Below are 72,089 nucleotides of genomic sequence, written 5' to 3'. Positions count from 1 at the left end.
ATGATCCCTGTTGGTTATATATATTCGTTCAGAGTCCCAGGAAATTAGATCAACGGTAACAATTTGTTAGATTTATATGTCCTCATCCTTGACCATCCATTATGTCTTGATGTTATATGAGTGGGGGGAAAAAAAAAAAAAAAAACTCCTTTGGAGCAGGAGGACATTTAAAACAGAAGTTCTATTTCAGTATATCTATAGATTCTGTGAACATTATCTATATAAACTTATTTTTTTAAATAAATTTATAATAAAAATTTTCCAAATAGTCTTTGCTAGGGAAGATGCTCTGGATCAGCTATGGCCATATATTTGTTTCCTTAAGATAATTTGTAGATATGTTTTCTTTTGCAAACTCTAAACAAGATGCAAAGGGTAAAGCTGCTCTATTTCATTCGCTTTTCTTAAAATTATTTTTTGCTACCCCAACCTAAGGCCAGCACATTGTAGTTACTTAAAAAAAAATAGTGTCTGTCATATTGCCCAAATAGAAGGTAGCCATTCACCTAACATCCACCACAACGTAGGCAATTTAAATACCTCATCTCTACCTTTAACACTAATTCTTCAAGGTTGGTATTACTATTCACATTTTGCAAAGAGGAAAAGTGGCATCAAAGAGCAAGACTAGGATGAGACGAGAGAGACACCTGGGATGCAAAATGTAAGGAGGTGCTTACTCTCAGGGCCAAGCAGGTGATGACCGTGACTGACATACCCCACCCCACCCCCACCCTGAGAGTGAGGGCCACCTGAAATTTTGCAGCCAGGTGCTTCACTCAGCTCCTCAAGTCCCAGCCTTGTCAAAGAGGTGAAGCAGCTCAACTGCATAGTAAAAGACAAGGCTGAGACATGAACCTAGGTCTTCCTCAGTCTGAACTCATGCTCTAAACTCCCCACCCCCTTTCCTACCATTGCACCTCTCTCTGTTCCAGAAGGCTCTGATGAATCAAGGTGCATTCATTGGTTTCAAGGAAACTGAGTCACATCATCTCCCAAAAGTGCCAATGGGCCTAACAACCTCAAGAAACATGAGAATACACTAAAGTGAAGGAATTTTAAGCCTCTTTAGGTAGATCCTTGAACCTCTAGACATACTACACAGTAGTAATGTCTGACATTTATCGGTTTTCACCAAAATACTTTTCTAAATATTACTACATTAGATCATTTTAAGAAGCTGAAAACTCCAGCTCTATTTTGTAGCCATGGTGCCTGAGGCTTAGGGAGGTAAAAGGACTTGCCCGGGGGCAGAGGTAGAGTCAACCCTCCTTCTACAAGTTAAAGAAAGATCTGGAAGCATCCAGCAATGTACTTATAGACCAAAAATGGGAAAGCAGTCTATAACACATACAAGTGGGGTTTGGGGGCCATTTTGTTGTTGTTGTTTTGAGACAGGGTCTCATCTGTTGCCCAGGCTGGAGTACAGTGGCACAATCACAGCTCACTGAAGCCTCAACCTCCCAGGCTCAAGAGATCATCCCACCTCAGCCTCCTGAGTAGCTGGTGCTATAGGCATGCACCACCATTCCCAGCTAATTTGTATGTATGTATGTATGTATATATATATATATATATATATATATATATTGCTGTCGAGACAGGGCTGCACTATGTTGCCCAGGCTGGTTCTGGGCTCAAGTGATCTGCCAGCTCAGTCTCACAAACAACTGTTTTTAATAGGTTTAATGAAAATAGGAAGTTGAGGCCATGTAGAAAATCTGGAAGCTTACATGCATGTAGGGCCCATTGATAGGCAACCAGGAGACAGTGCAAGCAGGAGGGGCTGATAGCTCCTTCATCAGGCAGAACAGTCCCACTGGAAATAAATGTCACAGTGAATATCTTAAACTAACTTTAACTTCTTAGTAGGCCAGCACTTTTACATGACCTGAAACCAGATCTATGCATAAGTTACTTCCTTCCATAAAAATGTCCCAATGACTAAAATTCTAAATGCTCAGATATCTTTAAAATTAGTAGTCATTTATATTATTAAATTGGTTTGGCCTTTATCCCATTAAAAATAAAAAGTCTGAATGATAGAAATGAAAAGTCAAGGAGTCCTGAAATGTTTAAAGATTCAGAGTCAAGACTCTGCCACTCTAGGCTCTCTCAGTGGCCCATGAACTCCACATAGGATCAGAGCAGGTGGCCCGGTTTGCTGGGGGGAGGGTGGGGGGGGCTGCATCCAGATCCTGGAGCTGTAACTTCTGTCCAGAGTCTCAGAGGACAAGGACATCAAGGATGCCAGCTGGGAAAAGACATTACAGGATATCCCTGGCTACCAACTTTAAGTTCTGCTTATTTACTAAGGAATATTCGTGTTCAACAAACAAATCTTAAATGCCTAACTTACGTCAGACGTTACCCTGGTGGTTCTCAACCAAGGTGATTTTCCCCTTCCCCAGGAACGTTTGGCAATGTCTCATGACATTTTTGTGTGTCATACCTGAGGTTGGGGGAAGTGCTATGGGCATCGAATGGGTAAAGGCCAGAGATGCTGCTAAACACCCCACAATACACAGGACAGTCCCCCGCAATAAAGAATTGCCCCATCTGAAGTGTCCACAGAGCCAGAGCTGTGAATTTGGTACAGGTCATCTCTTTTAATCTTCCCTCCAGCCCCGTAAAGTATGTGGATATTAATAACCTCACTTCACAGATGGAGAAATGAGGCTAAAGGAAGCGAAATACATTGCTTGAAGTCAGGGCTGCCTGACTGTAAAAGGCAGTGCTCTTTGCAGGACACCACACTGTTTCCTGAAGCCAGTGCTTTTTCTACCTGTGACAAAAATCCAAGCCCAGAACAGTCAGGCCCTTTTCCATCATCACACGCCCAGTGATGGATAGGACAGGCCAGGTGGCCAGACATCCTGAAGCAAAGCTTCCTTCTATCCTTCCTCCTCCCCCGCTGCTCTGAAAGCCCTACAGCCACACAGGAGCCCACACAAGGTTTTCAGGGGGTTTTCCTGCTGTAGCAACACCAAATTTGATAAAATAGCCAATATCAGTGGAAGAGAGAGAATGAATTCTTTGGCTCTGGGTCCCAAGGAAGACAGACAGAGTTGGAGTCTTCCATTCTTCACAGAGCAAGCCCAGAGTCCTGCTCAGACCATCTGGCTTCCCTCTATTCTGGGGCCTTGGTGGTGCTTGGTTTGCCCCCTCTTTCCAACCTCAGATCTGAGAGGCTAGTTAAGAGCCCACTCCCAGAACAACATGGCTGGTCTACCATTTGTTAGCCATGTAATCCTGAGCAAGTTGCTTGAACTCTCCATGCCTGACACTAACAGTGCCCAACTTCTATAGCTGTTGTCAGGATCAAATTCGATCATTTGTGAACATTAAGAGAATAATCCTGACACATTGGGACTGTCCAGTAAGTGCTGAGCTCTATTATCTCTAGTTGAACAATGTATGTTAATGAATGAGGGTTCGGCGAACACAAAAGATGGCATGAGCTCCTATTCCCTCTCAGAGAATAAGCTGCTTGGTGTGACCCATGAAATCCATCGATAGCCCCACATTCTACTTTATATAACTCATTAACTAATTCTCTTTTATTCATTTGTTTGTTTCTTGAGACAAGGTCTTGCTCTGTCACCCAGGCTACAGCACAGTAGCATTACTATAGCTCACTGCAGCCTCAAACTTCTGGGCTCAAGCCATCCTCCTGCCTCAGCCTCCCAAGTAGCTGAGATTACAGGCACATGCCACCAAACCAGCGAATATTTTTGGTTTTTGTAAAGATGGTATCTTGCTTTGTTACCCAGACTGGTCTCAAACTCCTGGGTTTAAGTGATCCTCCCACCTCGGCCTCCCAAAGTGCTGGGATGACAGGCATGAGCCACCGCAACCAGCCATGTAATTCATTCTTTAATCTCATCTACTTTCCGCTTTGAATTTCCACCTCTGAAACATTAGGGACTTCTCCAACTGAAATACAGGCTGAACAGTCATATGATTTCACCTCTCTGAGCCTCAGTTCTCTCATGTGTGAAATGAAGACTAATAATGCTCACACTGCAGGAATGCCAAAAGCTATGGTAGTATCGCTACTAGCTGGGCACACAGTAACCCTCTAATAAAGGTTTGCTCTTGTTAATATAATCCTAAGGACAACTGGGATGCTCTCAGTGAGAAATTAAGGGTTTGGACACAAAGGTCAATTACTCTAGCACATTTTAATAGCTTCTCCCCTGTTGCCAGCGCTGGGCTCTTTCCAGTGTCCAGTTTCATCATGCCTTCCGCAGAGCCTAGACAGCAAGGCACTGGGCATGTCTAGTCTTCCTCAAGCTTTCAGAATGCTGCTCCTCCCTAGAAACTCATATTATGTTAATAACTTGTGATGAAATATTCCAGTAGGGAGTTCTGGGATTCACTTGCCTTTACTGTATAGTAAAATTTTCATTTATGGTTTATGCTGTTAAATGTTCCTTTACTGGAATGCAAGGTGGTGGGACCCAAAAGAACCATAACGGCTCAATTTCTGGCCCTTTTTAACAAGTTCATCTGCTGTCTTTGCTGTGCCGGCATTTGCATGGAATTTAACACTTTCAAAGCTGCCAAGCGATAGAAACATGACTAATTTTTTAAAAATCTGAGAGATAGCATTTGTGGCATAAAATTGATGGGAAGAGAACATGTAGACTAATCTTGAGGTGCTATTAAATAGTTACTGGTCTATTTCTTATTTTTTCTAGCACTGTTTGCTGCCTACCTGAGTGCTGCCCTGGCTAACATGTTATCTGTGGTGAGTCAACACGGGCTCAGAAGATGTCTACAACATCTTTTCTGGTGTCCTCTTGCTTCCCCAAACCTGCTGAAAACCTCTCTCCTCTATGAACCCTTCCCCAGTTCATCTCCCTTATTTCAAGTCACACTATTCACCTTAGCACCAGCTAGACAGAAGAAGCCAGGCCCTAAAAGTTTACATTTCAACTGTGGGCCAATCCATTCCTATCATCAGTAGACCAGGAGCTCCTTTGAGGACAACTGAGGAACATTATCTTACAAATCAAACTCCTTTCCATCATCTTCTATAAATATGTTTAAATCTTTATTATTCAGTTTGTGTGCGTCCATCCAACTAGCCTGTGAGCCAGCACGTATCTTTGTCCCATGGCAACTTGACTCCCCTTGATAGAAGAAGGGGAGTCAAGCCCCAGCCAGGCCTGAGTGAAGCCAGAGCTGTGGCTTAAGGTCACCGGCCACAGTCTGAAAACCCCTTCCTCATCTGGGCTCCAGTGTCGGGTGATGTGTGAGGTCAGGAGGAGCCGTGCTGGCCCCCGGCCCCAGTGCAGACGGCTCAGGGCCCCACTTGCAGTTGGTGTCTCCCCTTCTCTGATAAGGGCACAAGGGCACACCTCGCATGGGTAACTAGAAGTCCAGGTGATGCTGCAGATAAGGATGGGAGGGACATTCTATTCACACATGCCTAAATCTCTCCCTCCACCTTTAGTAAAAATGAATGGTTTGGACTTAGCATAGGAAGGAATGTTTCTAAGCAGCAGAATTTGCCTTCCCTGTACTATCCTGTCTCCCCCAGTGAACTAAATCTTTCTTCTGGGCCTCACTGCATTTGTGCACACCTCGGCTAAACACCTGATGTCGTACAGTTTTGTGATGAGTCTAGTACTCATTGGTCTTCTTCCGCCCTTGGCCAGTGCTCTCCCTTGGAACAAGGAGCCTATCATATTATCTTTATCTCTAGTATCTGTTACAGTCTTCAACACATAGTAGGTGCTCAAGAAATAAATATTGGATAAATGAAGCCCTAAGGTAGTGAGCCTCTACAATGGGGTGTATTAGAGTGAGGCCTGAATAGCAAAGCATCAGAAATCCTGAGAGGGAAGAAGAGCATGGAATATGGGCTCTGAGGCTCCCTTCAGGCTTTATCCTCTCCTCCTACACCCATTCATTCGCTCAATCGTTCATCCACTAAATCTGTCAATTCCTTGACAACGCACTGAAAGAAATGCAAAATGGGAAGCTGTGATTCCTGATGATAGATGTTTACGTGATGACCGGCCCTTCCCTCTGTTTTCAGAGAAGTTACAGATTAGACCACTCAATTTAGACACTTTTCAAAACAAAGCCAAGTTTACCCCATTTGCCCGCTATGTTTAAGACATTGTGCTGACCACTGTCTGGCATACAAAAACGTACGGGTTATTAACTCACATTGAAGGGATATCCCATAATGTCATTGAGGAACAGGATATAAAAAATGTTGAACAATATTTATGGGGCCATCCAAGCCCTCCTCAGAAGAGCATAAAGGAGCTGTACTCTCATTTTCTAACTGGCACATGTATGTACAGCGTCATGTCTTCAACAATGCCGCCATCTACTTGATGATAACAACAACATATTTAGGATCATTTGTATTGAGTACTTAGTATACACTAGGCACCAACTCTCTGAGTAGACCTTATTATTCCTATTTCACTCTTGAGGTCTCAAAAAGATTAAATGGCCATAACAAGATGATCTGGGTCTGTGGAACTCCAAACCAACATCCTTCCCAATGTAGGACTCCGAGGGTGCTTCCCAAACACCTTGTGCAGTTCCAAGGGGCCTTGGAAGACTTGCTGAAATGGAACTCATCACTCATGGGCGCCCCTTACAGCCTCAGCGCTGGTAGTAGCTGTCTTTGTTGTTTCCCAAGACCCAGCCAACAGTGCCATCTGTGCACACACAGGACTGGCATTGCTACTCCCACACTAGTATCTAAGTTTTAACTGTTTGTAATAAGGTGACGTTTTGGCAAGAGGGGGCATATTTGATCTGCCTCATAACTGAAGTTGCAGGCTCATTGTGATCAAACTATCCATTCAAGCTATCTCAAAGAGTGGAGAAGAGTGCTAAAAAGCCTTAGAGCATCTCAAGAAATAAAAACAGGTCATCATGAGAAAAAGAGCTAGGGATGGGAGAGCCCTTGAGAAGAGAGGCAGCTGCATTGTCTCCAGCTCCCTGGGACAATGATATCACACCTTTGCCTCTCTCCATCTCTCTGCTCACTTTCCCTGTGTCTCTGTGGTGGGTTTCTTCTACTGCATACATCCCCCATTGGCCACCATGACTGGTTTGTTCTCCAGTTCTTTCAGTTCCAGAACCATGCAGACACCACTCTATGCCTCTTAGTTCAGCTTCTCAAGAGAGGGATCCTGCTGGCCAAGGGGACGTTCACCTGCCTATGGGAAGCAGTGTTTCAGTCGGGTGCCTATCTCTAGTCCAATCAACTATGATCAAAGAAAAAAAGTCTTGAGCTACCAAATGGCTGCCAAAGACACTTCTCCAACAGTGGCTGATGAGAGAAGACACAGGATAGCCATAGTTCCTAGAGTTAGAAGTCTAACCTGGCCAGAAACACAGCTTCTGACAAAGCACAGCCTCTACAAAAGGCGTATGATGCTTTGATGACTTCTACAGAAGGGCATATTAGCCCCTATTAGGGTTCCAGTGGCTGCATTTTGAAGACTGTGTATTCATGTTACAAGGCAGATGAAAAGCACTGGCCTGATTTTATTTGGTCATCAATGAAATATCTTTATCAATGCCCACAAAGGAGGAGCCCCTCTTGTCCCCAGGGCTGTAGGTGATTGATAAGGGCTGATTAAACCAGCACAAGCACCTAATGTGACCAAGACTTATCTGTGTTCTTTCCCCCCAGTTTGGATTGCCACCCTGCACTTGGCCCTTCTGTCTCTCGGCTCTCACGTTCCTGCTCCTGACAACCAACAACCCCGCCATCTACAAGATTCCTCTCAACAAAGTCACCTACCCAGAGGCCAATCGCATCTACTACCTGTCACAGGAGAGAAACAGAAGGGCATCAACCATAACAAAATACCAGGCTTACGACATCTCCTAAGTTTCCCTCTCTAAAACACATCACTGTAAATTCAGCCTTCAGCCAGCAGTCCATGTCACCAGGATAAGGGGCCACTTATCCTTCTTTTGGTCTGTTCTGTGACACTCTCCCCAAGCACAAAGAAACATGTATGTAGTCACTATTCCAGAACCTCTCTTTTCTAACATGCACAACACTCATCAAAGATAAGATTAGTTTAGTCTTTATGCCCATAGTTTGTCCCGTAAGAGCTCGCTCTGTGGAGAACTTGCCCTCTTCTACAAAACAAGCCTCGTCCGTAAAGAGAAGTCACAAAGAAAGGGATAGAGGTCAGTGACATGGTCACCCAACTCGGTCCTTTAATATAGCAAAGCACAGTACCAAGAACCGTGCCTTAGCCTGGAAGGCCAGAGGGCTGATTCTGCCCCAGCTCTGCTGCTAATGAACCCTACCATGTTGAGTAAGTCCTTCCCCACTCTCACCCTCACTTTCTTAATCCGTTTCATGACAGGGAGGGATTTGAAAGTCCTTTCCACCTCAGAAATGTTGATTATTCTCTCCTACAATCTGATGAAGTCAGCGTGACAACAAGTAATTACTTTAAGTAAAGGACAGAAGGGTTGCCCAAGAAGAGACAGGAAAATGTTAACAAAGGTTTATTCTTGGGTCATTTGAAGGCTCTCTCCAGACTTGGGGTTAGGAACCTAAATTCACTGAAAATGCCAGTGTGCTTTCCTTTACATTATAGAAATATTTCTGGAAGTGTCAGATGAAAACTGATCTTTATCAACACTCAAATCATATTATAAACAAATATATTTCCCTTTGTAATATTCATCATCATACTCTCAGTAAACGATTTAAATTTGCAAGACGGCATCAGGGTTTTCTTAAAATGGGCTCACCTAGAGGTTCATACATTGCTCACTTGAGGGGCTTTCCATGGTCAAGCATGTGCCTGAAAAGACACAAGGATGGGCTAAAAATCATCAGAACAGGGTTTGATTTGCTTATGGAAGGAATTATACAGAAATGACCTTGGACATGGTTTTCTGTTTGAGTTGAAGCACAGATTGTTTATAACCAACCTCACTTTTTAGGGCAGTGTGTTTTAGCTTTGTGTCCCCAAACTACAAGCCAGTCTGGAGTGGCCAGTAACTCTTCCTCAGTCACTCTGGTTATAGCTTCAAGCTTCTAAGCCACAAACCTTCTTTGTGGAACTCCATGTGGCCTGGCCTTCCCGCCCCTTCTACAGAGCGGAATGAACCCCTTTGCCACAGCAGGGCCTCCCACCACCCCCCAGCATGCACGCACTCCCAGTTTAGTGTCATGGGGATAAGGACACAGAGGGAATGGGGGAGGAGAGGGGGGACAGACCCTCTATAACCATAGCTTTAAGGAAAGAATTACATTTTAGCAAATCCATCATTTAGAAAAAGTTAATTTCTATGTTTACCTTTTCTCAATCTGCCCTTAGCAGCCCAAGAGCACTGAGCTGCATATTTCTCTTCCAGATCATATCTAGCCTGTATGACTTCTCCAGGAAAATGAAGCAGTTAAGGATGGAAACAAATCCTCCACATAGAAAAGGCAAACGAGTCACACTCCAGAGGCTACCTCTGAGTTTGCAATCACACCTCAAGGCCAAGAAGGTCTCAGGCTGTATTTTAATGACCATGGAATTAGTGCTCTCTGAGGATTAAGCATCCAGGAATTTCACCAGAAGGCTGTTTATGCTCACAGCTCACTCAGTTGCCCCAGAACTTCCAAGTGATGATAACTATTAAAGTACCAGTTTTCATGCATTTTCCACCAAAGTGTTATAACCTGGTTTTATTAAGAGCAGGAAACCCTTCACATGCATGCTGTTCTGGTTATTGACCACTAATAAAACCCTTCAGCTGTTCAAAGTATTTCAATATCCTGGCCTATAAAGCAAGCTGAGTTGGCCCAAGCAAAGTAGAAATAGATGGGGTAGAAGAATTTGACCTGTGAAAACATACAAGGTCTATTGCATACCAAAGTAGCCAGTCCAGCCCAGCACTTCAATTAAGCACCAACGGTAGAGAGCTAAGCTGGCTCCACCAGCTCCTGAGAGCCCACTGTACACGTGGGCACATTCCTCCCCATGCCATTCAGTGACATCACATTGATAGCTTGAAACCGGCCATGGTGGGAGTCTTTACATTACAGAAATCAGCAAACTCTACAAATCTGGGCATGCGCATAAGACACCAACACATGTTTTACCAGCATACACACAAAGGTATACAGGAATGTGAGAGGGAAAAAGGACTAGGGTATAAAAATAAAATGACTTACACACCTATATATCCCAGAGGGGGGCTTTGTATGGGACCATGAAGATATGCTGGAGGCTAAAACACATGATTAACTCAATCGTCAGGAAAATTTTTTAACTGGTTGGGGCAGTGTGTGTGCTACATATATGTACACATATGCACACGCATACATGTACAGCTTTTTTTTTCCTTCACTGAAGTAGCCCATTGAAGGCACATAATGGCCCTGAGAAATAGTGACTGAGTAATTGACTGAAACACCCTCCTACCCCTCTGTCTCAATGGAGCTGCTTTTCTATTTTCTCTACAGAATAGACTCAGTAGAGAGAATAGACTCTCCCTATTGGCTGGAATTGGAAAACTGTTTCATGCACACAACAATGTACTTAGACACACAGGCTCCCAAGTAGGCCAACTGACTTGCCTCCAAAACTTACTGCCTGTAGGCTTCTCCCAAAACATTTGTGCAGGGTTCAGAAGAAGAACTTTTCAGAGTGGTGCATGGCATCTAGCCCTCAGCATTCCATCATTTTATGAGAAATAACTTCAAGGCTCTTTTGCAAATGGTCTTCTGCAATCATCCTTTCATTACGGAGCCTTTATGATTCAGACCCTTAAACTATATAACGGTCTCAGGTGAGGCGCAGGTAGATAGACAGTAGACGAGGATTTCTCAAACTTGAGCATGTATCAGAATCACCTGGAGACCTGATTTAACACAGGTTAGTGGGCCCTATTCCAAGAGTGTCAGTCAGCAGACCTGAGGCAGGGCCTGAGAATTTCCTTTTCTAAAAAGTTCTCTGCAGATATTGATGCTGTGGTCTGGGGGCCCATACTTTGAGAGCCAGGAGATAGAAATAGGATGCTGCCTCCACTCATTTATTTCCCTTTCATTGCATATTGTAATGCACTGGTTGCAATTCTAAGAACAGAAGAACTGGTTGTGCATCTGAGAATCATCTGCAAGGCTTATTGAAACACACATCCCTGGGACTCAACCTCAGAGATTTAGATTCACTAGATCTACGTGGTACCAAAAATCTGAGCTTCTAACAAACTCAATGCAACTGGATCCAGGTCCAGAGATCATTACACAGGTCCTTACTCTTGGCTAGATTAGGATCCTCTGATTCTGATGCCCAGGCCCTACATCAGGCCAATTAGGCCAGCAAAGGGTCTGGGCACAGGTAATTTTGTTAAAGCTCCTGGGGTGATTCTAACATGCAACCGGGGCAGAAAAACAACTGTGCTGCCTATTTCTTGGACCCCAACTGTTTCAAATTTGAGTCACTCCTCAGCCCTCCGTTAACCCCCAATCCCCATCCTCAGTCCCCAAACGGGTTCGGATAAGGGGTAGTAGACCTGGTATGGGGTGCAGTAAGAAGCACTGGGCACTGAGGCAGGAGGAGCACAGACAGCACAGAGAATGCTCCAAAGAGAAGTTTGTCTCTTTCTCACTGTTGGGGGCCAGCCCTGCACCCCAAAGAAAACTAGATAAATAAAACCACTAACCAGAAACATCCGGCTCAGTAGGCTGAGCACAAAAGCAAGGTTTCGCTTTGGCCCTAGAAGCCTGCTGAGTGAGCGACTTGGCCCCAGGAAAGTGAAGCAGAGGGTTGTCCGGACCCCTCCGACCATACTGGCAGAGCTGGCTAGAGGTCAGAGGTGTGGCCCCAGGTGAGATGCAGCAGGTGTGCCCTATGAGCAGGTAGGATGGAGTAAGGTTTGCCCTGGAATGGGGCAGGAGGTGGACGTTGGAGGAAATGGTGATGGCAGCAGCTGTTGCAAGAGGGCAAGCCAGCGGGTGGGTGGTGGGCACAGAAAAGCAGCTCCATTGAGACAGGCACGCAGGGAACCCTGCGCAGGCAGACATCTGCCGTCAGGGGTTAAGGAGGTGGAGAAAAGCAGAACACGGGGCTACACAGAGCGCAGGTGCTGGCGGCCCGCTGATACTGTAACACGAAGAGGGCAAAAGTAACAACAGTTTCGGTGGTGGGGTGAGGCTCCGCCCCTCTGCGAACTGCCTGGTGGGGCCAGGGCTGGAGCTGGGACAGGAATGGAGTGGCTCTCCCTCCTTTCCTCAGCGCTTGCTTCTTGAGGGGTCAGTCTGGGTCACTAGAATCCACCTGTCACTCACAGCACAGCCTAAGCAGTAGTTGCAAGGTGCATCACAGGATGGGGAAATGGGCCATTCGGGCGGCAGAGCATTACAACCCCTGGTGTCCAGGCAACAGCCCAGACCAGCTCTATCAGAATTTTAGGGGCAACCCAGGCCTGGGTGGTTTCCAAAGCTCCCCAGGGGGCCCCCTCGGTAGAAGGTAGGGGAGGCACTTGGTGCTGGGCAGTGCTGTAGGGAGAAGATTCTCTAGAGAGCTCTCAAGTGAGAGGAACCCCAGGCAGCATGATTTTGTCAAGCAGAGATTGTCTCTGTCCCTGGGGTCAGAGGAGGCCTGTAACCATGCAGTTCTTAACCACTGGATCTGGACAAATGTAAGCTGTGGTCTTGGCCCCTCTAGAGACCTGTAAATCCTATTCTGCTCATCTGTGTGTAGTTCTTGGTGGTTTTCTCTTTTTTTTTTTTTTTTTTTTTTTTTTTTTTTTTTTTTTTTTTTTTTTTTTTTTTTTTTTCTGAGACGGAGTCTTACTCTGTTGCCAGGCTGGAGCACAGTGGTGCAGTCTCGGCTCACCGCAACTTCTGCCTCCTGGGTTCAAGCGATTCTTCCACCTCAGCTTCCCGAGTAGCTAGGACTACAGCATGTGCCAAACACCCGGCTAATTTTTGTATTTTTAGTAGAGACGGGGTTTCACCATGTTGACCTTGTGATCCACCCGCCTCAGCCTCCCAAAGTGCTGAGATTACAGGCATGAGCCACCGCCCCCAGCCCAGTTCTTGTTTTTAAGCTTCCAGGGAGTCATGGATGCCCAGCTAGTTTCTAACGACCCTAGCACACAGCAAGATGGAGAGCTCAGGACACAAGATTAAAGTGACAATCTAGAGGGCAGGACAGGGATGCTGGGCTGTGGCTGGAGCACCCACCACCATTCCTGGGCCACAAGCCACCTTCAGGGGTTGAATTCCTGTTCTCCCAGGCCCCACTCTGGCTCCTTGGCCTTAGCCCCAGGTTCTCAACATGAACAGACTGTGAGCTCCTTGTGAACAGGGGTGGGTTTTGTACATTCCCCTATCTGGGACCTCTCTCCCCAGTGGAGTGAATGAGTGAGTCAGTAACAGACACTGTTATGCTAAAGCATGTCCTCTAAGTTATGTCCACCAAAACAGAGGCATTGCCTTCTCTGTTGTCATCTGTCCTCCCATCAGTGTCTTTCAAATCTTAATAGCTTTCGAACAAGTGGACCCATATTTACATTTTGTACTGCGTCCCATGAATTACTTAGCTGGTCCTGCACAGAGCTCTTGGTGGCAACTAGAGCTTGCTCTCCCATGGCTGCATTGAATGTCCCCCTGGGCTAGTTCTCTGCTTTCAAACTCCTTCCTCATTCATGACAGCATGAGACAGCAACACGACACCCCAATATACTCAGAGCCTCACTTGTGGGATACTCACTTGACAAACACCCCAGGGAACAAAGGAAATGCAGAGAGAGGTGGCACCCTCCACTCTGAAGACCTAGCACACCCAGGCTCCATGGCGCAGGGACTAGAACAAACTGGGAAGACACCCAGCAACCAAAATATTTATGGATTTTCCAGCTGGAGCAAATGAAAGACCCAGACAGACCCTACTCATAATCAGATCGTGAAATGTCCTGCTGGAGAAAGGCAGAAACAGCAGCCAGCCTTTTCCTGATCCCTACACACTCCCTGGGGTGTTCTTTGAATCGACTTTTAGCCAGATTTTACCCAATCATGAGCGTGTGTGAGCGGGGAGCACCACCATGACTTGGCTTCCTGCCTAACACATCACACTACAACTTGTTCAGTAACCCATCTTCCCCACCACGTTATAACCTCTGAGGGGCCAGATTATGTATCTTCACGGCCCCCATCTCCAGGCCTGCCACATGGTAAATTCTTGATACACATTTACTGACAGAGGGACCCCTAATTCAACATCCCTGTAAGCCTGGAATTCCAGAAGGTATATACTAAGCAAAGTAATGTTTAATAAAAATGCAGATTCTAGCACCTCCCCCAAACCCCAAGGCATTGGAATTCAGTAGGTGACAGGGTATCTGCATTTTTATGTGCATCACAAGTGACTTAAGAAGGCTGATGCTCCTGGCTGTCTGAAGAACTGAAGGAGGTGGGTAGAGAGAGGGGGCCTCAGCACAGGGATGTGAGTCAAATTCACATAGAAGCCCAGGACATAATTGCATGAGTGGCCATGGGTCAGTGTGTAGTTTGCAAATCCAGTAATTGTAAGGCCTTGTCCTAGAAAGTCCCTGATGGGGACTGGGGTTGCAGGGGGTGGGGTCAAGGCAGGTGGCTACCATCTGCCAAAAGCAATAGCAGACCTGTGGCTGGGTCCGTGGTCTCTGCGGCCCACGCCCACCCTCCCTCATCATCATCACAGCAGTGGCCCCAAGGGCCCAGAGAGGAGCTCATGGGAACCACTGTTACTGTTCACACTAGGGGGAAAGAATGGAAATATGATTTGGGATAACTTGAGGGACATATAAATGGTTTGTGCCTTTCACACCCCAAAAACTTCAATTTACCTCCCTCATGAATGTCTTAGTAGCTTCTGTATTCTTTAAGAAAACTATAGTTTTCACATAAACTTTAATATTGACCACATAATTCAACATTTAATTTTATGGTATCTGGTATCACTTGTCATCTGGGTGGAGGGTCTTATTTGCTCAGCAAGGTGGGAAACTCTGAGGTCAAAGACTTCATCTTATAATTACTTAAGATGAAGTAATTATAAGACAAAACACTTTGGAGACCAAAACACACCACCGAGCACAGGATATCCTTGCTGTTTGATTCAGTTACTATTTGAACTCCTGGTTCTGAGACTGTTATCTGAGGAGAATGAAAGGTGCTGAATGGCTTCCATGGACAGAGGGAAACTGTCTGAGTGTTAAGGGCTCAGGAAAGGGAGGAGACGAAACTCTTCCCCTGAAAGTTTCATAGCTTTAGTGCTTATATTTAGGTCTTTGATCCACTTTGAGTTAATTTTTGTATACAGTAGTAGAGTCCTCAGTCTTTTGCAAGTGAATATTCAGCTGTCCCAGTACTATTTATTGAAAAGACTATTCTTTTTGCATATGGGATTTTTTTTCAGAATCCAAAAAAAACAAAAACCCTTTAATTTACATTCCTCTTACTCTAAGGTAGAATTTCCATAACTCATCAGTCATGGATCTTAATAAATACATATCCAAAAGAAAAAATTTAAAATAAGAAAAAGTGACATGATCCAACAAGATCCAGGTACCTTCAGCCAAATAAGGTTAAACATCATTTGTCACCATTGGCTTCTCAGAGATTTGAACGCCAGTGTGCTTTCAACAAATCACTCATCCTTCTTTTATCAGAGAAGGCTGTGTGTGTGTGTGTGTGTGTGTGTGTGTGTGTGTGTCCACATATTAACATCTCGAGTACACTTCCAAACACCTCAAGTTTTGGAATCACTCTTTTGCAGGAATAGACTGCTGACTTGAATGCTATTGGATTGTTCTAATTTCATCTTGGAGAGTTAGGCCAACTGGATGGCTGGGGTTTGTGTATTTTGAAGAGTTGTAGCTTTTATCTTTAACCAGGTCAGAGCAGAAATAATACCATGACCTGTGAATTTCTCTGGGTTTTTCTAGCAACTGAATGTAGAAGCCACAATTTTAGTTTGTTTCTGAAGTGTCAATTTTTTAAAAGCTAAATATTAAGGACTGTGTTTTTGTTTTGTTTTGCTTTTTGAAAGTGTGGTCCAAGAACCACCTGAATCAGAATCACTTGGATGTAGTTAAAAAGTGCAGATCCCTAAGGCCCCATCAGACCTAATAATCAGAAACACTGGGGCTGGAGCCCAGACTGCACCCCCGCCCCGGGATCCTTGGTGATTCCTGTGTACGTCGAAGTTTGAAAAGCATGCTTTTCCTTAAAAGAAAGTGAACCCAGTTGTCTGCAAAGAGATAGGGGACAGAGGCTGACATGTACCTAGGACCACGATGGCTCTTTCTGTGCCTTTGTACCTTCCCTTCTTCATCACCACCGCCCACCTTCTGTGCCCTTTTGCATGTGGACACATCCCTCCTGTATAATCAATGGACTTGGACACACTGAACACTTCTTATGAAACCTTCACACTGTCAGCAGAGGGCGCCAGAGCCCCTCCAAAAGCCACAGAAGGCTCCATTTGCTCCTTGCCCTCCTTTTGCGTTCCAGGTTTTTGCATTCTATTGCAGGCATCTAGTTTCCAGGCTTAGACCTGTCCCCCCTCCCCCGCCCCGCCCCCTCCTCGCCTCACTGATTCTCAAAGAGACATTGGATCACAAGAGAGTGCACAGCTGCTAAGAAACTCACTGTGGGGCCTGGAAATTTGTTTAATGCCTCTGAGCCCAAATTTCTCATCTAACAAGGAACTAGCCTGTTACTGTAGTTCTTTTGATGGTTAAATGAGATAACAGGCAAATGTGCCCACGAAAGTCAGCAGCCCAGTAACCACCAGCACCCTGCCCCTGCCACCACTGGTGCAATTTAAGCATGGACACTGGTACAAGTGCACATAGGAATGCAGCAGCTCTACTTCTGCTGGCACCCCACTCCTGCCAAGTCATAAGCACCCTGCTGTGCTGCAACAGGTGCTAGAACACGTGAGTGAACACAGCTCCTGCTGCCACCACCACGAAGAACTTTGTCTAGCACCACCCATTGAAGGGTGTGGCCAGTGGACTAGGAACACTTTGGCCCCTCTGATGCAGCAGGTTCCCAATCTCAGGGAGCCAGATAACAAAGCTGGAGTCCCGGTACCAGCTCCCCAGAGTTAGAGTCCACCAGGAGTGTTGAGCTGAGCCTTGGCCCCTAAAATCTTCCAGAAACAAACCCAGTCAACTAAACCTATCTTATACCATAACAAAATCCCAACAGCATCAAAGAAGAGAAAAAAAAAAAAAAAAAACACATTGAAAGGATAGCAACTTCAGAGACTGAGGGAACATCAGCTCACACAGATGAAGAAGAATCAGCACAAGAACTCTGGCAACTCAAAACACCAGAATGTCTTTTTACCTCCAAATGACCACAAGTTCCCCAGCAATGGTCCCTAACTGGGATGAAATGGCTGAAATGACAGAAAAAGTATTCAGATTATGGATGGGAAGAGAGATGATTGACATCTGGGAGAAAGTTGAAACCCAATCCAAGGAATCTAAAGAATATAATAAAACAATACAGGAGATCACATATGAAATGGCATTTTGAGAAAGAACCAAATTTATCTGATGGACATGAAAAACTCACTTCAAGAATTTCATAATACAATCACAAATATTAATAGCAGAATCAACCAAGCTGAGGAAAGAACCTCAGAGTTTGAAGGCTAGTTCTACAAAATAACTCAGACACACAAAAAAATAAAAATAAACAAAATTTTGAGGAATATGGGATTATGTAAAGAGACCAAATCTACAATTTACTGGAGTGAGAGAGAGAAAGCAACTTGGAAAACATTTGAGGATATCATCCATGAAAACTTCCCCAATCTCACTAGAGAGGCCAACATTCAAATTTAGGAAACGCAGATAACCCTTGCAAGATGCTATACAAGATGATCATCCCCAAGACACGTAGTCATCAGACTCTTCAAGGTCAAAACAAAAAACAAAATGATAAAGGCAGCTAGAAGGAAGGGGCAGGTCACCCACAAAGGGAATCCCATTAGGCTAACGGTGGATCTTTCAGCAGAAACTCTACAAGCAAGAAGAGACTGGGGAGCCTATATTAAGCGTTCTTAAAGAAAATAAATTCCAATCCAGAATTTCATAAGCAGTCTAACTAAACTTCATAAGCAATGGAAAAAATAAGATCCTTTTTAGACAGGGAAATGCTCTTGGAATTCATTACCACCAGACCTACCTTAAGGAGAGGCCGTTACTGACAACCACAAAAACATACTTAGGTACATAGACCATTGACACCACAAAGCAACCACACATCAAGTCTGCATAATAACCAGCTAGCAACAGAATGGCAGGATCAAATCCACACATATCAATATTAATCTTGAATGAAAACTGGCTAAATGCCCCAGTTAAAAGGCATAAAGTGGCAAGCTGGATGAAGAAGAAAGACCCAAATATATGCTGTCTTCAAGGGACCAGTCTCACATGCAATGGCATTCATAAGTTCAAAGTAAAGGGATGGAGAGAAATCTGCCAAACAAACAGTAAACAGAAAAAAAGCAGAGGTTGCTAATTTCAGAGAAAATAGTCTTAAAACCAAAAATAATTTTTAAAAGACAAAGAACGAATTACATGATAGTAAATGGTTCAATTCAACAAGAAGACCTATCCTAAATAGGTATGCAGTCAACACAAGAGCACCTAGATTCATGAAGCAAGTTTTCAGAGACCTATAAAAAGACTTAGATAACTACACAATAATAGTGAAAGACTTCAACACCCCACTGAAAGTATTTAACATATCATCAAGGCAGAAAACAAAGACATCATTCAGGACCTGATCTTAACACTTGACCAAATGGGCATAACAGACATCTATAGAACTCTCCATTCAAAAACAGAATATACATTCTTATCATCTGCACATGGCACATACTCCAAAATCAATTACACAACCAACCATGAAACAATATTATCAGATGCAAAAAATACAAAATCATACCACACACATTCTCAGATCACAGAGCAATAAAATAGAAATCAATACTAAAGGGCCAGGTGTAGTGGCTCACAGGTGTAATCCCAGCACTTTGGGAGGCTGAGGCAGGAGGATCACCTAAGGTCAGGAGTTCAATACCAGCCTGGTCAGCATGGTAAAACCCTGTCTCCACTAAAAATACAAAAATTAGCTGGGTGTGGTGGCACATGCCTGTAGTCTCAGCTACTTGGGAGGCTGAAGCAGGAGAATCACTTGAACCCAGTAGGCAGAGGTTGCAGTGAGCTGTGATCATGGCACTGCACTCCAGCCTGGGTGACAGAGCAAGACAGACAGACAGAAAGAAATAAAGAAGAAGGAGGAGGAAGAAGGAAGAAGAGGAGGAGGAAGAGGAAGGAGAGATGAAGGAGAAGGAGGAAGAAGAAAGAAGAAGAAGAGAGGAGGAGGAAGATGAGGAGGAGATGATTGCTCAAAACCATACAAGGACAAGAAAATTAAACAACCTGTTCCTAAATGACTTTAAAGTACACAATGAAATTGAAGCAGAAATCAAGAAATTATTTGAAACTAATGAGAACAAAGATAGCACATACCAGAATTTCTGGGACACACCTAAAGCAGTGTTAAGAGGGGGTTCTATAGCACTATCCTACATCAAAAATTAGAAAGATCTCTAATTAACAACCTAATTCACATATAGAAGAACTAGAGAAACAAAAGCAAACCAACCCCAAAGTTACAGAAGACAATAAATAATTAAAATCAGAGTTGAACTGAAGTAAACTGAGATGTGAGAAACCATAAAAAAGGTCAACAAATCCAGGAGTTCGTTATTTAAAAGAATTAATAAGATTAATAGACTGCTAACTAGGTGAATAAAAAAGAGAAGATCCAAATAAACACAATCAGAAATAACAAAGGGAGATTACCATTGATCCCAGAGAAATGGAAAAAAAAAAAAGAAGCTCTCCAACACTACTATGAACATTTCTATGCACACAAACTAGAAAACGTAGAAGAAATAGATAAATCCCTGGAAACATGCAACCTCCTAAAATTGAAGCAGGAAGAAACTAAATCTCTGAAGATACCAATAGCAAGTTCTGAAATTGAATCCATAATAAGCCTATCAACAAGAAAAGACCAAGGACCAGAGGGATTCACTGCTGAATTCTATCAGATGTATAAAAAAAGAGGGGGTACCATTCCTACTGAAACTACTCCAAAAAAAAAATGAGAAGGGACTCCTCCACAGCTCATTCAATGAGGCCAGCATCATCCTGATACCAAAACATGGCAGAGATACAACAAAAAGAACTTCAAACCAATATCTTTGATGACCATAGATGCAAAAATACTCAACAAAATACTAGCAAACTGAAGCCAGTGGCACATCAAAAGGCTAATCCACCACAATCAAGTAGGCTTTATCCCTGAGATGCAAGGTTGGTTCAACATATGCAAATCAATAAATGTATTCATCTACATAAACAGAACTAAAAACAAAAAACACATGATCATCTCAATAGATGCAGAAGTCCTTCAATAAAATCCATTATCTTTTCATGTTTAAAACCCTCAATAAACTAAGCAATGAAGAAACACACCTCAAAATTATAAGAGCCATCTATGACAAACTCACAGCCAACATCATACTAAATAAACAAAAGCTGGAACAATTTCCTTTGAGAAACAAAGCTCAGGGCAAGCCAGCAGTCACTCCATTACAGGATTGCACACATACTATGAGGTTGAGCAGCAGGGTAAGATGTGCTCTGGGCTCAGAAAGACTACAACAAGTTTTTTGGTTTTTCATGTTTTTCATAAAATATATCATCTATCCAGAAAAGTGAGCAAATCATAAATGTACCACTTAATCAACAAATTTCCCATAAACACACCAATGTAACCAGCATGTGGGTCAAGAAACTGAATATTACAGTATCCAGAAGATCCTCAACAATTGTACATAAAAATGTATTTTAACTATTTAAGCTTATTAAAAGTTATCAAATTTCAAATATGCAAGTAGTTACTAGCTTTTTGAAGACATTTTAGAAGTTACAGAAATGAAAATGCCACTGAGGAAGTCACTCTAAGGGTCTGGAGACACTGTGATCCATTCCAAAGAAAAGCCCAAGCCCTCAAGTCACCTGAGCCCTGAAGCTGAGCCAGATGCAGGAGAGGCAAGTGCGTTATCTAACTGAGTGAAACTGTTACCAAAACACCAGTTCAGACTAGGTCCTACTGATCACCCCACAGAAAGCCCATGACGGGAGTGATGAGTGTTGCCAAGGAATAAGGCTTTAATCAGGTGCTGCAGCCAAGGAAATGGGAGCTCAGACTCAAATCCATCTCCCTCACTGACTAAAAGTAGGGGTTTACATAGCAGAAAAGAAATGTAACAATGTGTAAGAAAACAGGAGCTAGGGAGGGGCAAGTAAGCAATGATGATGAATGAGGGATTTGGCATCTCATTGTCTGGATGCAGCAATCTGGTCCAGAGTTTCAGTTATTTGATACTTTTTTGAAAGGCCTGAAGGTCATTTCCTGAAAAAAGGAACTCAGATAAAACAAATGTAAGTTTCAATTTTTAAGACAAGTAGTGTTCATTTCTATGTTTAAAAAAAAAAAAAAAAAAAATCTATGTGGCAACTGGGTCAGTTTCAAAACAACTGGAGATGTCTGGAGAACAAGATGACATCAACCATGAGGACATTCCAAGCAAGGGATAAGGGAAGTGAGGTGGAGAACAACTATGATTGCTTGCCTGCCAACTCTGTACTGGTCTCTGCACTAAGGACTTCACGCATACCATCTCACTGATACCACTGAGAGGGCCATCGCCCTTTTAAAGAAAAGAGAGAGGTAACAGGACTTGTCCCAAATCTACATATTACGATGCTCAGAAGCCCCCAAACCAGGATCTCAACCCATTTGGCTCCCCAGTCCATCTTCCTAGAACAGCACAGGCAAAGGCCCAGGATGGGAATAAGGACAATTTGGCCCCGGGCACTTCCCCTATCTGGGAACTGACACCCACATGCAACATCCCATTGAAGAGTAATGAGAGTTAAGCATGGAGGGGTGGAGTCATGCCCCATTACAGAGGCAGGGTCCTGAAACAGGTAGAGGAGCTTTGATGGAGGGCATCTCTCACTGGCCCCAACCTGCTACTTCACCCTTCCTGCCACTCCATGTGTGATGGTTGAGAAGACTTTGTGCATGTGTGTGAGATCTTGATGTGTAGTTTTTCTTCGTTTCTTCTGCAGATGTCTTGATGTTTCATGTGGGTATGTTTGGTAGTCCCCACTGCCCTGGGATTTTTAGAGAAAATGTACTGGCTCTGTTACTGACACATCACCCTGGCCCCCAGCAGCACATAGGGGTTTGGAATGGCACCCTGATCTCCTGGCCTGATGTGCTTATAGGAAAAGCACAAGGCCAGCAGCTCACACGAGGCAGGGGAGGAAGCAAGCCTGTGTCACTGCTGTGTGTGAACATGGGTTCCAACACATTCCTCCTTTATCTCGAGAGGTGCTATACTCCAGGGAGGAGTGCAGAGCAGCATGTTGCTCTTCACCCCCTCGGCTGACCTTCAGGGCCCTTCTGTGAGGCCAGCTGACCTGCCCAGGGGCCTTGCTGCCCTCCACTGTTGAGAGCTGCAGGGTCAGAGGTACTGCATACCCTGAAGTATGCGCGAGGCTGGATAGGTGCCCTCACTCCACCCCTCACCAGCCCTGGACAGCTCACCTCACCAACCCTCTGTTTCCTCAGCTTGTAAAAAGAAGATGATGCCACATGAAACGAAGAAGCACCTGCCACACCCCATCAAAACGTAAGTCATGAAGGACCGAAATCATGGCTGGCAGAGCCAAGCGCAGGGACCTAGTAGGGGAAAGTGCTGAACATGCCTATGATGAATGGCTCTGGGCACTCCTCAGCCTCCTGCCTTTAATGGCTAACTCGTTCTAGTTGCTTCTAGCTGGCTCCAATTGCTTCTAGTTGATTCTAACTCCTCCCCTATGCCCATGCTGTCATCTTCCCTGTCACTTCCGTATAAATGATCCCCAAATTCAGTGTCTCTAGCCCTGGATTCTTAGCCAGACCAGAATCCCACATCTCCAGCTACACCCTGGATACGTCCACCTGCCTGTCCAGACACCTCAGACTCTCACAGAATGGACTCCCACTTGCCTATGCTCCACTTCCTATTTTCATTCTAAAATTTTTATTAAGGTGTGATAGGTTTACATTGATGTGCACACATCATAAGCAGATAGCTTGATGAACCTTCATGAATGGACTCACCCACATAGCAAGAATCAGATCAAGCAGCAGAACATTATCAGTACCCCAGAAGTCCCCCAGGGCCCCCTTCCATTGGTGACCAATGGCGTGACTTCTGTCTGCTTAGCCTGTTTTTGAACTTTGTGTAAATGAAATTATACAGTCTGTTCTCTTCCACGTCTGGCTTCTTTTGGTCAACATAGTGAGATTCACCCATACCATCGCATGGAGGTGTAGACCACCCATTCTCTTGCCGTGCAACTGCAGTATTATTTACCCAGTCTACTGATGATGGCAATCAGATTATTTCCCTTTGGGGGCTATGATGAGTCCTGCTGTATTAAAATTGATAGTGCATGTCTTTTCTTGTAACTATATGTATGCATTTCTTTTGTGTATAGTCCCAAGAAGGAATTGCTGGGCCATGGAGTATACATATCTGCTCTCATAGGTGCTGCCAGCAGCTTGCAGCTTTTTTTTTTTTTTTTTTTTTTGAGATGGAGTCCCATTCTGTCACTCAGGCTGGAATGTAGTGGCATGATCTTGGCTCACTGCAACCTCCACTTTCCTGGTTCAAGCAATTGTCCTGCTTCAGCCTCCCAGGTAGCTGGGATTACAGACGCCCATCACCACACCTGGCTACTTTTTCTTTTATTTTTAGTAGAGGTGGGGCTTCACCATGTTGGCCAGGCTGGTCTCAAACACCTGACCTCATTACCTCAGCCTCCCAAAATGCTGGGATTTCAGGCATGAACCACTGCACCCAGCCAGTGCCAGCAGTTTCTAAAGTGGACGTATCAATGTGCTTTTCTACCTGCAGCGTGTATAAGATTTGACAACTCCACTTCCTCACCAACACTTGATGCTATTTTTGATTCACCCTCCCATCACCCCCATGCCTAAGGTATTTCTTTTTCCTCCAGAATTAACTCATATTTTCAGCCCTTTCCTCTCAGTACTGCCCTGCTTCAGGAGAGCTCACAGTCAGGCTCCCTGGCTATGGCCGCCCCGTGGACTGCTCCCAGATAATCTCCCTAAATGCTCCTTGTATCCTCATGTTTCTGTCCACAGAACTTCAGTCACTCCTGATCTCCAGTTACTTTAGAGCTGTATCTGTCTGGTTTTTAACACTCTGCAAACTGGTCAATGATCAAGAAGACCTCATTTTTCCTTGAGCTCCATAATTCCCACATGTCATTTTCCAATGCCATCATCTCTCTTCCAGTAAGTCTCCAACACCAGCTTGCTTGGCAGGAAAACCGTCTTCTTCGTTAGCCATTCTGTAAGGAACACTGCCTTCCCACTAGCTGGAGAGGGTTAGCGGTGGCAAAGCCTCAGAGAACTTGTTCCAACACCCTTGTTTTCAGAGAAGCCTCAAGTTGTAAAGAACTTTTAAAAAATTCTAATGACTTGGCAGTTTTTCATAACTTTCTTAAAGTGGCAACCACCACTTCTTATTTATTGGTATTCTTTATTTGATCTGAAAGCAGGCAGAACTTTGGACAGTAACTGGACAGGAGAAGAGCAGGTAATGCAGAGAAATTTCAAGTCATCCCTGGTTTTAAAAACTGTGTCTCAGTGAGAGAAACATCTTTATTAGCTACACTCATCAAGCATCTGCCACATTTAGGAAGGTTTTATTTTTATTTCTTTTATTTTTTGAGATGGAATCTCACTCACCCAGGCTGGAGTGCAAAGCTTGGCCCACTGCAACCTCCGCCTCCTGGGTTCAAACAATTCTCCTACCTCAGCCCTGTGAGTAGGTGGGATTACAGGCACCCACCACCATGCCTGGCTAATTTTTGTATTTTTAATAGAGATGGGGTTTCACCATGTTGGCCAAGCTGGTCTCAAATTCCCGACCTCACATGATCCACCTGTCTTGGCCTCCCAAAGTGCTGGGATTACAGATGTGAGCCACCACGCCCGGTCAAGGGAGGTTTTAGACCAGTAGAAAGTTTTTAAAACCTTCCATCATTACAAAGAATCATGGAAATGCATGGAAAATAGAGAGCAGGCAAATGATGCTTATTTCTCCCACATGTTAAGAAGACAAGTCAAACTGCTGTGTGTTTAACGTTGGCTTACAGTTTATTATAGATATTATGTGAATGTGCACTTTCTATAGGAAATCCCAATGCATTCTAGTTCATATTGCCCATATTATAGAATGTAGAACATAATTTTGCTATTTTAAATGGCATAGGGGTTCATAGTTGTATCTTGTCTTTGATAATGTAGTATTTTTCTTACTGTACTTTATTTGATGCTGAGTCCTTTGGTAGAGGCAGTAGGGGCTCCATGCCTGGTCATTATATAGTACCACATGAGGAAGGGAATGTCAGAGGAGGGTATCAGTTCTGATGCCTTATGCAAATATCAAGGAGCACTGCTTTCCTTGTGGACATAAGTGGTGGCCAGATTGACAGGCCATGACTCACAGCACACACCTTCTAGTCTGATCACAAGGCTGTTTGCGGCCCCTAAAACAAGCCATGCTTCTCTCAGATTATACTTAAGTCTCTGCCCTAAAGGCCGTTCTCTCTTCTCCTGCCTTTGCTAAATGCTACTCAAATATTAAGGGCCTTATTATCTTAAGTTCCTTCTGTTCTCTCTAGACACTACTGATATTACCCAAACTCTCTTCATCCTAAATCGTGTCTGCCCACAATTTAACACTTAATTGCATATCAGGTAGTATCATTTAAGGGAGACTTAAAACATGGCAGTTCTTGATTGAACTTGACAGGCATCCTGTCCCTCTCTGGAAGACCACATAATGGGTTCCCTTTTAGCTAATGATACTACAAACCTCTTGTGTGCTAAGGAAGAAGCATTATTCTGCCCCAGTGTCACCAATGATCTTCTGCAGCTTTGACTTTCACTGATGCTCCCTGTGTCTTATTGCTGCCCAGGTGTGAGAACTATCTCACACCTCACACCATTCCCTGGAATCCTGAGGACTTACCCAGAAACTCAGTAGGATGGGAAACTGGGGGTGAACAAATGGCAGTCACTTGGAAGGAAGCTGTCAGGGCATGGCCAGCAGCCTGAGAGAAGGTACTGAGTTTGGAAAACAGGAAGGTGGTGAACTGGCCAAGGCATCATGAGTTTACAGCTTGTGACCAAGATGTAAAGGCAGGAGGGCCAGTCCCATTCCACACCTAATCCTTAGGGACCTCAAGCCTCCTGGGTTTGCCAGCTGGGATTGGGATTGTCCTGTGTCATCTACAAGGATCCCCGCCAAAGAGGTCCTGAAGATTCAGGCTTCCTTCCTGCTTGCCATCCTCAGAATGGCTCGAGTGTCCCCAGAACTGGCCAATCTATGCACCTGGAGCTGAGGTTTGACACACTCTCCAGGTTCAGGGCAGTCCTAGAAGCCAGCTAAAGCCTTTCTCCTTGAGGTAGATCTGCAAGGCTGGCATCCTGGGAGCTTGGTGTATAAGGCTGGTTTATCTACCACAGGAGCTATGAGCTCTGTGTGTGAACCCAGTGGCAAGAGCATTGACCCTGGGCTACCTGTCCCAGTCATAATTCAGGAGCCCTGTTCTGAGGGCCATATTTGGGGGCATTCTACCCCCACTTCCTTGCCATCCTAGAGACACACACACCCTATCTCAGGACCTCACAGGAACTCATTCTAGTCTTCAAGTGTCAGAGTCATTCACCCATTTATTCATCCGTATACTCAACAAATAATTATTGTGAATGTCTATGTGCCAGACACCGAACCTGAGGCTACAGCAGTAAACAAGACTATCCCAGGCTCTACCCTCAGGAAGCTAGCCAGCAAGTGGGGAAGCTCTATAAAGCACACACTAGCAAAATCCTATAATTACAGTGAGAGGAAATAGATATATTTTGGGAGATGCATGCCAATGGTTGTGGCCTGAAGTTTCACCTTTCCTGCGACAGGAGTCATAATGGAAGATGCTTACCCACTCCTGTCCTGGGGTAGGAGGGATAGCAGATGGGATGGCAGTGCCATTTAGGAAATTGCCTTCAACATGTCTATTACTGTAATATAGGCTATAGAAAGTACAGTTCCACACAGTGCTTTAGTTTTTGGCCTTCTGGCTAAAGAAGTTGTATGTATTCTGGGGTGTCATGGGAGAGAATTATTGTGGGATCCCTGAGTGTACAAAGGTCAAGGAATTCAAGGTGGAAAAACCAGGGCATGGGGCCCACTAAGAAAATGCACCAAGAAAACGCTTCAGAAACCCTGGGGTGGGGATTTCTTCTTCAGTGCAATGGGCATCAGTCCTGTGGGAGAGCAGGATGCAGAGGCCTCTGGCTAGACCATAGGAGGTGCTGCCAGGCTCCTTGGGGTGGAGGAAGCCCTGCCCCTGTGCGTTCGAGCATCACCCTCCCGTGACACGTGATGATCTCTCATGGTAACTGATGGCCTCAAGGCACCCACCAAACCTATATGAAGCAACCAGTACCACGCAGAGGGCGGAAACTGATGGAGTGACTTGACGGAGTTTAATGGGATGACAAGGCTTGGCCTAGAGTTTTGCCTTCCGCTTGCGTGGTCCAGCATGCGACAGCACATTCCCTGCCGCCAGCTGGAATACCACCATGACTCACTTGGGCTCACCATGGCATCTCCAAACAAGACATTGGAATTTGTAAACTGTCACCACTCTAGGGGGTAAACTCATGCCTTTTCACCTAGCCTCGAGGACAGGGATGTTTTAGAGCCGTGCTTTCCAAACAGTAATGTGCACACAAATCCCCTGGGGGACCTACTTAATGCGAATTCTGATCCTGAAGGTCAGAGGTGGGGAACGGGGTGGGGTGGGCGCTGAGATGCCTCATTTCTAAACAAGTTCCGGGGATGTCAATGCTGCTGATCTGTGGACCACACTCTGAATAGCAAGACCTGAAAACATTCACCAAAGGCAGTGAAATTAAACCTTAATTTCTCCTTCATGAGGGAGGATGATCAGCTCTACCACCTGGTGCTCGCTCTGCAAGCCTTTGTCAAGCCTAGGAACTGAGATGATGGTAACACCACTGGCAGAAATAATAAAGTCAGAGACAGGAACTGTTTTAGGAGAAAATAATAATAATTACCTTTGCTTGAATGCCTGTCCTGTTCTATGATCTTGTTTAATCCTTATATTTGGTGAGCAAATTTTATTAATCTTCATTAATTTCATAGTGAAATTAAACTCAAAAAGGTGAGGCGATTTTCCCTGAGGTGCTATTGCTGGCTAGAAATTGAATCTACTCTTTTAAACTCCAAAATCTATCTGATCCCACTGTGATGCAGTTCCTTGTTTTGGAGAGTGGAGATTTAGGGTTAGGTAGATTTAGCATAGTGGTTCTCAACCTTGCCAGCACATTAGAACCGCCAAGAAAACTTTAAAAATCCCCACACCCCAAACTAATTACAATAGACTCTCTAGGGGAGGGATGCTGTATCCACATTTTTAAAAGCTCTCCAAGTAATTCCCATGTACAGACAAGCCTGAGAATCATGGAGTTAGCCCAACTCTTCTCCTAAGAAGTGAGCAATTGAGAAGCTAATAAATGAAATGGCAACCTTGTCAGAATGAGTATCTTTCCATTCCTTCTCCAGGACTCTTCCCAATAAATCAGCTAAACATAATATGCTGTAGTGGGATGAAGCAGAATGGGAAAGAAAGTAGGATGCAGGAAACTGCCAAGGGAAAATACATAAGGAAGAGCTGAGAATTCAAGCCAACACTGGAGGCAACACACATTTAGGAGTTGAGGAGAAGATATAGAAAGATAGAGAATTTCACCAAACTAAAATGCTTAAAATCAAGAGCAGCATGTTCCTCATTTAGAATCCTCCTAAATGAAGGAGGATTGGCATCTCTCAGATAATGGACGTGCTTGGCATCTCTCAGACAATGGATGGGTGGATGAATGGATGGAACAAGAAAGGTGGGTGGGTCTAATGGACAAGAAAGTTCAGAAGCCAAGTTGAGAAGGAAATGGATGTCACATTGGGATTGAGGAAAAAGATAACAGGAGAGATAGGTTTGCCCAGCGCGAATCTACTGAAGGAAGGAGTACAAAATTTAATGGCCTCCATGAGGAAGCCATATTGTAGGGTTTTCTTCTTAGGATTAGGATGATTTTTCAATAACAAGGATGGAATACACCAAGTAGAGAAATAAATGGAACAATCTGTTTGAGGCAAAAAAAAAAAAAAAAAATGCTTGAGGCTACTCTAGGGACCATAATGCATCATCTCTTGCCATAATCAAGAGGACAGGCCAGAGCCCCCACCATCTCCTCAAAGAGAAATCTTAGATTAAAAACAGAACATAGATCTGGATACTCCACTGACCACCCAGGATGCCTCTGGGTAACTTTTCTTCATCCTTCAAGGCTGTCATGGATGTTCATTTAAAGTGAATTTCTCCTTTTTAAACATTGAGGATAAAAAGCTATTGAGGGTCAAGTGTGGCCCTCACCCATAATCCCAGCATTTTGGGAGGCTAAGGTGGGAGGATTGCTTGAGGCCAGGAGTTCAAGATCAGCCTAGGCAATGTAGCAAGATCCCTTGACTGCAAAAAAATAAAAATAAAAAAAGCTATTGAGCAATTGGTCGTGAAACTTACGTGGCAGTCAAGTCTCTCAGAGATTCTGTAGACCCCAGGTTTTACAAAAATGTGAGTCAGAAGGAGCCAAAATGCTAAGTGATGTTGGGTATTAAAAGTCCACACAGGGATATTGTTCATCATATCACGATGTGTGTTTAAATTTCTGCCTGGGTTTTTCCATCTCACTCAACAATGTTTGATTCATTGTCCATGTCCACGTGGGTTTAATTATGAAATCACAGACCCTTGCCTTCAAAGATGACATCTCCTGAACCGTGCCGTAGGCACTCTTCTGTATGGAAGAAGGACTTCTCCTCACCCATCCATGCCACCCTGGCCCACTTTTGGACCTCCACTGACACTTTTGGGTTAGCTGGCCAGTCTGCCAGTGTGTTATGCTTCTGGGGGCTAGAGAGCCAAGCAACCTACTGAGGAATAAGCTCTTTGACTCCACTCACATTAGCACATCCCAGCCACCACAGGCCACAGGACAAAACTAAATGTTAGCCCCCAACTTAAATATGTCCCTTGGTCCAGGTGTTGGGAGAGAATAATCAGCAACCTCGGCTGAGTAAGAAAAAGACTTCAGGTAGGGAAAATGGATACAATGATTGGAAACCCATCTCCCCCTGTCTATGCCCTGTTTCTTTCCACAGTTCCATTTCTCCAGGACCCAGAATTGAAACCTCAGTTGGGAGAAGGCTCCACTGGTCCCAAGAAGCTGAATTAAAACCTAGCTTCTTCCAGTAGGAGAAACAAAGTCAATGAGAACACTTCTCCAGCTAATAGTTCCGACAGTGTTGAGAGTCACCATCTTTTATTTAAAAGCAGAGGTTTTTGATTAATTAGGAACCCTTCTTTTAGTTCTATCACCATTTATTCATCTGAATTTTGAATGAGTAATGGAAAATTTTGGTTTTTTCCAATGCTATACAGAAAGGATAATGGTCCTGTAATACTTAGCTGATTTTTTTTTTAAGTACTACTAAGAGATGTCACATCCAAAATAAATAAATGAAGCTTTCTCTACTGGGTTTTAATCCTGCTTTTAAAGAAAAGTTGGAGTCAGGTTTATTCTTTAACAACAGGATGCCATGTCAGAGGCATAGGGGATTCTCCTCCATGTCTGCAGTACCCCTGCAAACTGTATTTCTTGGGCCAATGTTGTTATAGTAAGAGTTGCTAAGGCTGTGGTCAGTTAAATCATAATACTTTAGTTTAGCAACTCAAGAGTTGAGGATGCAATGTGGTCCAGGTTCAAGTCGACTGATGGGACAGATCATTGAATAGTTTGCCCAGTTTGCCTTTAAGTTTCTTCTGCCTTTGGCCCCCACCCCAGCCTTGGTGATACCAAGAGAAAGGAAGGAAGAGGCAGGGGAATGGGAGGAGGGGGCAGGGCCAAGGGAGTTTGTATCACTCTCCAGCTCTTGGCCGCCAATTCATATAAGACACAGGAACAGTAACAGTGAGGATTCCTAATAACTACAAAAGGTCCTTAAATCAGGCTGAGCAGACAAAACTGTATAGCCAACAGACACTCAAGTCTCCAATTGAGACAAATGATGAGGAAAGGGCCTGAGCCAGCTGCCACCTCCACAGCACCAGAGAGCAGCTGCACTTTAACATGCCTGCCCCATCCCAGCCAGGCCCCTGGTGAGTAACTCAGATCCTGAGTTTAATGTTACACATAATGTGCACTTCAAGAGTATGTAATTGGGCAGCACCCACACTCAGGAATTCTACTAGACATTCTCATGCTTCTCTGTCCCCTCGCTAAGCCCCACCCCCCGCCCTACAAAGAGAATGGCAAGGACTCCAAGATTGGAACAGAACATTCCTTTGCAGTGTGTTCTGAGCCCACTGATGTTTTGGTTTGGTAAACTTGCAGACAAAATGGCAGCAGATAGATCTGGGTGTCCAGCAAACCCCATTCTCAATGGTGATGCCAGACCGTCCCACCTCTTCTTCCTGGCCCAATTATCAAATCGAGCTCAACTTCCTGAGCTTGGGGCCAGCATCCCCGTATCTTTCACAGTCAGAGAACAATCCAATGTGTGTGGTTTACCCTCAAAAGAGGGACTAGGAACTACAGCCATGCCAGTCCCCATCCCTCATTTTTCCCCACACTTTACTCTCCTTTTCATCTGAGCCTAAAGAGATTGAAATGATTCTCTTCCTACTTATTTCCCTATTGTCCTCGTTGAGAAATGATTTTTTTTTAATCTTGAAGAAACAAAAGGCACAAGTCTGGGAGGGAGGATGATACCCCGGGTGGTCTAGTGGGTAGGATTTGGTGCTCTGACCGCCATAACCCTGTTCAGTTCCCGATCAGGAAAGCCTTTCTTCGTACCAGGTGTGGTGGCTCACGCCTATAATCCCAGCATTTTGGGAGGCTGAGGTGGGCAGATCACTTGAGGTCAGGAGTTCAAGACCAGCCTGGCCAACATGGTGAAATCCCATCTCTACTAAAAATGTAAAATTAGCCAGGCATGCTGGTGCAAGCCTGTAATCTCAGCTACTCAGAAGGCTGAGGCAGGAGAATCACTTGAACCTGGGAGGTGGAGGTTGCAGTGAGCCTAGATTGCACCACTGCACTCCAGCCTGGGCAACAGAACATGACTCTGTCTAAAAAAAGAAATAAATAAATAAAAAAGAAACAAAAGCTAGCTTCTCAGAGTTCAAAAAAATAAAAAATGAAAATGTTTAAAAGCTCAGAGTATTTCTGGTATTGCTAGACAATATGGTTCCTTGCACAAAGACATACTAGCACCCCTTTTCTCAAGACATTTTAGTGCCATCTGCAAGAACTTCATTGCAATAAGCACACAGATGTCTAGGACATTAATAGTGACCCCGCAGATGTGGTGCATTTTTGTAGTGCACAACCTACACACCCTTACACATTGGCCCAGGACACCAGAGATTACATTACAAGTCTTACACTGGTCTGATTGTAATTTAAAACCTGGAAAGGTGACAGGTGGGCATCTGACGAAAGCTGTAGGTAAGGATGGAGATTACCTGGACCCTCTGCTTTGTGCCAGAGGAATAACATCTCTCGATGTTCGCACTATTGATCCCCTTTTACTCCTAAAATGGATGGAATAATTGCAGGATTGCATTTAAGAGCTAAAAACTTAGGGACCTCTGTGCCTCCTGCCATCATCCACCATTGTGTTCCCCCAGCAAGGGCGGGCAGAGGAGGTTTGAGTGAGACGTTTGCACTCTGCTCCAGCTTGGCCCTTGGCTTCACTCTAGGGAATGCCTATCACAAAGGGTCGCCTCCAAGTGTCATTCTGGGAGTTTTGGCTCTCATCTGGCACCTTTTTGTCTGACTGTTTACCAAACCGAAGAAGTCAGTAGGCTCAGAACACACTACAAAGGAACATTCTGTTCCATACTTGTAGTCCTTGCTGCTCTCTTCATGGGGGTGAGGAAACAGGGAAGCATGAGAACATCTTGTAGAATTTCTCAGTGTGGGCACTACCCAATTATATACTCTTGAGGTGTCAATTATTTGTAACATTAAATTGCCTATGCATAGATCAATATCAAGTAGCAATCAAATGAAACAGTGTTATAATAATTTGATTAAAACAACACAAATTTAGAAATACCTACAAATGCAAGGTATAGAAAAAATATTAAAATTGTGTTTTATCCATAGTTGCGCTCTCCCTTCTCCATTTTATCACCTAGTCCTTATGTCCTCTTACATATATCTGATGAACTGTCTCAACATCTTTCTGGAAAGAGGGAGGTCCATTATGAATAAAGAGAGCTATTGGATCCTGACTTCACCATCCAGTACCTTCCAGCCCAGATGGGACTGTGCATCACAAGACATATTTTAAAAATAAAAGGCACTACCAGAACCTTTTCAGGGCTGGGGGGCATGATTTCATGCTCAGTGAGGAAAAGAGATGTAAATTGCTTTAAGTACACAGAAGCCCACTGGGAAATCCAAACTGATTTGAGCAGAGCATGAGGAGAGGGAGGAGAGAGAAAACATCCTAGGGGCAGAAACTCCAAGGAGAAAGTGGAAGAGAAGAGCCGCTTTTTGTATGTTGATTTGTGATCGTTCTATGCAGAGTGCTGGAAGGTACATTCACTTGGAACAAGAACAGAGAGGGGCACCCAGAGAGGAGATGCATGGGAAAGACCAAGGAAAGACAATGTTAGGGCATAAATACTCAGCAAATGACTCTCTGGAAATAATAAAGGAGCTACTGTAGAAATAACAGAGAAAAGGTCATTGTATTGTGCAATTAGGCTGCTTAAAAGCACCGAGGACACATGTATGCACACAATATTGAGCGCCCAGTTGTCTACAGCAACAGGGAGGCAGCAGACCCTGGCATGTCAGGATCCTGCAGTGTGAGAACTTGGCAAGCCCTGCATCAGAAACCTACCTAGTTTACAGTTCTTGAATGAAGCAAATGGTTTCCTCTGTACACGTAACTGCACCCCTTCTAATGTCAAAGCCAAGGAGAAGCTTGTCCCCTTATTGAAGCCAGGAGGAATGTCCCATTTGGAAATTCCCAAGGAACACCAACGCTGATTAAGAGGGGCAGGCATCAGAATGGTGGCACCTCTACATGTTCAGCATGGTGCTTTAAAGACGTCATCCCTCATCACGACTTTATAAAGGAAGTAAAGTTATCCCACTTTACACTGAGGAATCTGAGGCTCAGAGACAGTGAGTAACAAGCCTAAGGTCATACAGCTTGTCAGAGAAAAGCCAGTATTCAAACTCAGGTCTATCCGACTTGAAATTCCATGTGCTTTGCACTGCCTTGTGCATGCAATATGGCAAGGCTGTGTTTTGTGACCCCCACTTAAGGTGTGGCTTTACAGGGACCAGGAGAAAGGCCAGGGAGGGAGGGTGGGTAAAGAAGGAGGTGGTTTTTCCAAGAAGGCCTGAGACTCACTACACACCCTCAGCGCTGACCAGTGCCACTGAGGCAGAAGGTTGCATGGGTGTCGTGTGGAAGCAGCTTCAGGATGAGGTCCGTAAATATGCATCATGGCTGAGTGAATGAATGAATGAATAAATGAAAAGCAAACATATGGGCAGAAGTTGGAAATACTGGACAGCACTAGGGTGGTTAAAAGTACAAAGGCTGAGTCAGACTTTGATAAGTTATTTAAACTCTGAGCCTCAGTTTGCTCATCTACAAAATGGGGACAATAGTATAACATAGGATTTTTGCAAATGCTCAACCATTTGTGGCAATTCTTATCATTCTCACTACGCTGATTATTTCTATCAGGGTCAGTGGCCCATTTGCATAAGGAAGTCGTGGAGACACTCGTATGATTCCTTTCATTCCCAAAGCAGGCCACTCACACTGTCTCCTGGTGATTCATTTTTCTACTTTAGGGAAACCCTAGTAGCTTATTTGCTCCTTTTTTTACCAGGGAAAAAATGTTGGAAGGAGATCTGCCTGAACCTCAAAACTCTTATTATAAACCTGGACCTATGGGTTTCCCCTCAGGCCCCAGTGCTCCAGAGGCCCTTGGAGGAAGGATGTCCCAAGCAGACAAGGAACTTGTGGTCTGGCATGTGTCCAGTGGGTGGAGCCAGAGAGCTCCTAGCCACAGGCCACCTTGCTGAAGGCTGATAAGTACTATCTGCACATCCAAGCAGACGAGAGACCCAGACGAAAGAAGACCTATGATATCTGCATGGCTGGCTGTGGAATTACATTTTTTTTTTTAATTCTGTGCTCATAAAAGTACATTTCAGTTAGATTTTTACCATAATAGAACAAGCCACAAAATTGAAATTTAAAAAGAAGGAGGAAGAAGGAGATATTTTAATTCAGTTTTAGATCCCCCTGCTATGGAATGTTTGCTTCCTGACTTTTAAGAGGCAGCAGAGTATGTCCAAGCATTCTCAACTGAAAAGAGGGACATTCCAGGGAAACACTGATATTTTTGTTTTCTCCTCACTGGAGAAAAGGGTGCCTGGCTTACAGAAAACAATTTGCATGTACTTTATCTTCCCCACCCTCCCAACAGACCCTGAGGCTCTTACTGGAGTCTTATATCTGTACAGAAGTTGTGTCAAGTAAGTCTAAGAAAATTTTACCCCAGGGGCAGTCACTTAGCTTCCAAGTCCACACGGCAGCAAACCTGCCCCATGGTTTTTACTTTAACACCGTTGATCCTTTTTTCAGTTGTAAATCTTTCCAAAAACATGAGTAGGGGGCCAGAGGAAACAGGAGAAGAAAAAGATGCATTTTGGTAGGATTCTTGCTGGTCAAAGATCTTGGAATGCCATGGAAACAATGGCAAAGCAGCTGGCACCATGTCAAGAACAGAGAGAGAGAGAGAGAGAGAGACACCAGATACTGAAGCCAGGGGACCAGTTCCTTGGTGTTGCTTTGGCATTGGTGCCTGCAGTGGGAGGAGAAAGCTGAGCCCACAAACACACAGAGCAGAGCAGGGCTCTGGGTATATAACTGTTAGGTGCCTCCCTCCAGCACTATCTCCTGGGACGCACTCTTCCTTGTTGTGGAGCCGGGCAAATCTTTATCAGCCACTACCTTCTGCCGTCAGGAAGCCAGCTAGAGTGGCGTAAGTACTCATACTCATTTCTTTTCATTTCCCACTATTCACCATTTGGAGCTTGTCTTCACAGTCCTAAGTTTTTCTCTTTTTCTTAATAAAGAAAATGTTTTATATTGCCAGACTTGATCAGAAGCAGCAAAATCAGAGTTCTGATAGACTAGAAAGCAATTTACCAAAGCCGCAGGCTTCTTCCTGGAAGCTCAAAGGCATGCTTTATTTGTGATTTCTGAAGCAAGGTGCATGCAGCACCTGAGCTGATTTGGAAGAGGGTTTGCAGGGAGGTGTCCACCCAAGGTGATCAATGATTCTGAGTTAATTGACACTATTAGGAGTTTCAAGCCGTGTTCTTGAAATAACAATTCAGACTGTGTTCTTGAAATAAGTTTGAGACAAGTGTCTACATGACTCAAAAGAAAAAAGTAGGCAACTGGGAATGGCCCTTTCCAATGATGGATTTATGAACTCCTCTGCGTGTGCCGTCATGCTGAAGGAAATGTTCTTGTGCACCCATCAGGAGAACAAGTCAGTCACAACTGAAGCCACGAATTCGGCAGTTTCCTTGCAGCTGCACTTTCTGATGTGTGGAACCAAGACTTCTGAGAGTAGCGTTTTCTAAGGAGGGAAGTGTTTTAACCAGGACACAGGAATATCTGACAGCGCTTTCTTTGTTTCTGATTACAGCTTTAAAGAAAACTAGGCATCTCCTGCCACTTAAAATCAAAAACTACCTAAAATAAAGATTATAGTAAGTACCAAATAAGTTCCAATGCTGAAGATCTGTTTATTATGCTACAGCATGAGTGTTTAAATGCTTTCTTCCATATTCATAGCCAACACTTCATATTATTTTTAAAAGTAATAGCTGAGGCATGGAAAATTGAAGACTTCAGGTCTCTCCAACTGCACACATTTCTAATACATGCCGGCAATAGAATACATTTTATTTCGTGTGATAAAATAGGGGAGATTAGTTTAATTGAAATCTTGATACTGCCTCGTATTAAAATGCTAAGCACTGCTTCATTTTACTAGTGATCTGGAGGATGAAAAGTTCTTTCCACTTCTGCTGGTGAGCTCTTCAGGTGCAGCTTCCAGAATATTCTTGGGATGTTAACTTTAGCACACACAAGCCTTGTTGTAGATGTGTCCGCTTTGAGGCACAAGGAGACATTTGTTTGTCAGACAGTAACTGCTTCTGGCAAGGGCATAGGGTAAAACTGGGGATGGCAGAGCCCTTTCTTTGTGGTTATTCAACCCCACCCCAAGAATAGTTCAAAGGGACTGTGAGACAGTCTGTGCCCACTGCATTGCCTACTCCTGGCCCCTGCTGCAGACTCCAGCCCACAGAAACTGCTGCTTCACTTATTTGTCAGCTTAACAGAACCTTGGGTGGCATTAATGTGCCTGGCCCCAGACCGAAAAATTAAGAACCACCAGAACCGACCTATTTCACAAGACCCACTCTGCCTGCCGCATGCTGAGTGAATTTGGATGGTGCCCACTCTGAACCTCAGTTTTCTCTTCTATAAAATGAAGGCTTGGGCCAGCATGGTGGCTCATGCCTGTAATCCCAGCACTTTGGGAGGCTGAGGTAGGTAGATCATTTGAGGTCAGGAGTTCGAGACCAGCCTGACCAACATGGTAAAACCCTGTCTCTAATAAAAATACAAAATTAGCTGTGTGTGGTGGCATATGCCTATAATCCCAGCTACTCAGGAGGCTGAGGCAGGAGAACCACTTGAACTTGGGAGGCAGAGGATACAGTGAGCTGAGATCGTGCCATTGCACTCCAGCCTGGGTGACAAGCACAAAACTCTGTCTCAAAAAAAAAAAAAAAAGAAGAAAGCTTGAACTACTTGGTCTCTAAAATCCTACCTAGCTCTCAAATTTCCCAGTCTCTTGGTTCTAGGAAAACACTGATGTTGGGCTCAAGGAAGTGGTTCTCCAAGGTGTGTGATTTTTATGGTAGGGGAAAGGCAGGCGCCAGGCAGGGGCAGAAGGGGAAGGTGTCTACACTAAGAGAATGTGACAACCCCTGCCTGTCTCTTTTTCATTCTTCATTCTTTATTTCTTTGTTTTTAGCTTTATATAACATGAGAGCCTTAGCACTGGGTTTCTTAACCATTTGTTCTTTATCAAATAAAATCACGAGGTCAAGAGATCGAGACCATCCTGGTCAACATGGTGAAACCCCGTCTCTACTAAAAATACAAAAAATTAGCTGGGCATGGTGGTGCGTGCCTGTAATCCCAGCTACTCAGGAGGCTGAGGCAGGAGAATTGCCTGAACCCAGGAGGCGGAGGTTGCGGTGAGCCGAGATCGCGCCATTGCACTCCAGCCTGGGTAACATGAGTGAAACTCCGTCTCAAAAAAAAAAAAAAAAAAAAATTCATAATGCAACACGCAGGCACAGAACTAGCCAGAACTAGTGCAGAACTAGCCAGCTAGTTTACCATAGGCAAATACACACACATGCACACCACAATTTTACCTGAGACACGTCAGAAGCATTTTTCAAAATTGTGGATTTTTCTGAGTCACTCTGGTAAAGAGTAGGTTTTCAGGTTTCAGGCCAAGCCAGCAGAAAATAGTAAAATTAGAATAAACAACAGAGGGAGAAAAAGAGAAATATCACACACACAACTGTTTTGAAACTTCTGGAAAAAGAGTGATATTCTTGGATGCAATGAAGTTTTAAAAAGGAAAAAGGAAATTTATAAAAAGCTGCCACATTTGTAGAATTTAACTAAAAACTGTTTATTATTAACAAAGTAATGTTCCAAATTTAAGAGTTCCTGGCCTGGCACAGTGACTTATGCCTGTAATCCCCAGTGCTTTGGGAGGCCGAGGTGGGATGATCACTTGAGGCCAGAAATTCAAAACCAGCCTGGACAACACAATGAGACTTTGTCTCTGCAAAAACAAATAGTAACAATAATTTTAAAAATTAGCTGGATGTGGTGGCATGGGCAAAAAAAAAAAAAAAAACCCACCACTTAGGAGATTCTCAAAGCAGGTTTATGCATGCATACAAACTGTGGCTAGTATCTTATTATAGAAAATAGAGCCCACATCATGCATCCTTCTTCCCATGTTTCATAAACAAGACCAGGGGAACCTGTTGTAGAGCAACCTGTTGCGTTGGTGTTGGTCCCCAAGATGCAGCCTTTACAATCTGCCCCCAAATGTTTCAGAACATGAAGTCCATTCTCCCCTCTGGAACAGGCGGCTTCAGATCCACCAGCAGAGACACACAGCAGAACAAAATCTGGGCATTGGTCTCCGTGTAGGATGGCTTGCCATTGTTATTATTTTTCCTTAAGCAAAGTAAATGAACATTTAATATCCATAGTCGGCTGGATGTCCCTCCACCCACTGCGAGCTCTTTGGTGAAGGGGAAGTCCTCCCTCTCTGTTAGAGGTCTCCCATGTGGGGCCACGTCTTCCCTCACCAGGAGCCTGCGGGGTGCGCTCCAGCCTCCCTCAGCTTGCCTTTTGCATGGTCATTGGAGCTAGGGCACACGTCACACTGATTCACATATTTCTGCCCTTTGTCACGTATTGAGAAAAAGGAAGGATGAATGGACGGTCTTTGATTGGCAGCGCTGGTGACGCCTGTCATGGTCCTGTTTGGAAGGACTCTTTTGGAACTAAAGCTGGTGAGGCAGTGCGCAGAGGCATCGACCAGCTAAGCTTGGCCCTGGCAGATGGGTCGCATGAACAGGTATGCTTCCTTCATGCAGCCTCTGGCTCGGGGAACCTGGGAGCCTGCTCCAAACTCTGGTGTGTGTTTTCTGGGCAGAGCCTGGGAAGTCGGGGTTGGCTGTGAGATGAGCCAAAAGCACAGGGGTCTTGGTCCAAAAAGCCCTGCGGTGCTCATCTTGGTTTGGAGGCTGCACCATTGAGCCGAGGAGTTTTGACAGCCATGAGAAAGCTGGGGGGAAGTCACCTGTGGTTTTACATTTACTCTGTGTCTACTTTATTAGAGTGCCTTTCATTTATTGTCCCTTCTTCTTAGTTGAAATTAATGGCCTGCTTCACTGGGGCTAAGATGTCTGAGCATCGGCAGAAGGTCCTGGCTCCACAGCTTTGAATTGTCTTCCCAGTCAGGATGTGTAGACTCCTAAAGTCCCCCAAGAAATGCAAATATTCTAGCATGGCAAAATTCTAGAGTGAACTACAACTTTAAGTTATTTTCTCCTAAGGAGTTCTCATGTCTGACTTCTGAAGCAAGTAGTCAGGGCTCCCAGGGGCTCCAGAAGGGTTCAGCAGTTCAGAATAAATGGTTCCTGGGGACTCTGAAAACAGCAGCAACTGTCTGCTCAGGTCATGAGAAGACCCTTCTCTGCAGGACATCCTAGCCCTACGACCCACCCCAGTCATGTTGAAATTAGATTCACAAATTGCAATAAGTCTTCTATATGTTGGGCTGCAGATTTAGAGAAAACTAGTTTAATCTTTATTTAACTTTGGGTGGCTTAACAGGAGACTCAGGCCATTCAGGTTCTCAATCACGTCTGGCCAGTTATATTATCAGGTTTCGAATCTGTATCTCTAAAATCTCTGAGGTGATGGGATATTTAAACCCCTCTAAAATAAATAAATATATGCTGGAAATTTTGAGAACATGAATTCATTTGTTCTGAAACAGCCCAAGTTCCTTCTTTGGTAGTTGATGGAAAATGCCACCTGAGTGTTTGCATTTGATACTGCCACCTTAGGGCTTCATAGATTCAGTTCCAGAAACTGAAGGCAGTTATGTCTTTGGGCTGCTAGTCCTTGCCTGAGCTGAAGCCTGATGCCTCCCATAAGTTGGTATGGCTTTGAAAATGGGTCACTGCAGCAGAGGCAGGGGCTTACCAAGCAATATTTTCAGCTATGAAATTTGAAGGAGATAATCTGAAAATAAATGATAGCCACCACTTTGACGGATTATGAAATAAAAGGTAACTTTTCATAGGTGCTTAATTATTCATACAATGTTTCATCTTTAACTATCGAGCCAACTCAGCTCCATGTGAACTTAGTTTTGGTTCCTGACCGCCAAGATTCATTGCAAGTCACACAGATGTTGGTGTCAACACTGTTTTGCCAAGACAAAATGACCTTGGTCTGGAATGCAGTGTGTAAATAGCTGCTTTTTTTGTGCAACAATTAATAGTTCATCATTGTTTAAAAAGCAGAATGGTTAGTTGGGTAGTGAGGTAATACAATTGAAATGTAATTGCTAGCGATAAATCAGTTACTCATATTGATTTCCTTACTGGGATTAATAGAAGCCAAAGCTAGAGTTCAATTTTTTAAAATAGATATAACTTACTATCTATTCATTGCTATTTGTTAGATATGGTAGATGGAACAATGATGGGGCCAGAAATAGCCATGAGGACCATTTGATCACAGCCTGGTAACATGGAGAAGATAGGCTGGTGTCTCTGCGTGGGCTTTCAGTGTTTCTTCATGTAGTGGTGTCTTATATGGCTGTGGCTTCAACATTCCACAATTATGCCTTCCAGGGTCTGATGATTTTGGCGTTTCCCTGCTTCCCAATTGACCTGGCTGTGCTGTTGGCTGTTCTTGCACACTCAAGGTGGTTTTGCCATTGGCTTCCTCCCTCAGCCTGCCTCTGGGATTATGCCACTGGTACTCTTTTGTGTCTACCATCAGCACTATGAAATCATCATTTTTGTCTTCCAGGTACCAAATTCTGGTGATATTGGTGCTTTCTTGCAGAAAAAGAAATCTATCATGAGAAGTGAATGGTCCCATAGTGAACACAGTCATGGTTACAGTGTTCATAAGTTCCAGAGGTGTGTTTACTAGAATTATGCCCTGCACATTTTTCTATCATACAATCCTTAGATTACAGCTCTTTGGTTTTCAACAGCTTTGTCCAGTTCCATCTGTCCCAGTTTCTCTACCTTGGTGAAACAGCATTCTTGCCTGGTTTTACACATTTAAATAACAAATTCCAAAAGTAAAGACTATCTGAGGCAGTCATATGACATAAGGACAAATCCAAGCAATCTTGGACTAGCAGAGGTTGGGGAGGCAGTGTCAACACACTCAATTTTTAAAATTTCTTCCCTTTCAATCTTTTAAAAATAAAATTTTCATAAAATAAAAACTTAATTTCAAAAGGCTGCCTGTCTTGACAAGCAGCTGATCAGCCTGCATTGGTGACGAGGCTACTCCATAACATGATTTCTTGATCCTTAATTGACAGCGTGGAGCCTAAGCACGGGATTTTAGCTCTTTCCATGATTTCACTCATTCTGTTGACATTAACTGTTTTTCAGTCTTCTCAACTAGACTGAGCTCCATAAGTGCAGGAAATATGTGCTCAGTAAATGTTTGTTGGACCAGACACTGAACATTATGAAATTAAAGACCATAAACTTCTCATGGTAGCATTAGAGACACTGATGACAAAGGTACTGTGGGATTTGGGTTTGGGCAATAAGCTCTGTGGTGGTATTTCAGAAGGAAAATGGTGCTCTCTTAAGTTCTATGGAACATAATGGTCAAGATCTTCTGCTGTAACCAGGCCCAAAGCTGGCTAATTTGGAGGGCTCTGCTTTAGGGATACTTATGAACTCTGTCCTTCCCTCAAGGAGCCAGAGGAAGAGATAGCCATGGAGGATAGCCCCACTATGGTTAGAGTGGACAGGGGTGAAAACCAGGTTTCACCATGTCGAGGGAGAAGGTGCTTCCCCAAAGCTCTTGGCTATGTCACCGGTGATATGAAAGAACTTGCCAACTGGCTTCAAGGTATTTATGCTTTCAACTTTTGGAAAGACGGGAGAAATAGCTTTGGGGGAAATGGTTTCCTGGTACTTCTACTTATATTTTTAGTTACATTGTCCAACTTTTTATAGATCTCTTTACTCACCGTTTTTCTACTTTTTATCTTTTAACCTGCAAACTTCTCCAACTTTTTTTTCTTATGCAGACAGTGGCCAGGGCCCAGCTCATATTAGAAGAAGGCACCTGGCTTCATCTTGTAGTTTCAGTACTTACAAGTTAAATTTACTATTGGAAATTCATTCCTTTGGCTTCAGAGTTTGTGCCTGTAAGCATGATAAATAAGTGCATTCGATGCTTTCAGGAGCTTAGATTCTAGGAGGGGCCGTGTGAGTTGAGCATATGGTAGATAGATGCAGGGATCTGGGTGCCACTAAAGGGACAAAGCATTCAGAGAGAAAGAAATAAAGAAATATCAAAAATACGTTTGACTTCCAGGAGATTTTGCTGATTTTGCTCAGGGTGGGCCTGTGGTTGGAGAGTGTCAGCTGGCTGCTTCCTCAGCTCTGCTTTATATCATCCCTTCCAGACAAACCTGTGGTGCTCCAGTTCGTCAACTGGATTCTTCGGGGCATATCCCAAGTGGTGTTTGTCAACAACCCCATCAGTGGAATCCTGATTCTGGTGGGACTTCTTGTTCAGAACCCCTGGTGGGCTCTCACTGGCTGGCTGGCAACAGTGGTCTCCACTCTGATGGCCCTCTTGCTCAGCCAGGACAGGTAGGTATACCCTTTCCAGACTTCTCAGCTCCCTTCTAAGACACAGAGGCTGACCAGTTACTATGGGCAACAGTAATAAAGCCACATCCTTCCCAGGAGAAACAACCTTTAGTCCACAGAACTCTTTATATTTGCCTTTAGTCAGAGGTCAGAGAATCAGTTACAGTCTCTTACTTTTGATATCTGAAGAAGTGTCTGGTCTAAATGATACTAGATTCTTATGGCATTACATGCTAACCAGAACTAAACTACAAGTAATTCCCTGGAGAGATTCTGAAGGAATCTTCTTCAATACAAATTGATAAAATTATTTGTCGTCAGCATTCTACTCGAGCAAAAGTACATATGAGTTCAGGAAAAGTTTTAGTGAATTAATAACCCCCATTATAGCTTGTTGCCATGATGAGTTTGGCAAACTCATTCTTCATAGACAATGCAAAGGTCAGCTTAGCTCCTGGAGAAAAGAATAACTATAAATTCCAAGTTACTAGATTCTGACTTAAGAAGCCTCGGCAAGTCTTCTGATACATGCATTAGATTAAAAGTAGCATGTACGTTATAAATTGATCTGTCATTGAAGAAGTGATGAGCTGTCTCTCACCAGGACAGTAGACAGCTCCTCACTAGCCAGTTCCTTCAGGGAGGGAACCAGTATTCCAGGTGTCTGGGATTAATGCATAATCCCCTATGTGGTCATCACACAACCAAGCTCTTGTAACACTCCCTGCAAATTGCCTGAAGAGGTCCATGGGGAGAGACTTAGCAAATGGTTCACTTTTCCATCAATTTCAAGGAGATTGATTTGCTTTCTGTAGAAGGGAATTGTATAGCTTAGGTTAAACTCTGTTCCAATGCAAGCCAAGAAAAGGTCTTCTCAGTTTGGGGATGGAATCTAGATTTGTGCCATATTGAATATTCCTTTATTGTTTTTGCTCTGATGAAACATGATCAACTATTTTTTGTCAGATATTACTTAGAAGATAAGTCATATGTATATGTGTTAGTTTCAAATGTTTTACTCTCCTTGGTCTGAAAAGACTTCATTAAAATGGCAATCCTCTGTTGTAAGTAAATATAAGTCTTGCTGTGGCTTTAACTATGGCATTCCACAACTTATAGATGTTGCCATTAATTTTCCACTCATCAGATTCAAGCATTAACATCTCCAAGTCAGCTGTTGAGAGGACAAGTCTGCATAGCTCTCCATTGTCATCATGTGTAGTCCCAGTTTCTGGGTTGCATCATTGCAAATTGCATCACCTCCAATATGCCCTCAAGGATTATTTAAGGGAGACAAAGAACTTTTGAACAGGGAGTCCCGCCTTTAATGTTCATTCGGGTTAATGTATGTGACATCATCTTGCCTGTTGCAACGGTGCCTCCTGGCCCAGTTAGACACAAGCCAAGAAGCAGCTGTCACGCTATCCTGTACCAGCCCCTGCAGTGTGGCTCACTGGTTGTAGCACCTCCTGCTCAAGCCCAGCATTAGACCTCACCCACTCACTTCACCATTCTTTACTCCCCCGTCCCCTACAGACATCACCCTTGAGTGCCAGGCCCTTGTGAAATGGATCCTGCACCAGACATTGTCAACTCTCAGAGCTATGGGGGACCTGGCTTGTCAGCATTAGAGCTTAGTCTATGGAAATTCTTCCATTTCTCACTAGGGGGCTTCTAGTTATCAATTATGAAACCAGGACCATTTTGGTCAGAGTAGAATGCTTATACACTGTTGGTAGAAATGTAAATTAGCTCAGCCCCTGTGGAAAGCAGTTTGGAGATTTCTCAAAGCACTAAAATAGAATTACCATTTGACCCAGCAATCCTATTACTGGGAATATACCCAAAGGAAAGGAAACTGTTCTACCCAAAAGACACCTACACTCACATGTTCAATTCAGCACTGTTCACAATAGCAAATACATGGAATCAATCTAGGTGCCCATCAACAGTGGAGTAGATAAAAATATGTGGTACATATACACCATGAACTACTACATAGCCATAAAAATGATTGAAATCATGTCCTTTGCAGCAACATGGATGCATCTGGAGGCCGTTATCCTAAGTGAATTAACATAGTAACAGAAAATCAAATACCGCACGTTTTCACTTATAAGTAGGAGCTAAACATGGAGTAAACATGGACACAAAGATGGAAATAGTAGACATCTGGGACTCCAAAAGAGGAAAGGAAGGGAAACAAGGGTTGAAAAGCTACCTATCGGGTACTGTGTTCAACATTTGGGTAAAGGGTTCAACAGAAGCCCAAACCTCAGTCAGCGTCATGCAACATATCCATGTAACAAACCTGCACACATACCCCCTCAATTTAAAAAAGAAGAAGAAGGAGGAGGAGGAGTAGAAGAAGGAGAAGACTGGGAAGAAGTGAGATTGAATACTAAGCAAAAAGCAACCTCAGAAAGAAATGGGTGCTCAACATCCACATAATTAAATGGGGTACTTCTCCAAGTAAGAGAAAAGCAATTGTTTTTCTTTGTAATAACTTAGAATGTACATCTGGAGATAACAAAATAGAAGCATCAGAACACAAAAATGTATGCTAAGTTGGAAGATGAATGTTTATAAGATCAAAGGCACTATGAAAGTGAATTTACATTTCAGGAATCTTGTATCTCTCACAGAGAAATCAAACTTAGGAAACAGTTTCATATGCTAAAGGCGCTATTCAAGTCAGAGGCTCTTGATTTAAAAGAAAGAATAACTTTCCAAAGGAAAGGCTAAAAGGAAACAGAGCAGGTTGCTTTGCTAAACTCCCCTTTCCTCTCTCAGCCACTGTAGACCTGTCTTTAGCCGTGACACCTGTGGAGGGAGTCGTTCTATCTCAGGGTTTCCCCAACCCCTGGGCTGGAGACGGGTACTAGTCTGTGGCCTGCTGTCAACCAGGCCACACAGCAGGAGGTGAGCGGTGGGCAGGTTACCGCCTGGGCTCCACCTCCTGTCACATCAGCGACGGCATTAGATTCTCTTAGGAGCACAAACCCTATTGTGAACTGCGCATGCAAGGGATCTAGACTGAATGCTCCTTATGAGAATCTAACACTTGCCTGATGATCTGAGGTGGAACAGTTTCATCCCGAAATCATCCCCCCTCCCCATGCATGGAAAATTGTCTTCCATGAAACCTGTCCCTGGTCCCAAAAAGGTTGGGGACCACAGATCCAAATGCACATTTATATTTTTATCTATGTATATTTCACTTCATGTCTTTATTAGTATTTGTAAAATACTTATATAGATTTTGAAATACATTTCAAAATATAATCTCATTTTTAATATGATTATGATCTGGAAGTTACGAGTGTTATTTATGTGCAAGTGCAACCAAAGCCCACCCAGAAAATGTCCGTGCTGTGTCTCTTGCCCCGCAGGTCATCAATAGCGTCTGGGCTCTATGGCTACAATGCTACCCTGGTGGGAATACTCATGGCCGTCTTTTCAGACAACGGAGACTATTTCTGGTGGTTGTTATTCCCTATATGTGCTATGTCCATGACTTGGTAAGTTACAACTGGTTTTCAAAATGCCTTTTTAAAAAAATATATGGCAGGAGTGGGGAATGGGCATTATTTTCATATGGACATAGAGTTTCAGTTTTCCAAGATGAAAAATTTTCTGCAAATTGATAGTGATGATGGTTGTACAACAATGGGATTATTCTTAATGTCACTGAACTGCACACTTAAAATGGTTATCCGGGTGCAGTGGCTCTCGCTTGTAGTTCAAACTACTCAGAAGGCCGAGGGGGAAGGATCACTTGAGCCCAGGAGTTAGGGGCTGCAGTAAGCTATGATTGCATCACTGCACTCCAGTTTCCAGAACCTCCTTGCTTGGTCAGAGTGAACAGAAGAAAGAGAAGGAGGGTGACGAGGAGGGAGAAGGAAGGGGAGAAGCAGGAGAGGGAAGAGGAGGGAAAATGGCTAAAATGGTAAATTTAAAATTGGATTCCTTTAGATTCTGTCGGAAACAGAAACAACCATTTTATAAGATGTTTATTTCCTTACAACCAGTTATTTGGCCTTTTGTCTGATGTGGCTACACATCCAACAATACCTCTCAACCAGAGGTTCTCAACCCTGGCTGCACACTGACACTTCCGTGGGGAGCAGAAACCGTGCTGCAGTGAACATACGAGTGCAGGTGTCTTTTTGGTAGAAACACACTAATGCACATGGCCCCACACACACCTAACTCCTCCCTCCCAAGACTCTGCTGTCATTTGTCTGCGTTAGCACCTGGGCATTGGGAGTTTCTAAAGCTTCCCAGGTGACTCTACAGTATAGCCTAAGTTCAGACCCACTGCCTTCATCATTGCTTCTCAAACTTGAGCACTATCAGAATCACCTGCAGTGGTTGTTAAAATACAGGCACCTGCTCCCCATCCCCGGGGTTTCTGATTTAGTCTGTCTGGGGTGGGGCCTGATCATTTGCATTTCTAACACATTCCCAGGTGATGCTGGGAGAACCACTGTGCCTACGTGAATTCTCCTTACCCACCTGCCCCCCAGCACTGGGACCTGGGGACCATACAGCCCAGCCCCCCAGTTTACAGGCTCCCTTAGAAAATTTTTTTCCACGGAATTTCATTTTTTTTCAAAACCGAATCCTTCAAACTAGTTTTTATGTTGATATTGTCTTAAATCCTTTTTCTGGAAACAAAGATTTCCTTCTTTCTATATTGCAATTAAATATAAAATACTAATATGCACATAAATGAGAAGCACAGCCTGCTGTGGGCAGTGTCTGCAGAAGGGCCACTCACCCTTGCTGCACCCACGGGTATGTGGATGAGGACCTACCTATAGAACCAGCCTCCTCAAGAGGTAATTTGGGACCTGCTCTGAAGAATAGGTTCATGGGAAGGAGGCCTCGCCTGCAAGTGCTCACCACACTCCCTTCTACAATCCAGGAAAATGGGAGTTCTGGTCTTTAAGTGATGGCTCCTTGATTGGGCCAACAAATGACAGCCTACAGGGACCTGGGGACCATACAGCCCAGCCCCCCAGTTTACAGGCTCGGAGACTGAGGAGACGCGCCTTGCCCAGGTCATGCAATTTATCAACAGCTCAAGGACGCACACTCTTGAGATCTTTTTCCTCTCGCTCACACTACCCACATCCTTGAACAATTGTTTCTCTTTTCCAAAGATAGATACAAGAAAGAAATGATATATGCCAAATTCAGGATCGCGGCTGCCCCTAGTGGGGAGGGAGGGACATAAGAGCAAGAGGAGGTACAACGGGGACTTTAACTATGTAGACAATATTTTATTTTGTATGTAATAAGTACTTCAAAATTATTTTTAAAATCTCAATATATAGCTCACTCTGAGCAACTCCAAGTAGAATTTTTCAAAAGCCAAATAAGCTGAGAGGTGAGTTTTTACTTTATGCAATATTTACTGTCTCTATAATAGGATTTATCCCAAGTTTTCTTTCTGTGGCAAATTTGCCAGCACAACATGTGAGGGACCTATTGGCAGGTGAAACAAAGTCCCTCTGGAGTATAGCGATTCCGTGTGTCGGCCTGGTTTGTCACATGCATGTTCTTCTGCTCTGTTCTTTTTTTAGCCCAATTTTCTCAAGCGCATTGAATTCTGTGCTCATCAGATGGGACCTCCCTGTCTTCACCCTCCCTTTCAACATGGCATTGTCAATGTACGTTTCAGCCACAGGACATTACAATCCGTTCTTTCCAGGCAAATTGGTCATACCTGTAACTTCACAGCCAAATATCTCCTGGTCTGATCTAAGTGCCCTGGAGGTAAGAGACACTGGCTTCTCACATTCCCCCTGGCTCTCCAAGATACGTAATGGCCTCCTAGTCCATTGTCCATGGATGTCAGAGTCTCCTAGATGCTCAGAACCATGGTGGCCTTTCTGCCTTCATCTTGCCATTTAAGGCATTTGTTCTACTCCAGAGCATTGGGATCTAAGGGGTTTTTTTAAAATTATTATTTAGTCAAGCTAATTTTTCTGCCTTTTACTCTAAACATCTACAGTGCTAGCCCCAGAGTGTAGTTCCACTGGGAGTCACTCTATCGTAAGCTTGGGGGTGAGGTGATAGGAGCCAGCCCTTAAGGCATGTGGCCTCCAGCCTGGTTTTAAATCTTCCACAATCTACTTCCTCCAATCAAAAAACTGGATGCTTACTGTTAGAGCTCATGACAGCACCTCACTATTCTGCTCTTCCTTATGGCATAGCCCATAGAACATGTAGAATAATTTAGGGTTCACAAGATTTGATAGGCATCAGAATCACCTGGGCAATTTTGTTTTTAAACACCCAAACAGACACTCTAAGTCATAATCTCTAAGGGTGGGACCTGGAACCTGTTTTAACAAACTCCCCAAATTGTGATGCAGGCCAGAGTTTGAGAAGCGCTATATCAAGGGATGCATTCTATGTATCTCTTTAAAGATGGCGATAAAGAGATCCTGTATTTTTTAAAACCTAGTTAACCCAAATCAAATTCCAGCCCTTCCTGTTGGTGTATAATGAATCTGCTTAAGGTTTCTGGATTGTCAAGAACAAGAGAACACCCGAAATTGGAAGAAAACCAAAGAAACCTTACCTTTTTCAATGTGCTCTCCCACTTTCGGGTTATGAAACACCCTTTTCTGTCTTCTTCGTTGAGTGATCAAAACACAGGAGGAGCTCAAGTCACCTTTTCTTTAGCTTATTGCCAGAAAATGAGAGGGAGCACCTAGAAATAATTCAGAAGGAAAATCAAAGATTCATTAGAACTACCCATGAAAAATAACAGTATAAAATAGCATTAAGCTATCTAGAACCGCACTATCTAACACAGGAGCCAGCAACCCCACGTGGCTATATAAATTTAGATGTAAATTAATTAAAAATTGAGTTCCTCAACCTCTCCAGCCACATCTCAGGTGCTTGACAGCCACACGTGGCTAGAACCCACTGTATTAGACATCACAGATACAGACTATGGCATCGCCTCGGAAAGTTCTCCTGCACAGTGCTGATCTGGGGCAGGGGAAGCCTTGTCCTTCTCTTCACTCTGAACGACCAGCCCACCATCAGCACCAACCCCAACCCCATGGCTACCTGAGACAGAGTCCTGCAGTCAAGTCCAAAAAAAAAAAAAAAAAAAAAAGCCTATGCCATCTTTGCCAAGTTTCCTGGTATAGAGATAGCAAATGTTTAGACATGAAGACCCAGCATGGGCTGGAAGAATTTAGAGTCTACCTTAGGATAGAGGCAAACTCACACTATGGTCAGTGCCCTTAGCCGGTGTTAGACTCAGCCTAATATACGGGAGAAGACACTTTCCCTTGTGCCAAAGTTGGGGCTGCCTCTGGCAGAGTCACTGCCTCCAAAAGGTCTTTGGTACACATATGACCTAGAAATGGCGGAGAGGGCAAGATGGGAGCTGGGGAAAACATCTTTCAGTAAATAGCCTTGCTCAAAAGGGACATGCAGTGGCTAATTATGCCTATCCTAGCCCTACCAGAAGCTCAGCTGTAAAGAATGATCACTTGTTAGGTGCGGCCAAACCCTTGTTCACTCCTGAGAACTGCCATTCTGTGAACAGAATAACTAAATTCAGGCCTCAGCCAGGAAGTAGAATTGTGACATTTCCATGTATTTTTGTGTTTTGAGACCTGCTTGACAGCTGTGCATAACTAGAATAAGCTAAAGATATCTTGGTTTAAATGAATACATGTTCCATTTAAAGACAGAAAAGTAAATTCACAAACTTGCTAATAATTGCTTCTAAATTGTGGATAAGAGCCTGGCTTTGGGGTCTCTGGCTTTAGTGTAAGCATCCAAATTGCATGGTGATAATAATGTCTCTATTGAACATAGGGATGCATGGATAGAATAGATTGTCCTCAGCACTGACGGACAGTTGAAAGCAAAAGAAGTATCAGCTGTGGTCCCTGCCATCCCCAGGAGGAAGCATGGCAGATCCTCACAGCCAGGACCAGTGAGTGGCATCACACTGGGAGCTTATTGGTGACCAAGGCCAAGTGTCAGTGCAAGCAGGAGAGCCCGCAGGGGGAGCTTTGAGAAGGCATGCATGGCATGCACCAGGGAAGGGCTGGTGTGTCTCTGGGGATAAAGCTGAAGAATGGCTGGGATTTTTCTGTAATGAAAGAGAGAGAGAATTTCAAAAGGCAGTAACACTGTTCTTGAAAAAGATAAGGTATGTCAAGTCTAAAATTACATTGTAGGAGTTTGTGGGTGTCCTGGGGGGTTTCCAGTTGTTTTGGCAGCCTCATTTTTTAAAATTTCTTTTGCAGTTATTGAAATCTATACCAGTGGGGGTTGGTCAGATCTACGGCTGTGATAATCCGTGGACAGGGGGCATTTTCCTGGGAGCCATCCTGCTCGCCTCCCCACTCATGTGCCTGCATGCTGCCATTGGATCCTTGCTGGGCATAGCAGCAGGTGAGCATAAGGGCCCTTACCAAATATCAAGCACCTCCTCCATCCCATGCAGTCTCAGGCATCTCCTGTGCTCCAGATCTTTCTTGCGGTCTTGGCTTCCTACCGACCAATGGGAGTTCTCGGGATGCTTCCTGCTAACCTGCAAGCCCACCCTCAGTCTCCTTCCACAACATCCTGCCTTTAGTCCTAAGCTCTGACCCCTCCTGTCTTGTCTAACAGGACTCAGTCTTGCAGCCCCATTTGAGGACATCTACTTTGGACTCTGGGGTTTCAACAGCTCTCTGGCCTGCATTGCAATGGGAGGAATGTTCATGGCGCTCACTTGGCAAACCCACATCCTGGCTCTTGGCTGCGGTGAGTCTCCCGCACACCTGGGGAGGGCTGCTCATGACTACAGGATCAAAATAAAGGAAAAGCAATAAAAATCAGGGCCAGGGGTCTGGCTTGGGGCCACTTGCTGTCTAAGTGTGTGAACAGGACAAGTAACACCCCTTCTCTGAGTCGCCTCTGCCTACCTCCCTGGTGATTGTGAAGGCAAGAGCCTGTTGACTCATATTAACATACTAAAATATGGATGTTTGGGAGGATAGAAACGACTTGTCCTACCTTCTTCAAAATAGTTGTTTGACCCAAGAAACTAAAGGGAAATAACGCCAGCTAAATACAGAGCAACATCCCCTAGTCAATCAGAATTGATTACATTTGGCTCTTTGAGCATCACAGTAATCCAGCCGTTTTAAAGCTTGAGAGTGCATCAGAATCACCTGAAAGACCTGTTAAAACACAAATTGCTGCCCTCCCCCACCCCTCCTCAGTCTCTGATTCAGTGTTAGAGGTGGGGGGGAAGAATGTTTTTTGTTTGTTTTTTCTGAAAAAGGGTCTCATTCTGTTGCCCAGGCTGGAGTGCAGTGGCATGAACACAGCTCAATAAAGACGGGGTCTTCCTATGTTGCCCGGGCTGGTCTTGAATTCCTGGGCTCAAGCAGTCCTCCCGCCTCCGCCTCCCAAAGTGCTGATTACAGGCGTGAGCCACCGCACCCTCAGAATTTTCACTTCTAACAAGTTCTCAGGCAGTGCTGATGCTGTTGTTCTTGGGACCACATTTCAAGAACTGTTGTATTAATCCTTTCTGACCCCCAGTGTTCTTGCCAGACTCAGCCTGTCAGAGCAACAAGGCATTCTGGAGACTTCCACTCCATCCTTCTCACTTTATTGTTGGGGTCCCGAGGCCAGAGAGGCTAAGGGATATGCTGCAGGGCATCTGGGCAGTGAGGGGTAAATTCACACCCAGAACCCACACTTACCATTCACCTCCAGAGTTATCCGACTGCTCTCCTCTGCTTCCCTTTTGTAGCATTCAGGCCTTCAGCGCAACCTCTTAGGTGAAAACAGACTGCATGTGATTTAAATCTGAAAAGCTAATGGATGTCCCAGGTGGATTGTGAATGGAGGCTCATTCACCCATAGCCTCTGGCATCTCTAATTCAACAAAAGTATAAGCATTTAAAATAACCTTCTAGAGTGGAGAGAATGTGAATCCCTTGGGAACAAAAAGGAAGGTTAGTGGAATGTGGAGAAATTATTTCTAATCTAGTGAAAACATATGTCTATAGTCAATTTATCACCAGATTAATCAAGGTATCTAAGCAGTTATTAAAATGGTGGACCATGTATCAGGCAAGGTTTAGAATAGGTTTCTGCACTGGCAGAAAATAGGATGATACCAGTGGTTTTTAAAGACCCATTCTATTTTGATTTGATGCTATAGCAAAGGTAACAACTCAGGTTGCTGTGGTATAGCCATGTAGATGTCATTTTGTAAAATTCTTTACTGTTACTCAGTTATTTCACCTAACAGTTCTGTTTAAATGTTGTGCTCCTTCTCCATATTTGTTCACAAGCTTAGGGTAAAGGAGAGGGTTATGGACAGGTGCTGTAGTCACCTGAGTTCAGCTGGATTAGAATGTTTATCCTATAACCTTTCAGCTTTATTCTGAGATTCGTTAGGGGTTTCAAACCTTTATTTGGGATGCATACCTTTATTTTTCTGGGGGCCATAGCCACAAATATGTATTAAACACACATGATACAATTGAGACAGTACCAGGAAGAGCAAGTGATTTAGAAGCTTTAGGTCCTCTGCAGTTCCTGTGGACAGAGCATTACAGTAGAAGGCAGAAGCCAGGCAAGGGAGGGAGCCCAAGGGACACCATGCAATCTTTGTGGGAGAAGAAGGAGAAGTCCACAGTACAGGATTCTCCAGGGGGCCATTTCCATTCAGAATGATCACAAAGTGCCTCCTAGAGAAGGGGGCTTTTCCATAAATGCTAGAAAATAAGAGGAGGAATTCCGTTTGGTGGAAAGGGTGGTGCAGGCCAGCCTGGGGACAGCCTGAGCATGTCCTTCAACATCAAGGAGAAGCCACCTTGAGCACAGGAGACGGTGATGAGATTTTGGCAGACCATGGAGAAGGACGAAGCCAAAGCTCTTGACATGTGCTTCCCCAAATGGGAATATCTTTGACATTTTCTCAATTATAGAAGCAGCAGCACAGGTTTATTGTATAAAACAAAATAAAAATGTAATCTGTATAGAAATGTATACAACAGAAAGTGGAAACACTCCACCTTACTCCCTAGAAAGGACTTTTTTGCCTCTTTCTTATGAGGATCCTTGTGATTACATTGGGTCCATTCAATAGTCTAGGATACTCTCCCCATCTCAAGGTCTTTAACTTAATCACAGCTGCTGCTAAGTCCCTTTTGCATTTGAGGTCACACAGTCTCAGGTTCCAAGGCTTAAGATGTGGACACCTTTGGGGAACATTATTCTTCCTACCACACTCACCTTCCCTTGGATAGATGTGTGTGTGTGTGTGTGTGTGTGTTTTTTTTTTCCACTGGTGTAGCATAATGGTTAAGGCAGTATACTGAGCTAGTTAAGAGCTCAGACTCTGGTGCCAGATAGCCTGAATTGAATTCCAGCAGTTCTGCTACTTGCTAGTGTGTTTGCTTATGAACTTAAGCAAATTACTTAACCTTTCCATGGCTCAGTTTTCCCATCTTAAAAAATGGAAGTTACCATATTTAATTCACACTGTCGTTCTGATGATTAAATTAATGTGTGTGTAAAACTCAATGAATAGATAGTGTCTAGCACTCAGTAAGCACTATTTAAAAGTCTGAGAAAAAGTTTTTCTGGTGGCTTTGCATAACTTAATAAGAATCAAACTTGTTTATTTTCTCCTCTCAATTTCTTAAGTTCATCAACACTTGTACCTTCTCCCCAAATACAACTAATACCTGGGCCTGCTTTTACTTCCTCTGAGTAGGCCCACCCCCTAACAACTACTAAAACCATTGATACTGGATAGAATTTTTATTTTGGATTAATTGTAAGTATGGGTTTTTGTTTGTGATACTTGCTTATTTAGGCAACTGTAAACTTTATTAACTTGTTTCTTCACTCTGACTTAGTTCATATGAACCTTCTGTATTTTTTTTCTTTTTTCTTTTTTTTGACAGAGTCTCATTCTGTTCCCCATGCTGGAGTGCGGTGCTGCAGTCTCAGCTCACTGCAGCCTCCACCTCCTAGGTTCAAGTGATACAAAAATTTTTTGTATTTTTTGTAGAGACAGGGTTTTGCCATGTTGGTCAGGCTGGTCTCAAACTCCTGACCTCAAGTGATCTGCCAGCCTCGGCCTCCCAAAATGCTGAGGTTATAGGCGTGAGCCACTGTGCTCAGCAACCTTCTGTATTTATGTGTCTTCCTGCTGGATTACTTTTTCAAAGAGGGTTTGCAAAGAGAGTTTTGTTTTCTTCAAAGAGGGTTAGCAAAGAGACCTTGTATGCTGGAGAATATCTTCATTCTGCCTTCATTTAAATTTTAGTTTTGCTGGCTACCAAAGTCAAGATTTAACATTTTTTCTCAATATTTTGAAAATTGGCTTCAAAAACTACTCCATTATCTTCTTATACCTTAAATTGTTATTAAGATGTCTGAAAAGAAACTGATTCTTGTTAAAGTTGATTTTATCTTTCTCTCTGGACTCTGAATTTTCTCTTCACATATTAGATATATACATAGTTTTATTTCACTATTATCTGTCTAGATGTAGCTTTTTTTCCTATGCTACTTGGTACTCAAGTCCCCTCAGTGCGAGCCCTCATATCTTTCCTTAATTCTGGGAACAATATCAGTTTTCACTTTGTCACATCTTTTCAATTTTTTCCCCTCTCCTTCTGTGATTTCTAGGATTTGAGTGCAATATTTTATGTTATTTTTTTCATAGCTCTTGACTTTTTCTTAATATTTTCCCTCTATCTTTTCATGAGGCCCTTCAGTTCAGTTGATCAGCCCCATCATTCTTTGACTCTGTCCATTGTGCTGACCACATCATCCATTGAGTTCTTCATTTCTGGTACATTAATTAAATTTTATTGGCCAGGCACAGTGACTGACGCCTGTAATCCCAGCACTTTGGGAAGCTGAGGTGGGTTGATCACAAGGTCAAGAGACCAAGACCACCCTGGACATCATGGTGAAATCCCATCTCTACTAAAAATACAAAAATTAGCTGGGCATGATGGCACGCTCCTGTAATCCCAGCTTCTCAAGAGGCTAAGGCAGGATAATTGCTTGAACCTGGAAGGCAGAGGTTACAGTGAGCCAAGATGGCGCCACTGCATTCCTCCCTGGTGACAGAGCGAGACTGTCTCAAAAAAAAAAAAAATGTATCGACTGTAGGTTATTCGGTTTATTGTCCTTCTTTTATGGTCTTTGCTCCCCTAGGATGTCCCTTTTCCTTGTCCTGGGAGCTCATGTTTCCCTCAGGATATCAGCTGTCTGGGTGAGTCCCTGAGCGGAGAGTGGAAGCCCAGGCCTGAGCTGCATTTTTCCTGATGTATCTAAGAAAAAGGGAGGCCCATGCTGCAGGGTGTAGAACCTCCACTGCTCAAGGCCATGGAGATGGTGGCTGTGTAGACACTTTATATGATAAGTGCCCTCTCGCTGGGGGAAGTTCAGATTGCTTCTAGTTTGAAACCATTACAAATAGTCCTGCAACGAATCTTTTTGGTACAAATGTCCTTGTGTACTTTGTACAAGCATTTTTGTAAGAAAGAAGATTCACCTTCTTTCCAAGAAGCTGAATTGATGGGTTAAAGGGAAAGCCAATTTTAATTTCAATGGATGCCAACTTCATCACCAAAAGGGCCATACCAGTTTCCACTGCTGCCAACAGCGTGTGACAGTGCCCGTTGGGTCCCCGCGGGGTACAATCAGACTTTTAAATCTCTGCGCATGGATTTTTGAGACAGATCTCCAGCCCCTATTGTCAAGCAAATCTCACATGTAAAATGCCACAGCAAGTTTCAGCTTGTCCACAGCACCCCGATACTGCCAAACAAAAGACCAACCCTGTCAGCCAAGGTAAATAAATGGCAGATATTTATTACAGAGCTGTTTTTTCATTAGTTCCCAGTGACTTTATCCGGAAGGGGACTCGGGAAACTCTAACAGAACCTGGCACTGCTCTTATCTGGCCTCTAAGCCAGGACAACTGCATGGCCAGAGAATGTCTCCATGTTGTTGTTTTATTAGTGGAAACTGTAAACACATTTTGTATTCTTCTCAACGGCTGGGTTATCATAGTGGGACTCAAAAGGAGAGAAGGCAGTAAGGTCTCATGTGCTCAAGGGCGGTGTTGTGGCAGAGGGGGCACTCATGAGAGCAGGGACAGAGGGCCCCGGTGCTTAGCAGAGGGCCAATGAATAGTTGTTGAATTAATTGATTAATGAAACTTTAACAATGAATGGAATTGATGTGACTGAGGAGAGAAACCCTTCTAAGCCAAGCCATGAGCACCCTTCTGCTCAGAGCAGTAGTTTAGTCCCATGGTGAAAGAGGTGCATTCACATCTGTGTTTGTGGAACTACAACCTCTCATTTGAGATTCATCACCTCCCAGTAAGGCAGATCTTCAAGTTGCTTTTCACAGATGATAAAACTAGATTCCAAGACATTCAGTGATTTGTTATACAACAAATAAAATGGCAGAGCTGGGATTTGAAACCAGTACTGTTTCCAAAGACCAGCCCTTCCTGCTAGTGTGAGACAATTCAGACATGAAAACATTTGATCTACTATTGAATAAGGAACACCAGGATAAAAAGATAACATATTAGTCAAAGGACAGAAGTCTATGGTAACGTAAATGAGGGTCACAGAGGCCCTCCCACCATGTCCTGCCACATCCCCACACACCAAGACAGCTCATGTGATTTCTCACCAGACATGAAGATGAGATGGTGAGTGTGTCTAACGGTGAGCTCTGGTGGCCCAAGTGGCTGTGTGGCCATTATATGAAGGCCATTCTTCAGGCTGTCCCCATGAAATCTGAGGGCTTCCCTGAGCCTCTGTGAGCCTCCTCTTCAACCAAAACTGAGGAATAGATAATTAGCTGGTTGATATCTTTGCTTTTGTTGTTTTACATGGAAAGTCACACCTATACTCAAATTACTGACTCTAAAATTTTTTTGGCCATGCAAAGTAAATAAAAACATAAGACGTCTATTCATTGATTTTAATGGTATTGGAGAAGATGTTATCAAGAGCAGAAATCCTGAGTTTGTGTTCAGTTCCTACTGCTCTCTGTTCTTTCCTTCTTATTTTGGTATATATGGTTTGGTTTCGGTTTTGAGTACATGGGCTGCCAAAGCAAGCACTATGATTTTTTGTTGCTAGGAATTCAGTTCATTAATATGAGAATCCTAGAGGCAGAGAGATTGTTTAGAAACCATGCTATCAAGCCGGGCGTGGTGGCTCATGCCTATAATCCAAGCACTTTGGAGGCCAAGGCGGGCGGATCACCTGAGGTTGGGAGTTCAAGACCAGCCGGACCAACATGGTGAAACCCCGTCTTAAAAAAAAAAAAGAAACCATGCTATCTCAAGAAACATTCATAAGTTTCATTTTAATTCAGCTATGCTTGGATAAAACATCAGAGAAGTTTGTTGCCATGGAAGGACTTTCCCTTAAGTATCAGCAATAACAACAAAATAGTAACCACAAAAAACTACCTTTATTGAGCACTTACTGTGTGCTAAACACATGCATTATTTACTTTCAAGTTCACACCAACACTATGAAAGAGATATTCCTCTTATTTTTATTGTACAGGTGAGGAAATGGAGGGTTAAAACAGAGTCCATGGAGCTCCTAAGTGGTAGAGCCAGGATTTGAACCCAGGACTCCTGACTTTAGGCTCATGCTTGTAACCAGGGCACTGTGCATTCTAGGTGATTTATATTGGAAGGAAGCCTTTCCTGTGATTAAAAGTGCATCTACCAAGCATTGTTCTCTCTCGCTTTCTCTTTTTTTTTTTTTTTTTTTTTTTTTCTATAGCCCTGTTCACGGCCTATCTTGGAGTCGGGATGGCAAACATAATGGCTGGGGTGAGTTTGCTTTAATCTCACTTTTTATTAGCATAATTGACAAGCTTTCAATTATATGAGAAGTGCTCCTGAAGTCCACTGTGGTGGCATCCGGTGGCAGGACCCATGACCACGTGAAACACTGCTCTCCCTTCTGCTGGAGCTGCCTGGCCTTTCAGCATCACAGCAAATTTTAGTCTAATCCACAATCACCCAGTATGTTACAAATATCAGATGGCTTGGTTAAAAAAAAAAATGAAACTTAGGTTGTATAATATATTATCAAGTTCAGAGGCTAACTCTGAGTGATAAGAAGTAGACTTTAGGATATCTTTCCCTTAACCAGAAAGCCAGATATTCCATTGCAGGTGATGCCGGGCCAGTTTCTGATAGCTCAGTCCATGTTGACGTGGTCATGGCTGCTAAGGATTCAAGGCAGCATCTAGCCCTCTTGGCAGCAGCATGGAGATTTTATCTGGGAGGGTCCCTAAGGAGACAGAGTGTCTTTCTGGTAGAAAGCCAAAGTGCCATTATAGCCATGCATGATGGAGGGTATATCAGAGCACAGGGAGCCCTTCACATGTCAACAAAGAAGGTTCACAGGCATCAGTCCATGGACCCAAATGGGCAAACTGCACATCAGAATCAACTAGGAAGGCAGAAAAATATGGAGCCTTAGGCCCTGTCCTTTGGTATTGCTGATAGAGTAGGTCTTGTATGATGCTTGAACATATGTTTTTTTAACTATGCCAGATGATTCTATGTACAGTCATGTTAGGATACCTCTACACTCCATCACACCCTGCAGAGGTCCATGCGTTGGCCAGAGCTAACCAATGGTGTGTGCTCAGAATTGTGTGTTTCCATGGGCAGCACAAAGAGGGCCTACCCTCAAGGAACTTAGAGTCTATTTGGGAAACAGAATGGAAAGAAACAAAGTAAGTCAAGTCTAAGACCTAGACCAGGCAAAAGTCAAGATTAGAGAGGTTACTGTGGGTTGGACTAATCATAGAAGGCCTTGCATACATGACGAGTGGTCAGGGGCCATCTGCAATTTGCAAGTGTCGTCTCTGTCTGTCAGGTGTCCTCTTGGCACATCTGGGACAGGAAATCTGAATATACGAGAGGGAGAGAAAGACATACAAGATAGAGACATAAGTGACTACCCTAAAGAATGGATGTCAACATTCCAACTGCTCAGTGCCCTGAGATTGTAGACTCAGTCTCCATGAGCATGCACAGAATCCACCGCAGTGTCCCCAGTGGCTCATCCCCCTGGGCTGAATGTGAGTAGAGGGGGATGCTTTGTGCAGCCCAGCTGTCAGATGGGATCTGAAAGGAGTATGTGGCTTTCTCTTCTTTCCCAGATTGGATTGCCAGCTTGTACCTGGCCCTTCTGCTTGGCCACGATATTGTTCCTCATCATGACCACAAAAAATTCCAACATCTACAAGATGCCCCTCAGTAAAGTTACTTATCCTGAAGAAAACCGTATCTTCTACCTGCAAACCAAGAAAAGGATAGTGGAAAGCCCTTTGTGAGAATAAGCCCCATCTGCAGCCATGGTCACGAGTCATTTCTGCCTGACTGCTCCAGCTAACTTCCAGGATCTCAGCAAACTGCTGTTTTCCATGAGTATCAACTTTCATACTAACGCATCTGCGATCTGTTCTTATGCTCATTTTGCATTTTCCTTTCAACTCCAGGAGTATCCTCAAGCATATGAGAGCCACATCTAGGTGATGTGCTCTTGTATGGAATTGGAAAGCCCAGTGGGGGCTTAGCACTCAGACTGGAACACATATAAAGTCAAAGTGCTCCAACAGAAGGAGGAAGTAAAAACAAACTATTGTTATTTATTGATATTCTTGGTGTTTCACTAGCTGGATGATGTTAACAGTATTAAAAATTAAACCCCATAAACCAACTAAGCCTTATGGAATTCACAGTTGCAAAATCGAAATTAATTCAGAATTCTGTGACAAGCAGCTTAGCTTTAAAAGAAAAAAAAAAATCAATGCAAGTTACAAATTACAGCCTGGGTCAATATTACAGAGATGCAAGCTGACAGCCGAGCTCGGTCCCCACTTCCTGCAAACAATGGCCTGCACCCTGTCCATTCTGTGTGTGGCATTCTCTCATGGGACATAGTTGGAGTTTTTCAGACTGATGGGACTGCAAGAGGGAGAGAGGAATTTTGTTCAGCAAAATTATTCTGTATTGCAACTTTTCTTACAGACTGTAAAGGATTTTTTAGGTAGAGATTATTTTTCCATATGAAAAATGATCTGTTTTAAAAGAGACAAAATAGGAGAAGTTCCTGGCTTAACCTGTTCTTAGATATTAAAGAAAACTTACATACTGTATTTATGAAATACTCAGGTATTTTCACTTTAGCCCCTACATTGATTTTGTAAATGCCACAAATGCATAGAATTGTTACCAACCTCCAAAGGGCTCCTTAAAATCATATTTCTTATTCATTTGAGGATGTCTTATAAAGACTGAAGGCAAAGGACAGATTGCTTATGGGTGTTATTTTTATAAGTTGTTGAATTTCTTAATTAATAAAAGCTCATTATTTTCTGCACACTCACAATATTCTCTCTCAGAAACCAATGGCATTTGAACCACCAAAAAGAAATGAAGGCTGAGCATGATAGCTCATGCCTATAACCCAGCACTTTGGGGAGCTCGGGTGGACAGACTGCTTGAACCCAGGAGTTCAAGACCAGTCTGGACAGCATGTTAAAACCCCATATCTACAAAAATTACAAAAATTAGCCAGGCGTGGTGCTGGGCGCCTGTAGTTCCAGCTACTCAGGAGGCAAAGGTGGGAGAATCGCTTGAGCCCAGGAGGTGGAGGCTGCAGTGAGCTGAGATCACGCCATTGCACTCCAGCCTGGAAGACAGAGTGAGACCCTGCCTCAGAAAAAAAAGAAAAAGAAAAAAAGAAATACAGGTAAGGATTCTCCTGTTTTCCTCTCCTTCATTTAAAAGTTATCAATTCTCTAAAGGTTCTGTGACCAAACATGCTGAAGACAGCAATAGAAGTCATGTTCAGAGGCTGGGCACAGTGGCTCACACCTGTAATCCCAGCACTTTCGAAGATGGAGGCAAACTCTGGAGCCCCAGCTTGGGCAACACAGCAAGACCCCATCTCTAAAAAAATAAAAATAACAACATCAGCCAAGTGTGGCGACGCACGTCTGCAGCAGCTACTCGTGAGGCTGAGGTGGAAAGATTGCTTGAGCACAGGAGTTTGAGGCTGTAGTGAGCTATGACCATGTCACTGCACTCCAGCCTGTGTGACAGAGCAAGAACCTCTCTCTAAAATAATTAATTAATTAATTAATTAATTAATTAATTTAAAAAGGAAGTCATGGCCGGGTGCGGTGGCTCAAGCCTGTAATCCCAGCACTTTGGGAGGCCGAGGCGGGTGGATCACGAGGTCAAGAGATCAAGACCATCCTGGTCAACATGGTGAAACCCCGTCTCTACTAAAACTACAAAAAATTAGCTGGGCATGGTGGCGCGTGCCTGTAATCCCAGCTACTCAGGAGGCTGAGGCAGGAGAATTGCCTGAACCCAGGAGGCGGAGGTTGNTAGCTGGGCATGGTGGCGCGTGCCTGTAATCCCAGCTACTCAGGAGGCTGAGGCAGGAGAATTGCCTGAACCCAGGAGGCGGAGGTTGCGGTGAGCCAAGATCGCGCCATTGCACTCCAGCCTGGGTAACAAGAGCGAAACTCTGTCAAAAAAAAGGAAGTCATGTTCATTTACCTTCCATTTCAGTATGTATCGTGCAGTGTTTTGGAGGCTGGAAAGTGAAACTTCGGAATCCTGAAGGTTTTTTCCACTTCAAGTTTGCAGTGCTTAATGCACAATATACAGTTTGCTGAATGAATAAACAGAAATAGGGAAATAAACTTACAAATATTTTAGGGAGAAGCTCACTTCTTCCCTTTCTCAGGAAAGCAAACAAGCACACACTGTTCCAATTTTAAAACCCCTTGACCAAAGCCTTTGAAACTATGAACTTTGCAACTGTCATAGTTTATGGATCTTGCTGTAGAGAAGCTCAATTTTCAGTGTTTGAACTGAAACCTTTCTTGTTAGGGAATGTGTGAAAGAAGAATTGTAGGGGTGAAAAAAGCAAGCATAACCAAAGATCATCAGCAGTGAAGAATCTAGGCTGTGGTTGAGTGAACCAGAGGCCTCTAACATGGACTCAAGTTGATCTTCAGAACAGGACACTATGGTGCAGCATCTTCTTGTGCTCACACAAATCCTTAAACAGGAACATTGTAAAGCCTTGTACATTGTCTAATTTAAATAACATTCATTTTCTCAAGCTCTTTTGTTACTATTATTCTAAAAGTGAGTATTTGTAGGGAGCACTTATGTTTTCCTAATGTCTGTATAACAAATTTCTATGCAAGTATATGAATAAATTATGCCCACAGCTCAGTTTTGTGTAATGTGCCATTTATAGCCATCATGTAGATGAACAATCACAAGCATAAGTAGGTATTGCTTATGTTCTATCCTTCTTCTTTTCTTTACTTGGTAATAGCACCAGATGTATAGTGGAGTAAACCCTGTTCGAGGTTTAGTCCCCTTGGGTATCCTCTCAACTATCCACTGTTCTTTCAACTCATGAGAATGAATAACTGAGGACAGTTGTTCAGGACATGCTCCTAACACTTTGAGATCAATATCCTGAGAGCCACTTCCATGCATTCCCAGACAGGTCCTGGGCACCCCCATCAGGGCTGACCCTGGGCCACAACATGCCTCAGGGGTCAGCTCTCTAGGACAAGCCACTTATCAGAATGTTATACCCTGAGGCTGAAGCTACAGCCATACTTGTCTCTGCCACAGAAGCACTTCTCTTCCACCTCCTTTCACCACGGTTGGCAGATTTGAAAGAAAATATGCTAAGAAGGGAAATTTACTTCAACAAGTTTGAATGAGAAGTTCCAAATCAGCCCTAAAAGGAAACTAGAGAAGCCACAATGGGGTGTCCCTATTGAAGTGCCCTCTGTCATAACAAAACCTCTCCCACCTATGGTTTCAAGGTAAACTCAAATAAATTTACCAGAGTGATCTGGCCATTCTATGTCTTCTTTTGTCTGGGTGACAAAGACAGGTTGTGAGGCTCTTATGCTAAAGACACTCTATACCTTTAGGAGCTATAGGGGCCAACTTGCCTGTTACCCATGACACGTGATTAGCATGGAATACGTCAAGATCAAAGCTAGGTTTAAAAGAAACCAGGAATTTCTAAGGAGGCTTTTTATAAACAACTTTGCAAGAGTATTTTTGTGGTTAGTAATCATAAGACAAGATTTCATACACAGGACTGTTTTCAGCCTTTCTCCTTATCTAACTTCCTTCCAAACAGCTTCACTCCTTAGTTCCATCTTCTTTTTGAATCTACACTGACAATCCCCAGACTATTAGGAGGGCTAATAGCTTCAAGGCTGTAGAGTTCCGCTTTCCAAAACAATCAACAATTCAGATCCTGAAGGAATTTAAGGCTTAATAAATGAATATAGTAAATAATAGACTTTTAAAGAATGAAATATAAGTATAGTCTGCTTTCACAGCTCTTAATAAAACTAAAAGGTAGATGTAGTAGATCAGAGCAGACATGTGCAAAGTCACCTAAAAGAGAAAATTGCTCCCAGGACTGACCTAGCCTTATTTAATATTAACCTCGTAGGTGTGAACGTATCTAAAGCAAGCTTAAGTCCACCTGATGGGGTAGCAAGTCAACTACTGAGGCTCAGGGGAAGGATGAAAACCTAGGAAGGGGGTCTTCAGTACTGGAAGTTTGTGGGGGTGGGACAGCCGCACGGGTCAAGGGTGAGCTCTATAGGGGAAATGGCACTGGGGTATTATGGTTTAGTAAATCGAACTATTTAAACCAAGCAACTTTTGTTTCTTGTCCAATCCTGTACTCACAAGCTGTTTGGCTTCCTCTGTCGACTTGTCTTACAAGGTAAAAAACGTGTCCACACTGATGAGCTTCTGATCCTTGACAGCCACATTTCTCATTTTGGTTGATAATTCTAAGTTTTATGTATAAGTCTTTTAAATTTTTACTTAACATACTTTATAGAGCACAAAATCACACACCCTCCACATGGTGCTCCAAAAAAAGTTAAGTTTCTGAGGCCCCAAAGGTCAATAGGGTGAAGGGTGTGCAGTTAGGGAAGGCCTCCATGAGGAAGTGAGGTTTAGGCAGAGATCCAGGGAATAGGCAGGAGGTGTAAGAAGGTGGAGTGTGGAGGGAGAGGTACCCTTGGCAAAGGGAACCTTGTGGATAAAAGCCTTGAGACAAGGAGATTGGTGCTTTCAAGGAGTGAGAAGATTGCTGTGGCTGGATTATGGTGAATGAAAGGGCACTGGAGTGAATTCAGCAAACCAACTGGGAGGCCATTGCAGTAGTACAGGAGAGAAGTGATGGTGACTTGGACTCCAGTGGTGATGGAGAGACATTCATGGATATGACAGACAGGAGGCAGAACTCGGTGATGAGTTGATTTGTAGGGTGAGGGAGAGGGAGGTGACAAGGACAACTTCATGATTTCTAGCTTGGGCCACAAGGTGAATGGCGGTGCCACATCATCAATGGAGCACTGAAGGGTCGCTTCTCCTCTCACACTGCACACTTGTCCTCGCCAATCTTCGTCCTTCTCATGCTTCAATCCAGACCTTATCTTCAACTCCCTGCAGGGACTGCTCCTAAAGCACTTCCCCAAACTCAACATATCCAGGACAAAACTCATCTTTTTCAACTACTCTCTCCCTCTCATGTTGACACATGGAGAAAGGTAGCACCCTCCACCCAATTGGAAAAGCCAGAAACAGGGTGCCATCCTTGTCCTCATTGTCTCACCTCCAGGAAACAGATACCCAAGCGCTGCGGGTCCCACCTCCTTCATAGCCCCCATTCATTGATTTATTGAATTACTGTTTACTACATAACAGGAACTGTAACTACAATAGTGAACCAGACAGCCATGGTCTCTTCCCTCACAAAAACTTTATGAGGTAAACTGACAAGTTAAGGAGTAATATAGTGTGGTGATGATGATGAGTAAGAGTCAGCCGGGTGACAAGATGAGGGAAGAGTATGTCAGTGACCTCCTCTTTCTTCTAAAAAATGAAGACAAGAATATATCATTAAGTACCAGGCATCCATACCAGTTAGAATGCCTTTGCCTGCTAGTAGCAAAATATCTGACAAAAAAAGTGGTTAAAACGACAGAAATTTTATTCCTAAAGGTAGGAAGTTCCAGGTTTGGTCCTCAATGATGTAACCAAGGGTACAATTTCTTTCCATCATCTTCATTGTTCTCAGCATCCTCAGAAAGCTCCACTTTCATCCTAGAGCTTGTTGCCTCATAGTCACAACATGACTGCCCCGGTTACAAACAACACAACCACATCAAGAAGAAGGCGGGCAAACAGAGTTTCAAGGGGGTCATTCTCTCCTGTTCCTCTTCTTTATCAGGGGGGGAAATCTTTCTTAGAGGCACCTCCAAAATACTTTCACTTGTGTCTTTTTGGCTGAACTGGGTTGTATGGCCATTCATGGCTGCCAAAAAGTCTGAGAAAGTATGCATCTGGTATGCAGCTTCTCTTGTAACAGGTGAACTCTGCCATATTGGAGCAAAAGCAAGAGGAATGGCCATTGGAGAGGCAGCCAACACAGCTGCTACATAGTATAAGTACTATCATATAGCGCGTAGGTCCTATGTGCACACACAAGAAAGAGACACGGTGACAGGTAGACTGTCTTTTGTCAAAGGGATTTGGGACAGAAATCTAGACCAAGACCTTTTACACAAGATATTCTCTATGGAATACTGGTGGGAATATTCCCAGAGTATTTTGGGATACCCTAGACTCATACAAAGTTGTATAACCTCTAACTAATAAGATTTTAAGCAAAGGACAAGACGTGATCATGCTCAGGCAAGGAAAACTTAGGGCCAATTCATGTTCTAATTAGTTCTCTTGATCTAACAGTTCAGGCTTCTAAATCATTCCATGTCGGAAGCCCCACTGGAAATTGTTGAGGTTCAATCCAGTTACAGCTCAATGAAGTACTGAAAACAAGTGTCCAACATTTTCTGGGTCATGGTTTCAAATAGGTTTCAAATAAACAATGAGGAAGCCAGCTTCCTGTTTGGGTTGGGTCCATTGGATCCTAGCCCATCAAAGCTTTGAATTATATTGCAATGACATGCAAGGACTAGAGGAGGAAGAAATGAAGCGCAGAGGAAAGCTGGCACAGTGCTAGGAAACCTGGCTAAAATTAAGTCCCTCAGTCCAAAGGAAACAATGGCAGCTAGCACATGAGTCAATGGCCCAACTGCCAGTGCATTTGGGGGCAAGAAGAGCACACACAGGCAGGCCATGGAACTGGCCAACCCAAGAAGGTCTTTCCACATTCTGAGACCTCCCTCCCCATGTTGGCCTCTCAGTGAGAGGGTAGATCTGCACTATTGAATGCAGTAGCCACTATCCATGTGTAGCACTTGCAGTGAACCTGGTCCAAATTGAGAGATGTTCTAGTGTAAATTGCACACTAGGTTCCAAACACTTATAACAAAAGAGGAAAAATATCTCAATGATTCTCTATGTTTGTTAAATTTTGAAATGACAAAATATATTGTTAAAATTAACTTTGTCTTTTTAAATACTTTTTTTAAAGATGACCACTTTCGAAAATCTAAAATTATACAAATGGCTTGCGCTTGTGGCTCACATTGTACTTCTGTTGAACAGCACTGGGCTAGAGAGTGCCCCAGTCCGGGGTTCTTAGTGGTTTACAAAGTCTCTATAGCAACTTAGATGGCATTGAGCTGTTGGAACTCAGCTTCTGAAGAATTCATTCATTCTTCCCCCAGAAATAATGCATGGAAAAGGGGCCTCTCTTCTGTCACATCATGGAGACAGAGCTTACTGATTCTAGGGTCTCTATTTCAAATTCATCAGTTCAGAGATTCCTAATGTCAATTTCAGGTAAAATTTTGTACTTTTCCAGGAGGACTAAATGCTGTGCACCCTGAGGATGTCATTTCTTAAAATAATCATGACATGGCTACAGAGTGAGGAGTCTGGTTTTCCTGTGTGTGATCCTAAGCTATTCTGAAGGCAGTACCTAAAGAACAGCCTCAGAAATATTTGGCCCTCAGACAGTACTACTGGGACAAACAGGCTGCCTCCCTGTGTATTCATGAGCAGGATAACTCTAACCTGGATGTACAAGTGCACATCAGTCATAAGCTATGAAAAAAAGTGAAGTACTTGGGTATAAGGCAATAAGGAATAGTGGGGACTGCAGCAAAATGAAGATTTCATGCCCTCACCTAAAAGCGTTCACATTCAGATTTTTTTTAACACTATGGTAACCAAACAAAGCACATTTGGGAGCTGGATTTCTTTGGTGGGCTCCATTTTGTAAGTTCTATTTCTAGGCAGTTCTTATGAAAGCTCTACAATGCTTCATAACCAGGGGCATTTATCAGAATTATGCTTCAGGGCCTTTGACAAAATTCAGTTATTCCATCTCTTCTTAGACCTTCTGAATTTGAATTGCTAAACGTACTACAGATTATTCAAAATGTGAAAGGAAAATAAATCTCAAGACCCCAAACTCATTAAGCCAAAGGGAAAGTTAAGCTGGGAACTGCTTCCCCTTGGTTCCTAAATAAGATGGCTACATGATGAAAAGCCATGTACCTCCCTAATATTTTGCCCACATAGAAATCCCTAGTGAGCTCCAAGATCTTTAAAGTGTTTCTGTTAAAACTCACCATGACAATGTAAATGCTAACTTATCTTTACAGATGAAATCACCCTTCTCCCCACCTGACACAAATGCATACCTGACTGTTCCACTGCCCCATTTGTCTATGTTATCTTCTGTAAAAGTACAGGTTCCCTGCATTTCCCCAGTCCCATTTGGCTATATTATCTTATGTAAAAGTACAGATTCACTGAGCCAAAGGAATAAATGACTATTTTCTCCCTACCCCCTTCTTGCATGAAAATTGCATACTCATCAATATCCTGCCCTTTCCCCTTTAAATTTGGAGCTCTCAAAATCATCTTCAGAGAAAAGCATAGACCTGTCACCCAGGTGTGTGTCCTTAACTTTGGCAAGTAAGCCTCCTAAAATGATTGAGACTTGTCTCATCTTTTTCTTGGTTAACATAATAGGCCCTCCTACATAAAAGCAATTGCACATTCAGAAAATTCAGAGTCTCCTGGAGGCTGGAGTAAATGAGGATGGCTTCCTGGAGGAGGTGTGACTCTGGCCTCATTCTGACACATTCCCTCCTTGACTCACCTAGACTTGGCTTTAGGAGCTCATCTGGGCTCCTCCTGGACCCCCAACCATGCTCTTTCCAGAACCACTGCTAGGGACAGAAATGATGCTTTTACCAAAGGGCCATGTTGTAGTGAGGGCTAAGATTCTGTAGACAGTGTCTACAGAAGGTGGCCAGAGCAGAAGGAAGAAGCCATGGCACAGAATCTATTTTCTTTAAATGCTGAAAGCTTCTGCATGTCAAGTCAGCCCATAATAGTCTCCCTTCTTTTCCCATTTAGCTCACACCCCACCTTGACAGAGCCAATGTCATGGCGTTTGTCTTAATCACCCTCATGGGCTGCTGCGTGCTTATGCCCTTTCAACTGTGAGGATGACCTAGAAATATATAACTGTAGTTTACATAAATACAGAACTGCCTAAAGAAGCAGCCAATACTGTGATTCCCCAGGCCCTCCCCCCACCACTTCCTGCCTCCAACTCCCCACCCACCATGTGAGGAAGGCTTGTGTTTCTCTCTCCTTCTCCTGGGACCTCCTTTAACTGCCACACCCATCCCATTTGTCCCACCTCTGACTAACACATTCCTCATGGACAGCACCCATCACCTGCAGCCCTGCCCCTCACTGCCATGCATAGCGCCCTGCAAGCTCCAAGCCACAAGGCCAATGGTAGCCTAAGGACCCCCTTCCTCCGTACCTATCTGCTCATCCTAGGAACTTCCAAATTCAGGCCCTTTCAACTCTCAGGACTCCAGATTATTCTTCCCTATACCCACATCTAGGACTGACTCCCTGCTGATTCGCACCAGTGCAGACATTCAAATTGTTAAAATATAGAAATATGTTGCACACTTCGTGATAAGCAGCCGCTGCCCTGAGCCCTGTCACCTTAGTCTCTCTCTAGGACCTTCAGGAATTTCTCCACAATCCAGCAACCAAACAGTTAACACACAGCACAGCTGAGAGCTTCAGCAATAGTTCTGATTGGTCAGTCCCCTCACCTTACCAGGTGATTAAGGGTTGTTTTGTTTTGAGAGGGAGTCTCACAGTCTCTAGCACATGGTAAACTCTCAATAAATACCTATGGAGTGAATACATGAATAAATCAACGAAGAATTTCCAGGTGAGTTAAGAACAAGGACTGGGCTATTGTACTTCAGCTGGTCCAACATGCTAAATTGAGCTGCAAATGGTGCAGTATCCAGGTACCAACATTCTTTTTTTGTTTTGTTTTGTTTTTTCCTGGAGGCAGATTTTCGCCCTTGTTGGTGAGGTTGGAGTGCAGTGGTGAGATCTCGGCTCACTGCAACCTCTGCCTCCCAGGTTCCAGCAATTCTCCTGCCTCAGCCTCCCTAGTAGCTGGGGCTACAGGTGTGCACCACCACACCTGGCTAATTATGCTTATTTTTTTTGTATTTTTAATAGAGACGGGATTTCACCATATTGGTCAGGCTGGTCTTGAACTCCTGACTTGAGATTCACATGCCTCGGCCTCCCATGCCCAGCCGACTAAGGTTTTAAATGTCACCCTGGCACCACATGGCAGACAGATTTTATATGCCTAATGCTGATTGTAATTTAATGCAAATAATCATTTCTTTTGAGGCTGCAAGATGGAGTCTAAGGACTCCGGACTCAGCGTCAGGTGCACGAGGGCATGCAAACACCTGGCATCAGGATCGTGCAGTCACACCCACATCAAGCCAGCATCTGCATGATGTGACTGAGAGGCAGCAAAACTTGTCCCCTAAGATGCCTTTACCAGCAGCCCACCATGGAGCCTAACATTTCTCCACTCATTCCCTGAATTTTCAGTGAGAGAAGCAACATAGTAAGATCTTAGATATTAACACCCTAATTAAACTAGTTTTACCTGGTCTCTTCCCGATCTCTTCCTGTCTAATAGCAAGAGAAAGTCCTGGCCAGTGTGGTGGT

The 72,089-nt window shown here is 43.8% G+C and overlaps 2 protein-coding genes across 5 annotated transcripts in view; both read left to right on the top strand.

Annotated features, from left to right (window-relative positions):
- The window catches only part of SLC14A2 (solute carrier family 14 member 2), a 70,079-nt gene extending 61,373 nt beyond the window's left edge, over positions 1-8,706 (top strand). The window contains exons 18-19 of the mRNA XM_017529718.2: positions 4,704-4,753; positions 7,676-8,706. Of these exons, the coding sequence (XP_017385207.1) occupies positions 4,704-4,753; positions 7,676-7,876 (251 nt within the window). The 3' untranslated portion in view covers positions 7,877-8,706. The remainder of the gene's footprint in view (positions 1-4,703; positions 4,754-7,675) is intronic.
- A 27,296-nt stretch (positions 8,707-36,002) lies between these two features.
- On the top strand, positions 36,003-61,735 carry SLC14A1 (solute carrier family 14 member 1 (Kidd blood group)). 4 transcript variants are annotated; one of them, XM_017529714.1, is made up of 10 exons: positions 36,003-36,414; positions 37,090-37,153; positions 43,022-43,178; positions 43,741-43,930; positions 47,323-47,451; positions 49,522-49,714; positions 52,225-52,372; positions 52,592-52,726; positions 59,776-59,825; positions 61,172-61,735. In XM_017529714.1, exons 3-10 carry the CDS (start codon positions 43,043-43,045, stop codon positions 61,343-61,345), a joined length of 1,155 nt encoding a protein of 384 aa, XP_017385203.1. In that variant the 5' UTR covers positions 36,003-36,414; positions 37,090-37,153; positions 43,022-43,042; the 3' UTR covers positions 61,346-61,735. The 4 variants fall into 4 exon arrangements, with proteins under 4 accessions (XP_017385203.1, XP_017385204.1, XP_017385206.1 ...); XM_017529715.2 differs by lacking the exon at positions 37,090-37,153 and having other exon boundaries at positions 36,184-36,414; XM_017529717.2 differs by lacking the exon at positions 43,022-43,178 and having other exon boundaries at positions 36,325-36,414; positions 61,172-61,611.
- The last annotated feature ends 10,354 nt before the right edge of the window (positions 61,736-72,089 follow it).

Source organism: Cebus imitator, unplaced genomic scaffold, assembly GCF_001604975.1.
Source record: "Cebus imitator isolate Cc_AM_T3 unplaced genomic scaffold, Cebus_imitator-1.0 Scaffold60, whole genome shotgun sequence".
Lineage (NCBI taxonomy): Eukaryota > Metazoa > Chordata > Mammalia > Primates > Cebidae > Cebus > Cebus imitator.
This window is presented reverse-complemented; position numbering and strand designations above follow the sequence as displayed.

Excerpts from the sequence above, each read along its gene's own strand:
- SLC14A1 (XM_017529712.2), top strand. The coding sequence starts at position 39,985 with ATGAATGGACGGTCTTTGATTGGCAGCGCTGGTGACGCCTGTCATGGT. Across the intron at positions 43,931-47,322 it reads CTCTTGCTCAGCCAGGACAG|GTCATCAATAGCGTCTGGGC; the intron begins GTAGGTATACCC and ends CTTGCCCCGCAG. Across the intron at positions 47,452-49,521 it reads TGTGCTATGTCCATGACTTG|CCCAATTTTCTCAAGCGCAT; the intron begins GTAAGTTACAAC and ends TTCTTTTTTTAG.